Source organism: Delphinapterus leucas, chromosome 11, assembly GCF_059928025.1.
Source record: "Delphinapterus leucas isolate spDelLeu-1000000601 "Yukka" chromosome 11, BTC_Dleu_Yukka2, whole genome shotgun sequence".
Classification (NCBI taxonomy): domain Eukaryota; kingdom Metazoa; phylum Chordata; class Mammalia; order Artiodactyla; family Monodontidae; genus Delphinapterus; species Delphinapterus leucas.
In genome coordinates, this window is record NC_143139.1 from 93,341,706 (window position 1) to 93,411,961 (window position 70,256).

General features: G+C 54.9%; 1 protein-coding gene and 1 pseudogene across 4 annotated transcripts; one reads left to right on the top strand and one right to left on the bottom strand.

The window, feature by feature from the left end:
• Window positions 1-6,030: 6,030 nt before the first annotated feature.
• PDGFB (platelet derived growth factor subunit B) lies at window positions 6,031-30,313 on the bottom strand. Of its 4 annotated transcripts, none has more exons than XM_089921337.1 (7): window positions 29,224-30,313; window positions 20,349-20,445; window positions 17,925-18,014; window positions 16,191-16,396; window positions 14,647-14,788; window positions 10,786-10,939; window positions 6,031-10,405 (listed from the first exon to the last, which is right to left on the bottom strand). In XM_089921337.1, the coding sequence occupies exons 1-6, from the start codon at window positions 29,284-29,286 to the stop codon at window positions 10,812-10,814; spliced, it is 726 nt and encodes a 241-aa protein (XP_089777463.1). In that variant the 5' UTR covers window positions 29,287-30,313; the 3' UTR covers window positions 6,031-10,405; window positions 10,786-10,811. The 4 variants fall into 4 exon arrangements, with proteins under 4 accessions (XP_089777463.1, XP_089777464.1, XP_089777461.1 ...); XM_089921338.1 differs by having other exon boundaries at window positions 10,786-10,936; window positions 29,224-30,305; XM_089921335.1 differs by lacking the exon at window positions 29,224-30,313 and having other exon boundaries at window positions 20,349-29,040.
• LOC149748075 (uncharacterized) lies at window positions 25,036-33,110 on the top strand (annotated as a pseudogene).
• Window positions 33,111-70,256: the final 37,146 nt, after the last annotated feature.

Genomic DNA, 70,256 nt, shown 5'->3' on the forward strand with positions numbered 1-70,256 from the left:
TCTGGAACATTTTCATCTTGTAAAACTGAAGCTCTATACCCATTAAACACTAACTCCCCATTCCCCCTTCCCCTGGCAACCACCATTCTACTTTCTGTCTCTATGAATCTGATTCCTCTAGGGACCTCACTGAAGCGGAATCAGACAGTTTTTGTCTTTTTGTGACTGGTTTATTTCACTTAGCGGAATGTCCTCAAGGTTCGTCCATGTTGTAGGATGTGTCACAATTTCCTTCCTTTTCAAGGCTGACTATGGGACTTCCCTGGCGGTTCAGTGGTTAGGACTCCACGCTTCCACTGCAGGGGACATGGGTCCGATCCCTGACTGGGGAGCTAAGATCCCACAAGCTGCATGGCCAAAAAAAAGTGGCTGCATAATAATCCACTGAGTGTATGCACCGCATTTTACTTATCCATTCATCCGCTAGCGGACACTTGGGTTGCTTCCACATTTTGACTATTGTAAAATAGTGCTGCTGTGAACATGGGGTACAAACATCTCTTTGAGAATGTGCTTCCAGTTCTTTTGTGTGTATATCCAGAAATGGAACTGGTGGGTCAGACAGTAATTCTGTTTTAATTTTTTGAGCAACAGCCATACGCTTTTCCTCAGCAGTGGCACTAGTTTACATTCCTGCGGGGGCAGTTTTACAGCAAATTTGAGGTTGACCTTGAAGATGGTCAGTGAGGTTTAGATGTGGGGAATGACACGGCACAGGAAGGATGAAGGGAGAAGGTGCAGCCCAAATTGTGGGCAGGAGGGCGGGCTGCGCACAGAGCAGCTGGGGAGGAAGAGGCCGGAACATTGATCAGGGCGGAGGCCTTTGCACGTTGTATGTGTTAGTGTGACTCTCATTTGGGATCAGGAGCCACAGAAGGCTTTGAGCAAAGCAGGGACCTGATCACTCTGCCCCCAGCAAGCTTCACAGGCCAGCTGAGGTGAGGTGGACTGTGGCAGAATGTTCTGGGGGTGGGGAACCCAGGAGGAGCTTTCTGACGGTTGGTGCAATAGAAAGTGACGATAGGAGACCAAGTCCCCAAAAAGAAGAAGCAAAAGCAGTGAACGTGGAGCCAGCACAGCGGGGTTAGGACTAGGGTGAGGCCGGTGAAGTACTCACCTTGGGCACAAAATTTTAAATAAAAATATTTATATTTAATTTAAATAAAGGATCTGACTCAGCCAAGATTAAGGTGAGGCGGTTGAAGCATCATGCAAGTGTAGGGCTGGATCCTGTCTTTAATTGAAATTTGATATTTGGTTCACCATGGATATTTTTTTGCATTCATTTTGATTAAATTTTTTTTTTCTGTTAACGAGCATATCTACCAAACAGAAACAGACTCACAGATATAGAGAACAGACTTGTGGTTGCCGCGGGGGAGGGAAGCATTGGGAGTTTGGGATTAGCAGATGCAAACGAGTGTATCTAGGATGGATAAACAACAAGGTCCTACTGTAGAGCCCAGGGAACTATACTCAATACCCTGTGATAACCATAATGGAAATGAACATGGAAAGTAGTACATATATATACATATAACTGAATATGAAAAGTAGTACACACATATATATACATATAACTGAATATGAAAAGTAGTACACACATATATATACATATAACTGAATATGAAAAGTAGTACACACATATATATACATATAACTGAATATGAAAAGTAGTACACACATATATACATATAACTGAATATGAAAAGTAGTACACACATATATATACATATAACTGAATATGAAAAGTAGTACACACATATATATACATATAACTGAATATGAAAAGCAGTACACACATATATATACATATAACTGAATATGAAAAGCAGTACACACATATATATACATATAACTGAATATGAAAAGTAGTGCACATATATATACATATAACTGAATATGAAAAGTAGTACACACATATATACATATAACTGAATATGAAAAGTAGTACACACATATATATACATATAACTGAATATGAAAAGTAGTACACATATATATACATATAACTGAATATGAAAAGTAGTACACACATATATATACATATAACTGAATATGAAAAGTAGTACACACATATATATACATATAACTGAATATGAAAAGTAGTACACACATATATATACATATAACTGAAAAGTAGTACACACATATATATACATATAACTGAGTATGAAAAGTAGTACACACATATATATACATATAACTGAATATGAAAAGTAGTACACATATATATACATATAACTGAATATGAAAAGTAGTACACATATATATACATATAACTGAATATGAAAAGTAGTACATATATATATACATATGACTGAATATGAAAAGTAGTACATATATATATACATATAACTGAATTACTTCGCTGTACAGCAGAAACTAACATGACATTGTAAATCAACTATACTTCAATAAAATTTGTTAAACTTGTGGTGAAATATTACTTACCTTGATCATTAAGTTTTGGGTGCCCCCTGAAACTTTGCACCTGAGGGGAGCGCCTCACTCACCCCACCCTGGTCCGTGGGACAGATTCATCCAATTATCCAGCAGTACTTGCTGTGAGCCTGTGATGTGCCTGCAACTGTGATAGGATCTGGGGATCCAAAAGTCAGTGAAATAATTGTAGTTCTCTGTCCTCAAGTTTAAGGCCAGATAGAGATAATAAACCAGAGGGGAGGGAGGCTTGGGCAGGTAGACTCCTCCTGGGCTAGGCTGGAAGAGATGAATGAGGTGTGGTGCAGAAGGAGACAGATATTTGACTTTATATCTGCTTCAATGTTTTGCCCACCCACTCTCTGAACCCATGGACCACCCCCCTCTATAGAAACTAAAAATACCAGCCACCCACATTCTCAGACTCCTTACAGCTGAGGCCTTCAAGGCTCACCCATCAGATGCACCAACCCGAGATTTAAAAACAAAACTCGTGCTCCCAAGAAGCAGAGCCCCTCCCTGCTGAGTGCCTAGGACAGCAGTACCCAGGGCTGGGTGTTGCGTGTGGCACGTGCAGGTCACAGGGGCTGTGGCATTCAGCAGGTGTTTGGAGCGCTGACCTCATGGGCCATCTGGGAGTATTGATCCTTTTTGCATACCACAAGGTCCACTCTCCAGTTCACTCATGATTCATGAGTCACCCAACATTCTTTGAATATCCTTTTGAGTACCTGTTCTTTGAACATCCTTTTCTGCTTAAGTTAACGTGAGTTGGTTTCTATTGCCCGCAATGAAGAACGTTGCCTTATATAGGAACTGGTGTCAGGAGGTTTTACAGGCTATATGGATGTTGGAGGATATTTAGAGAAGCTGAGGTTGGTTATCTGGACTGCTTGGGACTGGAGACACTAAAAATTCAGAGCAGACCTGGAATCCTACAGCGCGCAGAAGGAAATGGGAATTCCAACCTGCCACCAGGAATCACCTGGAACGAAGAGCCCTTTGAGAGCAGGGGTTTTGAGACTGAGACTCCATTGCCTTAGAAGAGAATGTGAGGAATGAGGAAATAGACTGTGGGAATGGGCTGCTGTTTCCTACAGTGCTGGACAGTTGAAGAAACAGAAGACGATCTCCTAAATCCTAAATTCTTGGCTCAAGACCCAGATCAAAACCCGAGGACTTCTATACTGAAAGTATCTCAATTCTTGCAGCCATAAGTGTGAGACAGCCAAAAATGACACTCAAATTTTGAGCCAGCAGCATGGCAAGTTACATCATTCCCTGATGCTGTGGCTTCACCAGCTCTGCTCCATGGACGTCAGACCGTTGACTGGGAAAGAGTGAGCTCAGCCTTTGCATGGAGCCATGCGGGAGGGTGTGGGGTGATGCTGACCCCCCGAACCCCCATACTCACTGAGCCCCCTTGTGGGCTGAAGCAGCCTCTCCTTGCTATCTGATGATGCTGGCCCTGCCCAGGGCCCCTTTAATGAGCTCCCTGTGTCCCACCATCCCTCAGGGTCTTCAGATCACAGTGGGGTCCCCAGATGGCCAGTGGGATGGGGCAGGATTGAATATCAAGCCCAAATCAAAATCTGGGCAAAGCTTTGCTATTACATATCATCAAAAATCTGGAGACAGGGCTTCCCTGGTGGCGCAGTGGTTGAGAGTTCGCCTGCCGATGCAGGGGACACGGGTTCGTGCCCCGGTCCGGGAAGATCCCACATGCCGCGGAGCGGCTGGGCCCGTGAGCCATAGCCGCTGAGCCTGCGCGTCCGGAGCCTGTGCTCCGCAGCGGGAGGGGCCGCAACGGTGAGAGGCCCGCGTACCGCAAAAAAAAAAAAAAAAAAAAAAAAAATCTGGAGACAATCTGTGAATGGACCGACTGAGCTGAACTTAATACGTACGTACCAAGCAGCAGTTTTGGATTCAGGGTGTCAGGCTGATCTGCTGGGGCGGCTCTCATTGTCTCCAGGGTTAACTTATTGGTTGGCAAGTACGCTGAAGCCTGACTCAGCGGTGGCCCACGCTCGCTGAGGCAGGGATAAGAGAAATGCCGAGGTGTAACGTAGAGACAGAGTTGTATGAATTAACCATGGGTGACCTGCTGCTCCTAAGCACGCTCCAGAATACCATCGTGCCTTCCTTCACCGAGAGAGCCGTGATGCCGAGGCAGCCCAACAGCCTTCAAAGGTCTCAGCGTCCAGGTGGGGGTCCTACCAGTGATCCGACTCCTTATTTCCGGGGGTGGGGGGGTGGGGGGGACAGAGCCCGTCGGAGGGCAGAGGTCACGGCAGCAGTGACTGGCAGGGGTGGGGCGGGTGCATTACCATCACAGCAGGAGCTGGTGGTCATCCCAGTGGTCTGATCATCGAGGAAGGGTGGGGCTAATGGATTCCAAAGTCCCCAGGGTAAAAATGGATCAGCAACCCACAAGGACCTAAGGCTTTTATAACCAGGTCTGACTTGACAGGAGACAATGTGTGGTCCCTCCCCCATCCCAAACCTGAGTCCCTTCGCAGACCCAGAGCTCCCTGAGTGAGGAAAGGACCTGACACTACATTCCAAGTCTGTCCCCATCAATCTCCCTGCAACATTCCCCCCAAGGGGACCATGGCCGTTTGTGGAAGAACTATGCCCTGGGGAGCAGTGCGGGGGCGGGGGGGGGGGGAGGTCTGAACCTCGCTGAGTCTTTGTTTCCTCATCTGTAACGGAGGACAATGATATCTGCCTGAAAGGATTGTGGGGTTAATTGAGTAGAATAATGGGGCAGTGCCTGGAATATAAATGCTCGCAGGCGCTGGCTGCAGCTGAACTTTTTATCCCTGTGTGATTTTGTGCTCTTTCTCTCTTTGTTCCCATCTCTACTCCTCTGTAGTGGAGCATGATCAGCCATTTGCTGATAGTCAATAACGCCCCTGCCATTGGCAGAGGTGAGGCACGTGCCAGGAGCAGTGCTCGGCTCTAGTGTCTCTAACCTATGCGGCTGCTCTATAAGGCGATGCAGTGGGGTTAGCGCTGCTGGGATGGGGCTGCGTTCTGTTCTAAATCTCTGTTCTCTTCACTGGCACCACACTCCTCGGAAGGTAATAAAATGAGGTGGCAAGTACAGAGCTTGGGACATGGTAAAAGTGAGAAATAGGAGAGGAAGGAGGGAGACGGGTGGATGGCAGAGTAGATGGATGGATGGGTGGGTGGATGGATGAATGGATGGACAGATGGATGGATGGGTAGATGGATGGGTGTGTGGATGGGAGAATGGATGGACAGATAGATGGGTGAATGGATGGATGAGTGAATGGATGGATGGGTGAAGGATAGGTAGATGGATAGATGGATGGAGAGATGTAGATATGGAAAGAGATGATGGCTGGATAGTTTAGAAGATGGATTCGACATGACCCCAGCTCTCAAGGATCTTCCAATCAAGGAAGATGCTGCACTAAGCACGGAGCTGGCTGAGAAGTTGAAACATCTCATCTGTAGTCAGTGCAATTTCCCAGCCACACCACAGCATGTGCGATGAAGCCAGGCAAGCTGAGACGTGGGGCAGACGCACTTGATTGCTCCAATAACAGACCTTCATGTACATTCATTCAACAGGCATTTATTGAGCACCTACTATGTACCAGGCACTCTTCTAGGCTCTGAGGACAGAGAGGTGAACAAAATAACTCCCTGGGGGGAGGGAGGAGACAGGAAAGATGTACAGTTGACCCTTGAACAATGCAGGTTTGAACAGTGTGGGTCCACTTATACACAGATAGTTTTCAATAGTAAATACTACAGTAGTACGTAGTTGGTTGAATCCACGGATAAGGAGGAACCGTGGATGAAAGGCAGATAGGGAGGGCTGACTGTAAATTATATGTGGATTAACCGCCGTGTTGTTCAGGGGTCAACTATACCTGCAGAGTGAGCCCAAAGAGGATAAGTCCTATGGAGATAAATAAAGTGGGTAAGAAAGGGGGGCTATGGGACAGCGGTCTGCTCTTTTGGAAAGGTCAGAGAGGGCAAGCCTCACTGGTGGGTTGACACTTGCACGAAGGCCTGAAGGAAAGGCTGAGATCTGGAAGGAGCAGTGACTTTCCTAGGATCACATTGTAACTACATGCCTGAATCAGGACTATACCCCAGGTTATGTACAGGTGTTAGGATTCTGGGGTTCCTGGTCTGAAGCTACAAAACAGTGGTAACACACCAGATGTGGTGTCAGCAGAGGAGGACGGGGTTGGGATCCAGCCACTCAGGAGCTATGTGGTCCTCGGCAGGTCACTTCATCTCTCTAAGCCTGTTGGCCATCACTTTGCCCTTCCTTTTCTCCTCCGTTCCTGAAAACAATCCTGAGAGTATTAAGAGGTTATAGATATTTTACTTTATAAGTGAAAGAGGCCATTATTTTGTTATTTTATGGAGGGAGCTGACACTAAGCCTCCAAAGGGGGCTATAGTTCTGCTCTAGTTGAGAGAGGAGGATTGCTGGCTGGGACAGAGAAGGCTCCTGGGCCGGGCGGAGGGCAGGGGGGAATGAGATCTGACATCTGAGTGGGCCTTGAATAAAGGAGAGTTCATAATATGATGCTAAGCACCCAAGGACTGTGGAAGACAAATGGGCCAGCGTGGGGGCCACATCTTCTCTTTCCCAGAGTGAATGGGTCCCTCTATTAGGATTGGGTTTGGTTACAAAGGACAGAAAACCCCAAATAAGAGTAACTCAAATACAGACATTTCCTCCTTTCTTATGTAAAAACTCCTGAGCTAGGCAGTCAGGTGTCAGGGACCCCCGGCCCTTTCCACTGTGCTCCACCAATCTCAGCATTTGGCCTTCACCTCAATGCTCAAAATGGCTGCTTAAGTGCCAGACATTATGCCTGTATTACAGCCAACAGGGCAGAAAAAGGGATGAAGAAGGGAATGCCTTGTTCCCAGCAGAAGGGATTCTGGAAGAATGCCATTTTAGCTTGGTGGTTCTAAAACCCAGAGAGGGCCCACCAGGACCCTGGAGGCCTACAGGCTGGACACTGCTGCTGCCTGGTTTGGCACCTGCCTGGGATGGTGTCTGGGAAAGGGAAAGATGCAGGCAGCTCTGCCTGTTTCACCCAGGAAGTTCCTGCAGCCATCCATGGAACAGCACAGCTGTTTGCAGATGTCAAGATGCCACATGCACTGGCTCCCCAGCTGCCCTCTAAATTCCATCCCCTCCTCCCCCCAGCCTGAGCCTTCTCTAGTGCCCTGGAACCCAGAACCCTGGGGGTTTGGGGAATGGGGAGGGTCCTAGAGACAGGTCGGGCAGGAGGGGGTAGGAGTTTTCAGGTAAATCCCTCTGATCGGCACTGCCCACCACCACCACCTCAAGCATAGGGCTATGAATCCCAGGATGAATTTACACCAAATTGCTATAAAAGCCCCTGGTAGACACAGACACATGGTAGGGGATCAAGGTGAGTGAATGAATGAATGAGTCAGTCAATCTATCAATCAACCAATCAATCAATCACGGGGAGCCCAAATGTTATTCAGTTTAACCTCAGCCAACTTGTCACCCAGCTGCCACTTACATACTTCCAGTGACAGGGAGCTCACTACTTCCAGGGGCAAAATGGTTTTAGTTTTAGATTGTCCGTATGATGAGTCAGATTCTCCACCTCCTAGGTTTCCCCGTCAGCGCTAGTCTGCCAGCAGGTAAGACCCAGAATACATCTGGCATCTTTTTCATGGAATCAGACCCAAGTCTTCGTGGATGAGGGGGAGCACAGAACCACACAGCTGGACCTTGGAGGCCACAGGTCTCCTGGCCATCTTCTGTTTCAGATGGTATTCTGACCAGAGAGGGGCTATGACTTGCCCAGGGCCACACAGCTGGCTAAGGGCTGAGCCAAGATCAGACCCCAGCCCCAACTTTCAGCTGTGTTCCTTCTAAACCCCACGGCCCCTCCAGGACCTCCTCCAGCCTTCCCCACGCTAGGTAACCCCTCCCCACAGCCAGTCCCACCCCATAATGCTGAGGATCCATTTCCCTTGTGGAGACCCTCAGGCTGGAGAAACCCATCTCTTGTCACTGCCAGTGACAAGCACAGGGATGTGGGGTCCAGGTATCAGGAGCTGCAAGTGGGACCAAGCCATACAGAGCGCGCTGTCTGGCTCTCACCGGCTCCCAGACAGAGCCTCTCTCAGAGCAGCGGGCCGGCGTGTGCGCATGCATGTGTGAACGTGTGCGCGCGCGCGCAGGCGCGCATGAGTTTGTGCCTGAGTCTCCCAGAGCGAGAGGAACCCGTTGTAAGCTGTCGGCAAATCCTGCCAATGCGCAAAGGGTAATTGTCACATGCAGTGCCAACAGACAGAGCTCCAGCGGATTCATTTGGTTTTGTTTTGTGGTTATTTTTTTTTACAACTTTAAATACGGAATATAAATAAATTTTACATTTAAAAAATAAAAGGAAAGCCCCCAAAAATATAATCACCGACTTTACAAACTGAAGGAAGCAGATTTGGGAGATGGGGGGAGGGGGGAAAGTGCAGTAGAAGGTGGAAAGGGAGGTGGGAGCTCAGACCCCACCCCTAGGGGGCCCTGGGGATCTTTTCCCTTTTCTCCCCCACTCCCAGCCCAGTAGCTGGTTTCCTGGGAGGAGCCACCAGAGATGGAACTCAAAAAGATCTAAGAAGAGGGGCGTGTGCAGGGGCGGAGCAAGGGCTACCCCCTACCCTTGGAGACTTTCTCTTGGGTTTTTCACACCCACCTAAAGGGGAGACTGCTTGAGCTGAGGACTTGGGGAAATGGAGGCCACAGGGACAAGTGCTGCTCCCCTGTCCCCCACCAAGGGCTCAGTCCTGTCTGACCGCTCCAAGTTGTGGGCTGGGTCAGAGGCACAGCCAGTCCACACAGAGCCTTTGTGTCAATTAGGAAAAGGATCCCTTTCCTCAAGACACTTTACCTCCATCTGCCAAAAAACTGTCATAATAAATATACAAATTGGCCATGTCTACAGTTGTGTGTGACCTGTGCTCCCTGCATGCAGTGCCCTTGTGCAGTAAACACCCTATACAACCTTGCATGGCAGTCTTGGCTGGGCTGGGATATGACAGGCATGCCCCCTGCTGCCCTGGGCCCTGGTCTTCTGTCCTACAGAGCAGTGACTGGGGTTATCTGCGGCCTCAATAAGGGGTCCAAGAGCCCCTTGGTGGAGCAGACTGAAGGGTCAGGACAGGAGGAGACACAGGGTGGAGGTAGAGAGATGAAACAGAGGAAAAAGTGAACAGGAGGAGTGGAAGGAGGCACTGCATGCCCAGGTCACCATCTCCATCCACCTCCGGAGCAAACTTCATCTCTAACCCATCTGAGAGGGCACTCGGCTGCCTGGTGCTCTGGCCACCCCTGCCTGGAAGAGTCCGCATCTTCAAAGAATTCAAACGTATAAAATGAAAAGAAGCCACTGTGAGCAGAGGTAACCAAGGGGAGATGACCGGGCCTGGGCATTGCAGGAGGGGGTTTTCTCCAGTCTATGCTCCCCAACATGGTCTCAGCCACAGGAGTACGAGTACCCTGGCCTGCCTGGGGGTGCTCCCATCAGAGCTGGCTGCGGGTCCAGGGACCAGGCAGGCCATGCTGAGAGGTCCTCAGGCCCACGTGCAGGGTTTCAGGCCAGTCCACAGCGCTGGAGAAGGAAGCTCCTTTCCCCCAACAGCGACCCCATCAGTCTCTCTTGCACTTTCATCCCATTTTCTCCAGGTCAGGAGAGGAAGACAGCGATGGAGTCCAGGTCCTTCATCTCCTTCTTGAGCTTCTGGGCAAGATGCTGGAGGCCACTGAGGGGAGACCCACTGGTGGAAGTGTGGACGGACACGTGGAGGGGTGGGGGAAGCACCATTGGCCGTCCGAATCAGGCATCGAGACAGACGGACGAGGGGAACAATATTATCACTCCAAGGACCCCATGGGGGCAATACAGCAAATACCATATTAAATAACCCTGTAGGCCAAGCAGAGGAACACAGGGATCAGAAACAGCCTAGGGCTCCATTCCACTCTTACAGGCAACCGGGGGCAGGGAGCTGGGGTCAACCAGCTGCCCCTGATTTCCAGCAGGGCTCAGGGCTGGAAGATTTGAGGTTTAGACCTCCCATCCTCTTAGGGCATACTGAGATACAGCTGGGCAGGGGTCCCTAAAGCCTCTCACCCAACCTGTATCGTGGAAGAACTCCACTGATAACTGGAAGAGGAGATCAAGGCTTAGAGCCTGGATTTTGTACGGGAAAATGCCTCTCCCCCCACCCCTTCCTCAGCCAAAGCCACAGGCCAGGGAGAAGGAACACAGGGTGCTGGGCCTCAGTTTCCCCGCCGGGCCCTCACCTGCCCGCACTCTCCTGCAGATGCCCCTAGGCTCCGAGGGTCTCCTTCAGTGCCTTCTTGCCATGCATGTGCTTGAACTTCCGGTGCTTCCCCTTGGGGGGCCGGCGGACTCGCACCGTCCGAATGGTCACCCGAGTTTGGGGCGTCCTGGCTGCTTGAGAGAAAGAAAGGTCTGGTTAGCAGGTGGATGAACAATGGCGGGCATTTGGGGGTGTCTATCCCCTTGACTGAGGCCTGCCACAGACCTCCCCATATCCTCTGGGCTGAGAGAAGGGGTGGGAGGGGAGTCTAGATTTGAAGCCAGCCAGAGCTCCTGGGTTCAAATCCCAACTCCACCGCTCACCAGCTGTACCTTAGGGACAATTACTGAACCATTCTGTGCCTCTGCTTCCCCATCTGTGAAATGGGGATAACAAACTGCCCACCTCATAGGACTAGTGGAAGGAATAACTGACAATATGCTGGCAAACACAGAGGGGAGCAGATGAACTCTGGCCTCAAGCTCTTTGTCATTACCCCACTGATATGCCCCTGATTTCCACGCCCCTTGTACCTGGACTGGACTTGGATCTGTTAACCAATTTAATGAGGCAGACGGGTGCTGGTCAGTTCCAGGCATGAGCATTAAGCAGGCCTGGCAGCTCCCACCTTTGCACTTTGGGGAACCCTGTGCTATCACATAAGAAGTCTGGTTTGCCTGCTGGGGTTGCCACATGTGGGAGCCACACGGGGAGGAGAGGCCCTGGACTACAGGGAGAGGGATAGAGGCCCAGCTCTCCTAGTGCAGCCTCCAGATAACTGACTGCAACTGCAAGAGATGCCACCAGGACCACCCAGCTGAGCACAGCCAACCCACAGACGGAGAGAGCGTAGAAAATGACTATTGTCTTAAGCCACTAAGTTTAGAGAAGTGATCAGTAAACAGCAACTGCTCTTATTCACTTGTTTCTTTTTTCCTTCCTTTGACCCCCTACTGAGGTTTCCTCCCACCAACCTCAGCCTCTTCCGGTCATGGGATGGGGGAGCCACTAGGCTTCGGGCATAACCACACCCCTCCACCACTGACCTGGGCCTTTCCCTCCGTTGTACCTGTCGTCTGCCTGGCCCTAGCCACTCCGAGAGGCAGTACAGTGGGGCGGGCCAGACCACCTGGGTCCAAACTGGGCTCTCCCAGGTGTTAGCTGTGTGCTTTGGGGAATGTCACATGCACTCTCTGTGCCTCAATTCCCACATCTTTAAAACTGAGAACAGCAGCCCTGGCCCCCTAGGCTTAGGAGATAATACATGGAAATTGCCAGAAACCCTTAGCTAGCATGCACCTGTCAAAGTTCTAAGCTTATCTATCCTCACAGCAGGTATAGGTTTGTACAGTTAACAGATGAGGAAACTGAGACAGAAAGTCTGGGATTTGAATGCAGGGATCTGCCTCTGGAATCCATGCTTTCAACCACTGGGCTGTAAATCACAGTGCCTGCCAGTCTTGGTCAAGATGAGCACTTATGTCTCTCTTCCTCCTGGGCTCCTAGGTAGACACCCTAGCAATGAAAGTTTTCTCTGCCAAGCTCAAGGCCTGGCTCTTCCTGGGAGCCTCCAGAGTTCTCCCCAGCCCACCCAGCTACTTTGGGGCCAACACCTGACTTCCCACCTCACAGACACAGGCTCCCATGAGGCAGTTACCCCACTGCTGCAAGTAGGAAATTTAGGAACTCAGTGGGGTCTCAGGTCCTCACTTGAGGGAGGCTGCCCAAGAGGGCCATTAAAGGGCCAGAGACAGGGCCACCAGCAGGACGCTGGGCTGGGAAAAGCTCAAGGTCATCACTCAGCTCATAAGTGACAGGGCAGAGATTTGAGCCCAGGAGGTCTGACACTGACTATCACACGTGCCACACCACCAGCTGCCACAGGAACTGTCACCCAGGGCCAAAATGCTGAAACTAAAATGGCAAGACCTACATGTCAAGTGGTTGAACATGCCTCCTAAGAAACTGGTTCAGAAAATCACATGAAACAAAGGCAGTGAAAAGAACCCCATTCTAAACATAAAGAAGAATATAATTTTTCCTGAACAGCAGTCATTCTCCATATTAACTCTACAAATAATTTACAACATGTCAGTTTGAAGCCGTCGAATTCTCAGCCTTCCTAGGTCATCCATGACTCAGCTCAGCTCTTAGAACAGGAGGAAGAGGCTGAGATGGCCCCGTCTTCAGGAGGCTCGTTAGTAAGAAGTGACAGTGAGATTGTCCTGTCCCCTAACCAAAGAAAGTTATTGAAAATCCAAACAGTCACTTGCATGATTTTTTTATGCTCATCTAATCCTATTAACTTAATGAGTCTCATTTGATCCTTACTTTTCTCCTCGAAGGAGAAAAGGCAGCAAGATACAGTCAAAAGAACCCAAAACTAGGGCTTCCCTGGTGGCACAGTGGTTGAGAGTCCGCCTGCCGATGCAGGGGACGCAGGTTTGTGCCCCGGTCCGGGAAGATCCCACATGCCGCGGAGTGGCTGGGCCCCATGAGCCATGGCCGCTGAGCCTGTGCGTCCGGAGCCTGTGCTCCGCAACGGGAGAGGCCACAACAGTGATAGGCCCGCGTCCCGAAAAAAAAAAAGAACCCAAAACTAGATGTTCCAAGACCTGGGCTCCAGGCTCAACTTTGCCGCTGTGCTACCTTCATGAAGTCCCTTAACCTCTCTGTGCTCCAGCAGCCCCATTAGTAACAGTGAAGGACTGACTTGTAAGATCATCTCTAGCTCTAAAATTTTTAAATCCTTAAAAAAAAAAAAGACGAGGCAAGTTAAGAGCCAGTGACAGCTGTCAGGGTGAGGGAAGAGCCAAGAACAGAACTTCAGGATACCTGAATTCTAGCTATGCCCCTACCCGGAACTGGCTGTGTGACCTTGGGCAAGACCTCAGCTTATCTGGGCCTCAGGTACCTCCTCCATAAGATGTAGAGGAGGCAACTGGACCATTTTTTTAGTCCCTTTCAACTCTTTAAGTCAAACTTGCCCCTGAAATTGTGAATTCGTGAAATCTAAGGACAGGAACAGAATTCCAGTTCCAACTTATCTGTGTGTTTGAACCCTATCTGTCACATCCCTGCTACATTGTTGCCCAGCCTTTACTTGCATACCTCCCGGAACACAGAACTCACCACCTCACAAGGCAGACAATTCCATCTTGGACTCCTGACTGATCACCAGCTTTTGCATATATGTAGTTAAAATCTCTCTCTGGTGATTTTCCCCCCCACTGGTCCTAATTCCCTCATCAAGGCTACAAGGAATTAGTTTGATTTCTCCTCCCCAGGACAAGTCGTCAAATATCTGGTTACGATATATGCCTTAGGGTGTTCTCTCATTCAGGCCATGGTTCCTCCCACCATTTCATGCACTCACAAAACAAAGTAGGGGGCTACGGTAGCAAGACTGGGATGGGGCCTGCTCTGGATGGGGTGGCCGGCAGACCTCTCGGAGGAGGTGACTTCTGACCTGAGACCCAAGTGAAGAGCAGGACCTAGGCTTGTGAAGAGCCAGGAGGAGTGAATTTCAGCCAGAGTGACGTGTACAAAGAAAGGCCCTGAGGCAGAAACTTATTTGGCCACTCAAACAGGCCAACCTGGCTGGGGTGGCATAAGTGAGGGGGACTGGTTGGCAACAAGGCCAGAGGGCCAACAGGGGGCTACATCCTCACATAAGGCCTCCCAGAGAGGGGAGGAACCTGGATTGTTGTCAGTGACGTGGAAGGCTTCAGGTGAACTTAACCAGGGGCAGGCCAGATCCAGTTCCCCCAGCGTGCCCCCGGCAGCTGCCATAGAAGAAGGGGGCTGAGCAATTAGAGGCAGACCCTGGATGGGCGGTTACCTCGCTGCTCCTGGGAACTCCCGGGACTTCGGGTCACGGGTCGTGCCACCACCGTCTCACACTTGCACGCCAGGTGGTCCTCCAAGGTCACCGTGGCCTTCTTAAAGGTTGGCTTCTTCCGTACAATCTCAATCTTTCTTACCTGGAAGACAGAACCACCAAAGTGCCTCCGTAAGACCACACAGGCAGGGGCCGAGAGAGCTGCCTGCCCGCTCTGCCACCCAGCATCCCCTGTGGTGATCTTTCCTCGAAAGCCTGGATTGCAGCAGGGTAGACGCTTTGGCCCAAACAATGGCAGGACCTTGCCCTCTGCTCTTCTCGTAGCTTTTCCATCAAAACAAGCCCCCCTGACCTGGTCTCCGGCAGCCCCCCTCAGATCCCCCAGAGAGGGAGAAAGGCATTTCCCGGTTAAGCGTGGGGCCTGTGGTGTCCTCCTTCCCTGAGCGCCAGCCAAGGTCAGGGGCTGCAGCAGAGGCGGGGAGATGGTTGTCTGGAAGGAAGTGGGGGGAGGCTTTATCCAGGAGGGAGGCGGGAAGGGGGAGGTCAGCTGTCAGGTGTCCATCCACAGAACTGGCAGTGTTGGGGACAGGAGATACCATGACAGGGGGCGCCGGGGTAGAAAGTGACATTGGTAATCTTGGGCCCAAGGCCCAGGCCTGGGATGGAAGGCAGGCACAAGGCAAGGCCACGGCTGACCATAGGGGAGGGGAGTGTGATGAGGTAGGCAGGGCACTTGGCAAGAGTAGGTGGGGAGCACCAAACCGGTCCTGAGCCCTGGAGAGGCGTGCCCACCGCCCAGCAGCAGCTCGGCCCAGCCTGAGCTGGTGTGTGGGCGAGGCTGCCCCCAGGGGTGCAGAAACCTTTCCACGTAAATCAGAAGACAGCTGAGACTTCTCTGGCCCTGCCCCGTGTGAGACCAGGAACTCCCCAGGACGTCCTCTACTCTAAAATTTCCCTTGAGTCAGAGTGTACACCCAATCTTTCCAGAAAGGGGACAGGATTCAGCATTCTGACTCTCTGCTAGGGGCTGCCCCAGCTCTTGCAGGGTCTGTTGCCTGGGGGGGCTCTCTCTGCCCTCCTTGCTAAAGACACGGCCTGTCAAAGGGAGATGGGCGGGTGTTAAAGATGCTGGGGCACCTAGCTGAGCCTCTCTCTGTTTGGATTGAAGAAAACTGAGAGCCCTGAATAGGGGAGATCTTTGAGGGAAGTTGAACAGCTGCCCAGAATGTTCTGAGTGTCCAATATGTTTGTGGACCTGTCTGTTCCAGGGATGTTTGGGGATTTGATCCCTGTAAAGGAGGAGGCAGCATCCTTTACATATGGCCCCACTCCAGGGGCCTGTCTGTGTCTCATGGTCACCGCAGCCTGGATGGCCTCAGCGGACCCATGGGCGGCCTTTGCACACCTGTCGGGAGGGAGCTTCTCGAGATCGGCCCTCTCTGGACGGAGCCCCGGAGCCCGCCAGGAAGGCCTTTGGACGCCCCCCGAAGCCTGGTCAGCAAGTCCCGCGCCCCCTACCCTCGGGCTGGCTGAGGCCTGGGTACCTGAACGGGCCGCAGCTGCACCTGCGTGGGGCGGCACTGCACATTGCGGTTGTTGCAGCAGCCGGAGCAGCGCTGCACCTCCACGCAGGGCGGCCACACCAGGAAGTTGGCGTTGGTACGGTCTATGAGGCGCCGCGAGATCTCGAACACCTCGGTGCGTGTCTTGCACTCGGCGATCACGGCTGGCTCAGCGACTGTTGGGGAACCTGGAGGGAACGAGGACCTCCATCAGGGTGGTAGGCCTGTCCAGAAGCCCCACCAACAGGAAAGCTCAGCACGGAGCCCCTCTGGGACTGCTCGTCCTCAGAAACGCTGGCCTGTCCCATCTCCTTCAACCCCAGTGTGGAGGGTTACCAGCCACAGGACTTGGGCAGGCTGCTGACAGGCTTGAGGCCTCAGTTTCCCCACGTGCAAAATGGGAATGATCAGGGACTTCCCTGGTGGCGCAGTGGTTAAGAATCCGCCTGCCAATGCAGGGGACACGGGTTCGAGCCCTGGTCCGGGAAGATCCCACATGCCGCGGAGCAACTAAGCCCGTGCGCCACAACTACTGAGTTTGCACTCTACAGCCTGGGAGCCACAACTACTGAGCCCGTGAGCCACAACTACTGAAGCCCGAGCGCCTAGAGCCCGTGCTCTGCCTCAAGAGAAGCCACAGCAATGAGAAGCCTGTGCACCGCAACGAAGACCCAATGCAGCCAAAGAAATAAATAAAAATGGGGATGATGAGATCTACACCCCAAAACCACTGTAAGGATCAAGTGAGATCGTTCCGAGAGCGCTGGCGTGGGGTACACGTCAGTTTCCTCCCACCAGCCCTCAAGCATTTTATCCGATGATTTCACACATTTATGAGTTTGCCTGGCATGTGACCCTTACTTGTGTATTATCTTGTAGCCACTCTCACATTGCTGTTTACACTGTAATCTATTCTTATGTTTTTGCTTCTTTCAAGCCTCAGTCTCCTCACCCATGAAATGGGAAAATAACAGTTCCTATACTGTACTTGCCGATCAAAGGAGTAAGTGAAACTTGGCCTACAGCAGGCTTACAGTCAATGCTGTCATTATTCACATATAGAGGAACTGAGGCTCGGAGAGCTAAATTAGCTGCCCAAATTCACAAAGAGTGAAACTCAGGCCACCTGACTCTTATGTGGCGGGCCCCCCAGCCACGGTCTACAGAATTTTGGGGACTTCAGGTGGGCAGAGAGGAAGAGGGGCTTGGAGCGGCACCCGCCTCCCTAAGAAAGCTTCTGTGGGACCCAGTGACCTGCGCCCTCCTCTGCTTCACGCCTGCTGTCACAGGCACAGCACCTCACTGCAGAGGAGGCGTGCAGCCTGCCAGCGGCACTGCGTTCAAGCAAGAAGAGCCGCTTAGGATCCCAGCCCCACCACTTGCTAGCTGTGTGACCTCAGCTGCTTTTCTACCCTCTCTGGGCCCCAGTTTTCAACTCTATAAAATGGGGTTAATAATCTCTACCTCCAAGGTTGAACTAATGAACCAATGAGGTTTTAACGAACCATATTTAGAAAACAGTGTGAGTCGGTGGGGGGAGGATGATGACTTAGCTGCTCGGTAGAGGGTATTTAAGGATGGTTGTGCTCCTTCAGTTCCACTCGGTCCTAAGTGTCAGCACGAAGGAGCAGGCCCTCTGGCCTCGGGCTGGCTGCATCCCCAATTCTTCCCTGGCTCCCACCTTTGAGAGGCCACCGTTCTCACCCTCAATCTTACCCAGGCTCCTTCTCCCGCGGGATAAGCTGTCCAGCTCGCCTCCAGGATGGGACCGGGTCAGATTCAGGTCCAGTTCAGCCCCGTCTTCATCTGTAAGAGGAGGTCAGACACACTCTGCAAACTGTTGGCTGGCTCGGCCGTGGCTCTGGGGGCTCGGATGTGGGTTCCAGGGCAGGCGGGAGGACTGCTTCCCTCCCCGTCCCCGCGCTGGCATACCACTCCAGAAAACAGTCTCCCCTTCTGGCTCCCTGTAAACCTGAGGGTCCTAGCTCTGAGGAGGGGCCCCTCCAGACAAACCCCAGGGTGGCCATGGGGCCCAGAGGGTGGTGGGGCCCTGACTGCATCGCCAAGGGATCATCAGCCCCACTCCGGGCCCTTCAACCACATATTTGGACAGAACCCATGTCAATGGAGTTAAAAATAACCCACCCCCTTTGCTACTGTAAGAGAACCCTCCTTGGCCTCCAGGGCAGGGTGAGGACCCAGAGCTCTGAAGGCCAGTTTCCAGTGCCCCTCCACCCAGCGTTCCCATAGGAAGTGCTGAATGGAGAAATTCCCAGAATCCCCAGGGGGGACCGGCATGCCCTGGACACAGCCCCTCTGGAGCCCCGGACAATGGCCCAGTTGGGCGGGGAAGAGGGAGGGAAGGAGAGGGACGGGGGTGGAGGCTGAAGGCAGAGACAGGGGGTGAATAGCCAGGCCTGGTGGGGCAGGGGGTGGGTGTTGGGGGAGCGCTTGCCCTGCCCCCTTTTTGGCCCTAGTCTCTCTCCAGCCCCCAGTCTTTCACCGTGTTTGTCCCTCTCCCCCTAACCTTTTGCCCCACTTCTGCCCTAAGTTGTCCATTTATTCCTAAAGTCACAAACCACAGCTCCCTTCTCTATCCTGGGTGGCCCTCATCTCAGCATCATTGGCACTCCTTGGACGCATCCCTCTCTCTAGAGATGGCGGCCGGAGCAGCTGCGGGAAGTGAGGGTTGCAGAGACGTGGAGCTCCTCACCAAATTGCGGGCAGCCCCTTCTATCTCTTGACGGCTGCAGCACCAGCAAATAAACTACGGGGGTTGAGGACAAGCCCTGCTCCCTCCATGCAGCACCTCATGCTCCCGCTGTCTCCCCAGCCCACCGGCCCACTGGTCCTGCCCAGGACAAAGCTCCAGCTCATCCGTGCAGGCTCCCAGTGGGTCCTGTTTGGAGGAGACTGTGCTATAACTGGTGCCTTTCCGTCTAGCCTACTGCTCCTGCGTCAGCATGTCTGTCTGTCCTTCTCACTCCCTTCCTTTCTCTCTGCCATCTCTGGAATGTCCCTGGTGGGGAGGAGATGGGGAAAAGATGTGCTTTGTGGAAAGGTTAAGTTGATTAGGAAAAAATAGCCACACGGTTGCCTTGAAACAGGCCTGCTATTGAAAACCTCATCTCGGAGCTCCCGACTCCCACCCGGGGTACACAGGGGCTGCCCGAGGGTGAGGGCCAAGGGCCTTGGGAAGAAACAGCAGAGAGGCTAAATTTGGAAGTTGCCCCATTGTGTTGACCAGGGCTGGCCAGTCGGGCATGGGGTGGGAGGTGTGGGAGACGTGGGGCGGGGGGCCTGGTGAACAATAGGTGGGCCCAGCTGGGGCCCCCTCCCGCTTGCCTCACCAGCCCCCAGCACAGGCGGGTTTGAAAGGGCCCGGGAATGCTTTTGAGAGGGAGCCAGGGGCCCAACGGGGAGAGGAAACAAAGGCAGGAAATGCTGTCCCCCGTAGATAGCAGTCTGGGCAAGGATTACAAAGTGACAAAGAGACAAAACCCCAGAGGGAAGGGGAGCTGGGGGTGCAGGGGGGCTGCCGACCAGGGCTCCAGGGAACAGGCCAGAGGTTAGAATAGAATGGAATTTGCTCTGAAGGCAGCGTTTATAAATACATTCCCGACCCAGCCCGCCAGCCCCGCCACGTGTGTGCCACCAAGCACGTGCCCATGCGCTGAGCGCGTTCTTGGGCAAGGGCACGGCTGCCCACTAGTGTGGGCCAGGTGTCCCCCGGAGACCTTGGAGACTGGGCCCTCGGCCGGAGGGGCAGGGAGAGGGCCCCTCTGGCACCACCCTCCCCGGCTGAGTCCACACCCGGATGCACATTCGGCAGATGCCCTGGGTACCTTCTCCCTGGCCCCTCCTCTCGGCACCCCACCCTCTGCACCCCGCCAGAGCCACATGTGGGAGCTTCTCCCGCCACACCCCACATCCCAGGTAGCAACCCGTCCGCCTACTCAGCCCTGCCTGGGACAGGTGTGGCCAAGCTCTGCGGGGCTGCCACAGGCCTCTGGGTCTCTGGATGCCAAGGGAGCGGGGATGCCCTTGCCAGATGTCCTGCCCCCCTTGGCAACGGGGATGCCCGCCCGGCTCCCCAGGACTCAGCGGAGGGCCAGAGCATGGGACGAGGGTTCAACTCACCTCCGGAGTCTCCGTGCAGCAGGCGCTGGAGGTCATCGAAGGAACGAATGGAGTGGTCACTCAGCATCTCGTAGAGCTCCTCGGGAATGGGGTCCCCCTGCCAGGCAGACACAGGGGGGCCAAGTGAGCTGGGAGCAAGGGCTTCCCAGCCGTGGCCCTCTTCCCCCCAACACACACACTCCCTCCTATGGCAAGTTCCCATAGGGCCCCTTGGCCACGGACAAATGGACAGTCAGGCCGGGGGCAGGCAGGGGTCGGGGGGTGATTCCAGGCCTGACAACCAGGACCACAAAGGCCCGGGACCAGAACCTGCAGAAGCCTCTAAGATGCAGCTCAGATCTGCATCCCTCCCCCCCAGACAGAACCTCAGCTTGCTTTAAGTTAGATTTGATCGTGTGTATCTGTCCCCCCATCACACTACAGGTTCTGGAGGCTCCAACATTCTGATTTCTCTCTGCTTCCCCTCCACGCCTGACAGCTAAAGGCAGCCAGCATTTGTCACAGGAGATCGAATAATCCCCATTTGACAGAGGTAAAAACAGAGGCTCAAATAGGCGACATCCTTTGTCGGAATCCTACAGCCGATTATCAGCAGAACCTGCTTTCAGATCCAGGTCTTTCTGAGGGCAGAGCCTGTACCCCCAGCCTCCTGGGTACACAAGGTGTTTAACAGATGCTTGAAGAGCTGGATGGTCTCAGGAGGCCACATGTACTAGCATTATCTATTCAGTCTCTCACTCAAAAGAGGAGGGAAGGGAATCCTCAGATACAGCGGGGAACCCTGAAAGCTCCCCAGTGCCCCGTGCCCAACCAAACCCTATTTTTAGAGCCCCTCTGGCCTGTTGCCAAAAACACTTGAAACTTAATAAGCACTTTAACAGGCCCCATTTGGAGCCCGGGCTTCCTCCAGGGAAATCACAGGTCCTACAATAACATGAGAGCAGCCCTCATAGGAATGTCACGGCCCCGTCCGCCATGGTCCAGGGAGACCTGAGGGGCTGATGCCAAAGGTCTTGAAAAAGAGGCGAGGGCCTCTTTCTTGTGCCTCGGGGCAAAGAAAATGCGCAAGATCTGCTGCGTGTCCGAACTCACACCCATGCAGACACACGCACGTGCACACGTAAACACACAGGAGGGCTCCGCCTTGTGGGAGGAGCCCCTGGGGAGGGTTTCAGCAGACCTGACTTACTACTGCCTGACCTTGGGTTACACAAGTCTGTGCCTCAGTTTCCCTGGATTAAGAAGGGAGGCGCCCCTGCTCGAGCTGGTGCACCGAATACTCCAAAGACTGGCGTGCTGAGAGGCTTCCCACAGGCTGCCTCGAGGAAGGAACGCCGCCCTCCCCCTGCCTCGTGGCCAGTCCCCGGGGTGCGCCCCGAAAGGTCTGTTAGGAGCCTGGTGACTGATCAGGTTCTAGCACTTATCAACACCTCCTCCAGGGGTCCCACCACACGTGGGCCTGGCCACTGGAGTCAGCCCTGGAGTCAGCAGGCCAGGGTGGAGTGTGGCCATGTCCGCTCTTAAAGCAAATTCCTTGAGAGCTCTGAGATGAGTTTCTTCATTCGCACGTGGAGCTTATAAGCCTGCCTGGTGCCTAGGGCGGTCGGGAGGTATGAGGGAGAGAAGGGTGGGGGTCTAGCAGTAAGCTTGGCTGGGAGCTGGGGGTCCACAACGGCACAGCCGGGAAACCAGGGGATGCGTGTGTGAGATGGGGAGGGATGTCAACTCAGCTGCCCCTCACTTTCCTCTCCCACCTCCACGTGGCCTGCCTCCTCCAACCCAGAGAGACCACGCCTTTGGTGGTCTCCAAATGTGGACACAGGACCCAACCCACGGAACGGAAAGCAGCTGGCTGGTCTCCAGCGGAGCCCAAGGCAGGCCACTGCCCCTGAAGGTTTTGTCTGCCCCAGATCTGGTAGTCCAAAGAGCAGGATTTCACCTCTACCACTACTAACCTCCCTGTGAACTCAGGTTGGCCACTGCCCCTCTCTGATCCTGGCTCTCAGTTGCAAATAGAAGGGGTTGAAAACATTTGATTCAATTCTAATTCTGCCTGGGGGTCTCGGGAGAAGCAGCAGAGGAAAGCCCAGGGTGGGGTCCCCAGCCAGGTCTGCCAGGCTGCGAAATGATTCAATTAACCCCCCAGGAGAGGGGCCCAAAGGCCCAGGACCAAATGGCACATAGCACTCGTGCCAAGACCTCCTTGCCCCTGGAGAGCTGGCTGCCGCTGCTGCTGCCGGCCAACGCAGAGTAGGCAGACTCCCAAACAGGCCTACCTAGCAGATGCCCCGGACCCAGCCTATGATGCAAAGGAGATGCCGTCTCATGGAAACAAACCCACAACCTCCCAGGCTGAGTGGGGAAGAGCCCAGGATACAGACAGGAGAGGTGGGAGAAGCACACAGTAGATGCTCGGTAAATACTGGTAAAATGCATGAAAGACTCTCCCCTTGTCTCTGGAGTTGTCTCCTGTATGATTCTCCCCCTCCTCCACCAGGAGGACCACCCCCGAGCACACTGCCTCCTAAAGAGTCCACTTTCTTCTAAGCAGAGATCCCATTCCTACACGTGCTTTTCAGTAATTTGGCCACTGGATGCCCAGAACACCCTGAGGGCCCCTGGATTTGACACTAAAACCACAGCTAAGTTCTGTGAAGTGCTAACTACAGGCCAGACGCTGAGTTAAATGCTGTACCAGCTACCAACCCCAAGAGGCTGGACTTTTTGTATTCCCATCTTCCAGATGAGGAAGCTGAGGCTTAGAAAAATTCAGTAAACAGCTACAGGTCTACACCGCTCATAAGTGGCAGAGTGGGCCCCTCCCTCCCAGTGCCACGGAGCTGCCTGGACATTAACCTCAGTTTCTGTCAGCTCCCCACCCTGCAGGGGTCATGAACAGCAGTTCTCAATCAGGGGCGGGTGGGCCCCCGGGGGACACTGGTCATGTCTGGAGGCATTTTTGGTGGTTATAAATAGACGAATGCTACTGGCATCTAGTAGGTGGAGACGAGTGAGGCTGCTAAACATCCTTCTATGCACAGGACAGCCTCCACAATAAAGAATTCTCTGGTCCCAAACACCCACAGTGAAGAGATGGAAAAGCTCCGTAGAAGACAAAGCAAGGGCTTCAGCTGCCAGGGAAACCTGGGTTCTTGGAGTCAGGCTTTTAACAACCTAAAACCTCAGCTTCTTTTTTTTTAAGTCAAACTTTTTATCGAAGTGTAACATACACACATTAAAGTACAGAGGTCCTAAGTATACAGCTTGATTAATTTTCACGAAGTAAGCACATACCTTGAGAAATAAACAGACCATCCCAGCACCTGAGATGCTCTCCTTGCATCTCCTCTTAGTCACAACTCCTTTTAAGGGTGGCCACTATCTCATTTTCTATTACTGTTAGGTTTGTCTGATTCTGAACTATGTTCTCTTTGGTAATGGGCTTCTTTGTTCAACATTATATTTGTGAGACTTATCCAGGTTGCTGTATTTAGTAGTGGTTCATTCATTTACATTCTATTAAATAAGTATTCCACAATTTATTTATACGTTTTACTCGATATATTTTTGGGTTGTCTCCATTTTGAGGCTATTATGAATAGGGCTGTTATTAAAATTCTTATATTTCTCTTTGGGTGCATATCAGTATTATTAAAATTAAATAATGGGCGATGGTTGCATAACCCTATGAATTCTGAATTGCCAATTTCTGCAAAGAAGCCAGTTGGGATTTTGATAGAAATTGAGTGGAATGTGTAGATCAATTTGAAGATTAATGCCATCCTAACAGTATTTACTATCCTAACCCATGAACATGGATGTCATTTTTATTTAGATATTTTAAAATTTCTTTCAACGATGCTTTGTACTTTTCAATGTATAAATCTTATACTCCTTTTGTTAATTTTATTCCTAAGTATATTATTCTTATTGATGCTATTATAAATGGAATTGCTTTTTTTTTTTTTTTAACATCTTGATTGGAGTATAATAGCACAGGGAGATCAGCTCCGTGCTTTGTGACCACCTAGAGGAGTGGGATAGGGAGGGAGGCGCAAGAGGGAGGGGATATGGTGATATATGTATACATACGGCTGATTCACTTTGTTATACAGCAGAAACTAACACAACCTCCGCTTCTTTATCTTTTAAATGGGGCTAATAATACCTCAGCGGCATTATTGGGAGGCGGAATCGCACCTAGCAGAGCAGCCCGCAAATGATGGGTAGTTAATGAGCCCTGCTGTGATCCCCATGCATTCCTTCAGTGTGGCTCCTTGAGGGCAGCAGCGAGCAGCACGCATGCGCGGGGCCTGCAGTGCAGGACATTTTTGAGGATGACAGTGGGTAGGTGGAGAGCATGTGGCTTTGCATTATCCCCTGTGCCGGGCCACAGGAAATGACACCTGAGCCCCACACTGGCACTTGCCTTGGGCCTTGTGGGCTGGTGGGTGGGTCCCTTCCGGGGCTGGGGGTGGCTGAGAGGTGGGCAAATTCAGCCTGTGGTCAGCTCCAGGATGCAATGCCCTGGGAGAGACTCACATGGGCACCTGCTGGGGGTCAGAGGTTACTCGAGGTGTGGGAGGGTGAGCAGCCCGGAGCCCGGGTTTCCGGGGCACAGGTTCTAGAAGCCTCCTTAAGGTGGGCAGCTCCCCCTCGGAGATAGGAAAGGAGGCCTGGCACCCTGATGAAGCTGCCCCAGATCTCAGGCCTGGGGTTCCTGGCAGGGCGAGGGCGTGGCAAGAAGGCAGCTGGGGCACAGCCAGCCGTGGGAGCCAAGGCAAACAGCCTCCTCCCCACCTCACCCCTAACGTCAGCTGCGCGAGGTAGGAAGGGCACAAGCTAGCTGAGGCCAGGTGAATTACCTGCTCCCAGCCGGGCTGGCGGATTAAAGGGGCTTGGACCCCACCCTCCGCCTGGGCCCCAGCTGTACACACAGATATACACTCCCCAGCCTGCCTGCTGTTCAGCTGAGGGAGACAACACGGGCTTGGCCCAAGCAAGCAGGGGCGTTGTCCGTGGCTGGCAGAGGGAGAAGGCCTCAGAGCGCCCGCCTGCCTGGGAGTCTCAGGCCTGATTTAGAGTCAATGCCAAAGCCAAGCCCTTTGAAGAAGCCTTCTCTGGGCAGACCGCAGAAGCCATTTAGAACCAGCCTTTCCCACCTAGTATTTCCCTGCCGTATCGCTCCTGGGACCCTCCGCTATTACTGTTAGCCCAGCCCCCCCATTGGGCTCCCGCGTCTCCCTCCAGCAGAAAAACTGTTAGACCAGGAAGAGAGAGGCCAGGACAGCAATTACAATCCTGGCAGCGCATCGCAATCGCTGACCCCAGCCACCCCCGGTCCCAACTCCCAGCACCGAGTGGGGCCCAGGAATCTGCATTTTCAAAAGGCCAGGTAATTCTGCTGCTCTTGGGGAACTCTGAGCTGATCCAACCTTCTCATTTTTTTTTTTTTTTTGTAGGTGGTATAGACTGAGGCCCAGCTCAAGATACCCAGAACCTTTGCAATCTAATTTTCCTTCTGTTTCTTTCTCTCTATCCAGTCTAATCTTGGCAGTCCGAGTACCAAGATATGGAAAAGAAAGAAGTGCTTGTCTCTCAAGAAGGGGGTGGGGGGAGGGAGCGATGCAGGGGGACTCAAATGAAGATGCTTCTACTGGAGGGCAGCATGGCTACCGTTGGCTGCCCTGCAGGAGGACTGAATGAGGCCGCGTTTATAAAGCACTTAGCAAGCCCTAGATACTTGTCTGGTCCTTCCCTCCCCGCCCCCGCAAGGATTCACTGTCCTTTCCACAAATATTTACAGATTATGCACCATGGGCCAGGCACCGTTCTAAGCAGGGGAGACAGTGGTGACCAGGACAAAAGCTCTCTAGGGGAGTTTATACTCTGGTGAGAAAAAACATATAATAAACAACTAAATAAATCACAAAATGAAAATAGTTGTGCTAGAAGGGCATTTCAGTGGGGAGGGGGGTGAGGGAAGACTCTGAAAGGGACTTATGAGGCCGATGGCAAGCACCGCTTTACACTCCTGCTGAATCAATCTCTCTCTCTCTCTCACGTACACACACACTGTTCCTAGGTCTTGCACCAGAGCCTCCAAATTCTGTTTGATCCTAACCTGCAGCAAGTCAGTCTCCCACTACCTAAGGCCATTAGCAAACCAGAAAGAAGCTGGGTGACTGAAGGTCTGCGGGCCCCTTCACTCCTTCTCGGCAGAAGGGTGCAGAGGCCAGAGACATCACATGACAAGGAGAGTCACCCTCCCGGAAGCCAGCTCAGCTGATGGAGATGGGACCTTATGGGCCTCAGCCGACCCTCAGCCAGGCCCCACCTCAGAGCTCCCCGTCCCTCCTTCCCAGCTGCTGAGGTCTCCACCTGAGGCTCAGTACTAGCATGCCAAGGACATGGCCAATCCCAAGGCGACCTCCACCAGCAAGCCCTCCTGGACTGGCTCCCATGTCAATAGGTTTTCCCTTTAGGTCTCCTTCCTTAGAGACTCCTGAGGCTTACTCAGGCTCTGCAGGAAATTGCTTGGTAAACTGCAAAAGCACTACACAACTGTGGCTTCCTGAAGGCCATGTTCAAGGATGCTGTGACTCACGTGAGGAGAAAGGCACCAGCTTCCGTGCCGTAGCCTCCCCACCAAACACACATACCCCTGGGGCTCTGGAAAAGGAGGAGGAGTTACTGGATGAAGCTGGAAATGGAAAGGGCAGGCCTGGGAAGGCCTTCTCCAGCTGTCACCCAGCCTCTCCAGAGCGGGCTGGGATCCCCAAAGAGGATAGAACAGTCAGGGGTGGGAAACCCCCTCAGCCATTCAGGGTCATCCAGTCTTGGAGGTTCAAAGAAGGGCTTATTTGAAGGGAGAAACACTCTGAACATCACAGCGCCCCCCATTATCGGCCACATGAGCATGGTTTTAAAAAGCAGTCACGGAAGGATAATGCTTGAGGGGCTTCGAGCTGACCTGACCAGGCAAAAACCAGTGGGTGCTGTGGAGCCGGGACCTGACGGGAGGGTCCCTGTTTCCATTCCCTCAGAGTACCCAGGAAGGAAACGGGGTCGATGCAGAGATAACTAGGTTCCAAGGCCCACGGTGGGCTCACCTGTTGCGCGGGGGTGGGCACCTGGTGCATGGGGGTATAGGGGCCGTGCGTGCCTATGTGCGTGCGTAGGTGTGCGCGCACGTGTGCTCAGGCTGCGTGTTCGGGGGCCGTGCGTACGTGTGTATGCGGTGCGCGCGCGTGTGCCCCGCGTGTGCACGGGCGTGGCGGCGGCGGGCGCGCGACCCGGCCGCGGTAGTGCGTGCCCGTCGCTCTGCGCACCCGCCCGCCCGCCGGAGCGCAGCATCGCCTCCGGCCAAGAGTGTGCATGCGTGGGGTGAGTGAGCGAGTCGGGGGGCCGGGCGGGGTGGGCTGCGGAGAGCAGCGACGGGGGCGCCGCCGTTCCCAGGACGCCCTGGCACCGGGCCCAGCCCCCAGACCCCGCGGCGAGGCAAAGCGGCAGCTGGGGCCGGCCGGCGCCCCCCTTCGCAACAGCTGGACGCGGCCCGGGGGGCTGCGGGAGCGGAGAGGAGGGGGCGTCGGGAGGAGCCTGTAGGCTGCCGGGCTGAGCCCCGCGTCCTCCCTCCCGGGTGCTGGCCGCAGGGGGTGGCCGCGGAAGGGCGGGGCCCCAGGGCGGGCTGCCGGCGGCCCTCGAGGAGCCCCGAGAACAAAAGGAGACGGCGACGGCTCCTCCGTGGTCAAAACAACCTGCGCTGGCGGCGGCCCAAGGCCCGGCCGCGGCCTCGGAGCTCTTCACCTTAACCCCTTCGCCGCCGCCTCCTCCTTCCTAAGCCTCGTTGGAGGCCGAGAGGGGCCGGCCCTCCCCGGGAGCAGGCGAAGTGCGGGCTGCCGGCCGCGGCCGAGCAGAGGCGGGACGGGACCCAGGCACGCCGCCCTCCCCGCTGCCCTCTTCTCCCCGGCACCTCGCGCCTCCTCCCTGCCCCGCCCCCTTTCCCACCTGGATTCCGGGTAGACTTGCCAACTCACTGCTACGTGAGGCTGGGAGGGGTGCGGGGGACTCAATACAATCTGATAGCTCCCGCAGACGTTTTTACACCCCAGCTCTGCTAGGCTTTTACAGGCGGCGCGCTCCGCACCCTGCGAGCGGGGGAGAGAGGTGCGTTCTCTTGCAGGGTGCGGGCGCAGGTATGGCGCGACCTCAGGCACACACCGCCCCGGGGGCTGAATTCCCTAAGACCCCCACTCCTCCCCTAATCCCAAGTGCCCAAAACCTGTCTCGGCACCCACTGCGCCCAAGACACAGGCTGCTCCTGCACCGCACTCTGGGGCCGGGCAAGACCTGCACGGGCCCCGAGGGCACCCAGCCCGACCGGGAGCTGGAGCCAGGGTGGGACGGACACCCCCGCCGAAGACTGGAGTGGCTGCCACCACCGGTGCGCGAGCTCGCACCTCCCGTGCAAGCCGGGTCCGGGACAGGACCTAAGCTGTAGTCGGAGTGGGCTCGGGAGGACGCGCTGCCTGCTGCCTCGGCACCACCCCAGCCCTCTCCCTTGGGCTAGAAGGGGGCTTATTCTCGGGTTCCTGAGGGGTGGGAGACAGGACCACACACACCTTCCCCTGACGCCTAAAAGCTCGGAGATCTGAGATCGCCCCTGGGAAAGAAAGGCACCGCTGCCCCCTCCTCTTAGAGCCTGGCACCTCCCGGACCTCGCGTCCCAGCCCTCGGAGGTCACCTAGCGCCCGGCGCCAGACCCAGGGGCTGCATGGGTCCAAAGTTCACTGCAGTGAAAGGAGGGGGCGATCAGGGGGTAGGGGTCGGGGGTAATGAATGAAGCGAAGCAGCCCCAGCCGCCGTCGCAACTCACCTCGGCGCTGACCAGACGCAGGTAGCAGCAGAGAGACAGGAAGAGCGCCCAGCAGCGATTCATGCCGACTCCGGGCCCGGCCCCGCGGGGCCCCGGACGCGTGGACCGAGCGCGCCGCCCCCGCGGCCAGGGTGGGGGGCGGGGGCTGGGGAGGGAGGTGGGCTCTGCTCGGGTCTGCAGCGATCAGGCGCTCAGGCCGCTGCAGCCGCCGCCGCGGCTCACCCGCATGGCCCCTGGGCGCCGCCGCCCCCAGCCCGGGCTCCGTCGTTGGGGGGTTGGGGAGGACCTGGGCGTCGGACCAGGGTCCGAGGCCGCTACCTGGGCGGATCCCGAGCCCGAGCGAGCATCCACGGCCGGGGGGCTGCGTCGCGAACCAGCCGAGGCGTCTAGCCGTGTGGGGGCGCCCAGGGGACTCCAACCTCGAAGAGGAAAAAGAACACGGCAGTCGATGGTTCGTCTTCGCTCGCCGGCTAAAGGCGTTTTCCTCTGCCCGCCGGCTTAGGTTTTTTGCAACATTTTCTGGAAAGGCCCCCGAAGTCGGAAAGCGCAGAGCTGGGCACCTCAAAGCCAAAGTCTCCCCAAAAAAACTTTTTCCAAAGTTGGCTTTGCAGCGGCGGCTCGAGTACCCGGGCAGGGAGAGGTGCAAACTCCCGCCCGGGCCGGGTGGGGGGGCCGGGGCGTGTGCGCCCTGGCGCGGGGCCCGGGCGGCGGGCACGGCTGCTCCGCGCGCGCGTCGTGCCCGCTGCGCGCTGGACCGGGCCCGGCAGACAGGTGGACGCGGCGCGAGTCGGTCGGTTCGTCTGCCCGCCCGCTCGCCGCTCTGGGCGTCCTCTACGGGCTGCGAGTTGCGGCTGCTCCGGCTTTCTCTTTGCAACGAGGCTGGAGGGTGGGCTTTTTTCTCCCTTTTTGCGCGTGTGTGTCTGTGTGTGCGCGCAAAATATCCCTATCTCGGGAATGAAAGATGGGCGCTGGCGGCCAGAGGGGAGCCCTCAGGGAGGCAGCGGGGGAGGCTGCGGGCGCACGGGGAGGCAGGCGGGCTGCTCCCAGCGGCAGGAGGAGAAGTTGCCACCCTTTCAGCTGTTCCGGCCTTTATAAAGGAGAAGGGAGAGTGCGAGAGGTGGGTGGAGACAGCCTTTCCTCTTCTGGCCGAGAGTCAGTACCGGGAGGGGGGAAGGGGGGCGGGAGCTCCTGGAGGGCCTGAGGCGAGGATGGGGTGCTTAGGGGTTTCCAAAAGCCCAGCAGCTCCTCCGCCCAGAAATCTGGTCCCTGGGAAGGTAGAGCTAGGAGCAACCAAACGCTGGGCCTCTCGGCACAGTGTCTGTGGCCTGGTTTCTAGCCCACGTGGTTGGGGGCAGGGGTGTCTCCAAGGCCGCTGGCTTGCAGAAGTGCAAGCCCGCACCTCCAGGACCAGACATTTGCACCGTAGCATAGGCATGGTGGTGAAGGACTCAGGCTCTGCAGATCCTGCCCTGGTGCTGAGTAGCTGGGTCACCTTGGGCAAGTCAATTCCTTTCTGTGCTCCTCCACCTTGCCTCAAAGTGGGAGAGGGTTATCGTGAGGACTTAATGGCAGAAAGGGCCAAAAGCATCCAGCCCCCAAAAAGCCACAAGGTGATCACACAAACCCTGCAGCCAGTACCATTCAGCTGATAGCTGGGTGCACGTCTCCTCCTCCTAGCTGGTTGCCTGGCACACAACAGGCGTTGCTGGCATTGGTTGAATTTGAATTTGTTGAACTGCGGAGTCGCACAAACCTCCACAACCCTGCAGCATCCTTGCAGAGCCGCCATCATGATCCTCCAGTCCCCCTGATGTTTACTACCTCTCTCAGCTCAGAGCTTGGAGACCCAGGGCCCCCCACCCATGCCAGCATTCACACAGTTAACGCCTTCCGCCCCCCAGCTCCGGGAGCTGCTACGTCCCTTCCTTCAGCAGTCATACGCTGACAGTCACAGAGTCACACGCTCGCACGGTGAGCCCAGCACCCACCACGAAACCCACTCGCCGCATCGCTCGGCTCCTGGCTTTAGGACACCTTTATCTGGTCCCGTTGTGCTGTCTGTGTCATCTGCCCTTTGTACCCAAACATCCCTACGGGGTGGCAGCCTGCTCCTCACATGTGCACGCGCCCTTAGTCACTGAGACAGGCACACTCACCGTCTCTTCATGAATTGTCTTCTTGGCCCTGAGCGGGGGCAGCAGGGAGGGCGGATGTCCCAGGAGGGCCTCTCTACAAACAGCCACACGCACCCGCCCTCTGCCCATTACTGCCTAGGCAGCATGGCACAGTGGCCAAGAGGCGGGCCAGGGGCAGGTCACCTTGGTTCAAATACTGCAACAGCCACTTGCTGGCCAACTTCTCAGTCCCTCGACTTCCTTCCCTGTACACCGGAGAGACAACTGTAATTGGAGGGAGGGAGGGATTTCCAAGAGGCATGGGAAATTTTTAGGGGTGGTGGAGATGTTTGTCATCTTTGCTGGGGGTGATGAGTTCACGAGTATTCACACGTATCTAGACTGATAAGTGCTTTATTGTAGCCCAATACAGTTGTCGAAAGATTTCTATCTACTTCATAGCGTGGTCTGGAGGCTCAGATGAAGTAATCCGTGTGGAAGCACAGAGCAGGGTGCCTGGGACACGGAGTACATCATTCCTTCGACAAAGCTTTTGCGTGTTCCCTCAGACAGCGGAACAGACACTGTTCCAGGCACTGGGGAGACGGCATGATGCCGATACTGCCCTGGAGGAGCCCCCATGCTGAAGGACAGGCAGATGCATAAACAGATAAATTAGGAGACAGGGTGACAAGGGAGATGGGGTGGGGGAGATAGGAAGATAATCCCCAAACACAAGATCTGAAGTCTAGAGACTTAGAGATAAAAGCCTGCTCCACTGGACAGCTAGGTGTTCTTGACTTTGATCTTCTGTATCCTTATCTATAATTGACAATAGCCACCACCATTTGAGGTGCCTTATGGCTGGTAGCGTTCTTCTTACTCTGCACGTGGTTTCTCAATGCTCCAATGAGATATGTTTACTCTTATGAATGGAGACATCGAAGCACAGAGAGGTGAAGCAACTTGTTCAAGGTCACATAGCCACAGAGTTCAGGGTCACATGGTGGTGGAGTCAGGACTGGAACCCAAGTAGTCCAGCTGCAGAGCCCACACACTTGCTTCAGCCACCATGCCCTGCTGTGTCCCGGCGGCGATGGCGATGACCGCGATGACGCTTCTTACACAGGGCTTTGGTGAGCATCAGACACACGAGTACCTGCAAAGCACTTTGCCAGCTGAGGGTGCTGGACCGATGTGAGCTCTGACTCACGTACAAAGTGCTGTAGGAGCACAACGAGGGAGCACACAGCTCGGCCTCAGGGGGGATGTGATGGGGGAGGGCTCCTGGGAGCGGCAGCGTCGAGCACCTGCGGTTTGCGGGCCCTGTGTCAAGCACTGGGAAATGGAAAGGGGAAGGAGAGCCACTCCTGGCACTCTGGGACCGTCCGGCTCTTGAGTGAGGCAGACGTAGATTGAGATGGCTTTGCGCACTGGTTAGAAGCGGCAGGACTGGGACAGCAGAGGCAGCAGGGACCACATGGCACCTGGGCCTGAGTGCCGTGCTGAGCAGAACCCCTTTCCTGAAGCACCTCTCCTTGCAGACACCACGCCCATGTTGAGGGTGGGGGAAGAACACCCCCTCCTTTTCCTCCTGTCAGGCTCGTCTTAGCCGACACCTCCTCCAGGAAGAGCCCCCAGACTCGGTGCTCGCTCTGGGTCCCCAGAGCACGTCCCCCACAGTATTTTCATTGTCCGTATATGGGTCTAGCACTAGACTGACACCCATTCCAGCTCCTACCGTACAATAGTTGCTCAATAAATGTCTGCTGAAGGAACGAATGAATGAGTAAACATCTTGCCTGTTTCTTCCTGGCCTGTTGGTTCCACCCGCCTGAAGGGTGGAACGAGTTGCGGGGCGGGGGGTGGGGGGGGAGCTGGTAACATGAGCCTCTAAACTGAGATGCACAGGATATCTGAGGGGCACAGACCCCGGGAAGACCCCGACCCATCTATGGCACTGGGGCTGCTGAGGAATCAGGCTTTCCAGGAGGGCTGGGAGCAGGTTTTGCAGGGTGGGGGGCCACACTCCCATAACTCTCACCCCTTCCACTCCCAGTAGGTCTGAGCCACGTGGAAAACCGAGGGGCCACAGCCCTCAGCTAGGTGCTGGAGGGGGCCTGCCCAAGGCTGGGGGCTTTTGGACTGCGTTTAGAGCAATCTAAGCTCTCGTCCGTTTAAAGCATCTCACACCATGGGATTGGGGGCTAGGGGCTGAGGAAAGAGCTGGCTTCAATCCCGCGGGCAGACTTGTGCCCTCAAGTCCAGAAGGGTGGGAATGATGTGTCCTGGGCACCGCCGCTCTGCTGCGGGAGCCCTGGGAACACCCATGCCAGGCAAGTTTGCTTTTCCCAACTTGATGGAAGAGGAACTGGACCTCCAAACTGGGAACAGTCCAAGGCCAGGCCACAAATGGCCTGAGACCCCAGCCCAGGCTGTATGATGGCAAAGTGCATCCTCTACGCCCACGCCCTGTAGCTGCCATCAGCTCCCCCAGCCCCCTCACTGGCCGGTCCCCCGACTCCCCATCAGCAAGGCCTTTGCCCTTGCTTCACCCTCACGGTCACCCAGGGAGAGAGGTATTATATCGCATGTGCTCATTTTACAGATGAGGAAACTGAGGCTTAGAGAGGGCAAGGGACAAGGCTTCCCAGCAAAGACTGCCTGGGTTCAAAGCCCCCGCTCTGCCATTTACTAGCCTGTGACCTTGAACAAGTCACTCGACCTTTCTGAGCCTCAGTTTCCTCATCTGTGAAACGTGGATGACTATAGTAATTACCTTATGGAGTGAAATGAGTTACAGCACATCCTGTGTGGAAAGCAGGAGTGGGCACTCCAAGTATGTTGTCGGTTATTCCTGTGATCATTATTATCACTGCAAGCTGCACGCGTACGTGCACGCACACACCCACCTGTGAGTTCCAGGGGCAGGGCTAGGAGTGGAGCGCACAGCTGGGAAGGCCACAAGCCTGTCACCTTGGGGCGGGGGGCGGGGGTGGTGTCCTCACCTAGTGCCCCACCACTTCTGTTAGAGACCCCCCACCCTGGCGAGGCCCTGGCCACTGTGGCCGTGAGCAACAAGGAGGCAGAAGAGACCCCAGGAAGGCAGATAGACAGACCCCCCGCCCCCAGGCCTAGGGAAGCCTGGAGGAGCCCACCACACTGCCTCTGCGGCCTTGGGCCTCGTGTCCTGTATACAAAGGCAAGGGAAGCGTCGTGTTTGTTTTCCTGGGGCCAAGGCAATGCATTTTTAGCTCCTTCAGTCTCCAGACAAGGAAGAGGATGTTTGGACGGGCAGCTCTGATCTACCTGTCCTGGAAGCTGGCTGGAAATGGAGTGAAGCGCCCCAGGGTGAGGGGAGCTGGGCCAGACAGGCTGGGAGATGACCCTACCCGGGACCTGGTTGGCTCTCCCTTAGAGAAGGGTCATTCTCACTGCACCTTTTGGTGCTCACCTGCTGGGCCTGGAGCACCCTGATAATTGTGACAACCTCACTTCCAGAGCATTCGCCCTGGGCCAGGCCCTGGGCCAAGAGTTTTACCAGAACTGACAGTATTGAGAGAAGTACAGCAATTATTACCATTTTAGCAGCAAAGGAACAAGGCTGGCTGTGTCCTTACCTGCTTCCTGGAGGGCTGGTGCTCTTGTCATCGTGTTCATACCTGGGGGAGGGGGTACTAAGGCTCAGAGAGGGACACTAGCTTGCCCAGCATCACCCAGCAAGGAAGTCACAGTGCCAGAATTTGAATCCAGGACTGTCATCCCAAAACTCACACTTTTGCCATCTCCCTGTTACATGATGCCTCCCTGTGTGGCCTGGATCAGAGCCGCCGAGCTTTTCATGTCACTTTGCACGCAGAAAAGTAAACAACTTTCGCAAGCTAGATGAAGGAGGCTGTGCAGGGCTGGACGCCGTGGCCCCCGGAACCCACCCACCACCCCAGGGCTGGGAAGCTGCCCGCAAGATCTGGCTTAGCCAGCCCTCTCCGAATCAGGGTGTCCTGGCTGCCAGCTGCTGAAGATTTGACTAGGAATTCCGGAAGGGATGGGGACAGGCAGGTAACAGGCAGCCCCCCTTGGTGGGGGTCCAGCTAGGACAGCACACAGACCCTTACAGGCTTTCCAGAGGAATATATTTGGAACTGCAGGAAACATAAAGGGCCTGTGCAAAGAATGGGAACCCAGCCACAGCGTAAAAGTCACACGTTTTTCATCAATATTTATAAGAGCAAATGTTTACATGGCACTCACTTTCTTGGCAACTCGCTCCAAGCCCTTCAGGTGTATTCACTCAGTTAAGCCTCAAGAGAGGAGCCGTGATCACTCCCATTTTACAGATGGGGAAACCAAGGCCTGGGGCAGCTCTGCAAGATCAGGGATAAGTGGGGGCAGAGCTGGGATTTGAACCTCGGCAGCTGGTACCAGCATCACTCTCTGGATATCTACGCCCATCTGCCAGCCAGGCGAAGAGGAAAACACCCAAGGGCCCAGTTCACCTGAGCCCTGCCCTCACTCACCCACAGAGTTTGGCCTAGCTCCACCCCTCTCTGGGGCGGGCCCTCTGGTGGGCATTGGTCTGGACCCCTTGCTGAAGGAGCCTCATGAATGATGCCCCACCGTACCGGGCGGGGGACTCTAGAGGCTGCTAGAAAGGGAATGCACATGGGAGGTAGGCATGGCCCTGTCCTGGCCCTCCTCTCTCCCTTGCCTCAGCTTACCACCCGCATCCCCATCTCCCACCACTGCCATCAGGAAGCTCCCCTTTGGGAGGAGGTCTGACACGGCTTCGATGTTCAAGACCTTGACCCCGCAGTACAAGCCGCGGGCGTTCCCAAGGGACATCTGAGGTTCAGAGACATCATGTGACTTGCCCAAAGTCACGCAGTGAGTCAAGGACAGAAATGGGTGACAGTCTGCCAACTCCAGGGACCCCCTGGCCCTCCTCTGCAGTGGAGAGGGCCCCCAGGGCGGTGATTCTGGAAGGGTGTTCCATGGGAGAGGGCCGGAAGCACATGGGTGGGAGGGAAAGGGCTGGGTGCGATTGGGGTTCACAAGGAATAGCCGATGGCTTATTTTTACCCCAAATCACACCTTTACTCGTGGTGTCCCCTTCATGCTCCTCTCCATCCCAGGTCTCACCCACTTCCTCACCCAGCCTGCCTGCCCGCTGGGAGCTTTTCCTGGGGGTGAGTTCTCTTCCCTTCCCCTAGCACGTTGTACCTTCCCACCACTGCCTGGAGGTCACTTGAGGCTATTGCCACGTCCTTAGGTGTGCCTTAGGTCCTCACCAGGGCGAGTTTCTTGAGGGCAGGGACTGTGAGCCGGGGGTGGGGGGGTGTGCGGGAGGGAAGGGTTTGGATTGATGGACAAGGACCCTGCTGGGTAAGCCCCACAGGCCTGTCTTTGAGACCCTGCAGGTGCCAGTTACTGGCTGTGTGTAATGGGCAGGGCATCGACCTCTCTGAGCCTCAGTTTCTTCGTCTGGAGTCTGCCTTGCAGGGCTCCTCTGAGGATGGAATGGGAGAAATGTTGTGAAGGCGCCAGCCCAGTGCCCGGCACCGCGCACTTGCTCAACACGCTGTGTAGTTAGTACCTTTTCACCGCGGTCTAGACCTCCACCGTTGCTCCTCACATGAGGCCCACCAACCAGCAGCCGCATCCCCAGGGGGCTTGTTAGAAATGCACAGTGCCAGGCTTACCCTATACCTGCAGAGTCAGAATCTGAATTTTAAGAAGAGCCCTGGTGATCCATGTGCGCAGTTTGACTTAAAGCATGACTTAAAGCATGGGTCCAAAATGGCCCAACATCGTGATTTCACTGCTCAACCCCTGAACCACCTGACAATCCAGGGAGAGCAAAGTATATTATCCCCATTCTACAGACAAGAAAACTGAGTCCTAGAGAGATCACACAACTTCCCTGATTCACATGATCAGGAGGTGGCCAAGCCAGATGTAAACCAGTGCCATGGGCTTCAGAGCTACACCTGCTGGGGTAGCCGTCCTGGGCCAGTCCAGTGCTGGGCTTGGAGGAGAACAGTCTAGGACCTCAACGTGCTTATCTGCCTAATAGGGTCCCAACACAACCTGGCTGTGGGGAGTATGTTCAGACATGCCCCGTGTGGTGCCCCGGAGTTGTCCTCACAGGGGATTGGGTGTTGCATTGCTAGCTCACCTCTCTGGAGCCCCCTGCCCTTGAGGGGCTTACAGGCTGAGGCAGGCAGGTGGAAGACAGAAAGACCGAGACAACTGTACAAACACCCTCAGGCAGTGCTTATGTAAGTCAACAAGCAAACAGAGGGCAGCCCGACGGGAGTGACTAATCGTATTAATAGTAACCACCACGGCAGCGGGCATAACGCTCCCTGGCCACCAGGCACATCCCTGCCGAAGCCACGGAGTTGTCATCAATGGACCCAGTGGCAACTTGAGGCCCAAGGAAGCTGGGCCACCTGCCTCCTTCCTCTCCTCCTCTCCCACCCCTTCTTCGGGGCTCTGACGGGACCCTTTTCATTCTTCCTTGGATGTGAACCGTGCTGAGGAGCCCAGAGTTCACAGCCAGCCTCCACCACATCCCAGCTGTGTGACCCTTCGCTAGTTCCTGCCCTCCGGGCCATAGATGAGGATGATTCTGGAACCTTCCACATTTGGTCGCGAGGTTAATCCAGCGACCAAATGTAGGTGCTTAGCACAGAGAGAGCGCTGGGTAAACGGGAGCTATGGTTGTGATTCCCCTCACTTGGACAAGGCGGTCCCCACAGGTTGCCCCAGAGGGAAGGACCATACCCTTATTACAGATGAGAAAACTGAGGCTCAGAGAGGGAAACTGACTTCTCTAAGATCACCCTGCCCGTTAGAGTTGGAGCAAAGCAGGATTTAAACTTTAGTCACAGGACTCCCAGGGCAGTGCTCAAGGGGAGGGAAAAACAAAGGTCAGAAAGGCAGACCCCTCCCCAAGTTCCACCCACCCAGAGTGAGATCTTTTCTCCTGTGGGCTTTGGTGGGGGGGGCGTGCGGAGATGGGTGTGTGTGTCTGTGTGATGTCGGGGGAGGACATGGGTCTGTGTGCATGTGGGCATCCGTGTGTGTCCATGAAAGCACACAGGCCTGGGAGTCAGGGAGGACGAAAATGCCCCGGGGAGCCGGCGGTGGCCCACATAGGGGACACTCAGCACCAGCCCCCAAGGTCACTGGGGCCCTGTGTGCAGACATCCGGGGGGCTTCCCCTCCCAGAAGACCAACACAGGGTGGAGGGTGCATCTCGGCCTCCACCTATCATTTCTCCGTCCATCCCCCACCTCTCCCAGCTCCTTCCTGTTTTGATGGAAGGAAAAAATTTCAGCTTTTTCCTTCTTTATTTTTCCAGACGGGTGACTCGCTCTGGAAAGGAATTCCCCCCTCCCCAAACCATCATAATACCTATAAATCGATGCTATAGATACAGGCCCACCCTGTTGTGCTGGGATAGCCACCGCTATTTTTGGGCGCTTTATGGGGGTGGTACCCCAGGGGAGGGGATATGGTGGGAGGGGGCTCACTTGTCTCTTCCCAGTCCGCATTCCCCCTCCCAGGTTCCTCCCCTCCCCCACCCGTCCTGCCTGCCTGCGTTCTGGGAGGAGGGAAGGAAGCCTGCTTAGCCAGGGTATAAATAACTCAGGTGGTTACTCAGCTCCTGAGAACATGATAACATGAGTCATGATGTGAAATCAAGAGGAGCAGTGAACAGCCTTGGGCCGCCGCCCCGGGCAGGGCAGTTGGGCTGCAGGCGGAGGAGATCTGGTGCCCGCAGACCCGCAGTGGGCAGAGCCCAGGAGAATGGGCAAAGCTGCCATCCCACGCATGGTCTCAGACAAGCCTCTTCCTAGCTCAGACCCTCAGTTCACTCACCTGGAACATGGGGCAGGGTGGACTGGGTGGGCTTCATTCCCGAAGCCCTCCCTGAGCTGGGAAGAGGACGGAGAGCAGGGGCCAAGTTCTGAGCATCGAAGCATTGGGTCCTTTCCCTTCACCTGTCACAGTCAATGGGAAGAGCAGGTCTCTTGGAACTTCTGGTCTCCTTCCCCCATTTCCAAGGCAGGTGGCCCAGGGAGTTCCCTGGGCCTCAGTGCGACTTGCAGGATGGGTGGTGGGAGTTTAGACGGGAGCACAAGGTTCCTGGACACTTGGGCTGCTGAGCCTTCCCCCACCAGGGTGGCCGTGAACGAGGGACAGTCCCCACCCTCTTTTGGCTGCCCGGCCGCGGTGTGGACATGAGGCATGGGTTCAGAAACAGGACACCCTCAGGGATCACCGGCTTAGCCAGTGTGATCAGTCCAGGCAGCTAGGCCAGGCTGCTGGCCCAGTCCCGGGCTCTGGTAGGCAGGGGGTCAGATGGCAGCCCCAGCCCACACTGCCTGCTAGCCCAAGGAAGTCCTCAGCTTCAGGCTCATCTCCAGAGCAGGGCAGGCCTGGACCCCGCGTTGCCATGGCAACAGGTTCTGGAGCCTGCGCAGGCTGAGCCACCCTCTCCTGTCCCCCTGTGGCTGCCTGGCCTGCTGGGGAGAGGGCTAAGCTGGGGAGAGGGCACTTGTCCTGGTTGGAGGGCCGCAGGCTGGGGGTACAGCTGATTGCTGTGGACCCTGGATGGGAGTCAGGATACAGGGCATCTATGTGGCCTTCGGCAGCTCATTCCTTAAATCTGAGCCCCACCCCGGCTGTAAAGTGGCAGAGCAGTGGGGAAGACTAACGGCGGCCCTGGCTGCTGAGAGGGTCGCACAGCGGAGCAGCTGCGATCAGGGCTACCCAGAGCTCCCTTCTCATCTGTGAGGCACCCTCCTTCCCACCTTTGGCCTTAATCCCCAGGGCAGCACCCCCAGTGTCTGCACCCCACCTGGCTCTGCCCTGCTGACCCTTGGCCTGGCTTCTCCTCCAGTAGGGAGGGGGCCGCCGCCCCCCCCACCCCTGCATGCCCAGACAGCTTGGCATGGCTCAGACCCAGCCATTCAGTGGACAGCTTGCCCTCTGGCCCCTCACAAACAATGGGGACTCCAGGAATATTGTCCTGCCTGGGCTGAATCAAATGCTCTAAATTTAGCCCATCTGATGCGTCCTCTGCTTCCTGCCCCTGCTGCCCTCCTTTCAAGGCGATGAGGTCACCCCGGAACTGCCTGCCCAGCAGCCAGACCCAGGGGTTTTCCAGGTCCAGGGTTGCGCTTTTGCTCTTGGGGAACGAAAAGCCAGGGGATCAGGGGTCATGAGTCCTAGTTGCCTCACTCCCTCCTGTCCTGCCCAGCCCTTCAGGCTGCTTGGTCCAGAGCCGAGTCTCCAGGAACTTTACCACAAGCCTGGGCTGGGGGAGGCCTCGGAGGGAGGGAACAGCAAGCACCCAGGGAAGGGGCTCACATTGACAAACCAGGGGCTTGGATGTGTTGGAAGAAACACAAAGTCTCATCACCCCGTTCAAGAAAGACGTATTGAGTGCCTGCTCTCTGCTGGGCCCAGTGCTGGGAAAGAAGATAAGCCTCTGCCCTCCTGGAGTAAACAGATCAGAGGAAGAAGGGTAATCAGCGAGTAAACAATAAATGACCAAGATCGTCTCCATTGTGACACATGTTATGAAGGAAAGAAATCAGAGAGATGTGATCGCAAAACGTGGGCAGAGGGCCCGGCTTTAGAGAAAGGGGGCAGGGAAGGCCTCTCTAGAGGTGACATATGAGCTGGGTCTTGGATGACCAGAAAGAGCTATTCGAAGATCTGGGTGGTGCCAAGACCTCCAGGCTAGAGGAAGGACAAGGGTGGACGCCTTGGAGAGAAGAAACTTATAGAGTTGGGGCAGCCAGGGGGCCTGGAGACCACTCCCAGTAGGGATAAGGGTGGGCAGTTGCAGGAAAAGGAGGCAACAGGGGCCAGATGGAGAAGAAGCCAGGGTAACATTCCCTGTGTGAGAGGCGCGCCCCTCCCCCAGGACGATGAGCCACGTGCCTGACTCACAGATTTAAGAGAATCTGTTGGCTGCTGGGTAGAGACGGGACAGCAGGGAGACCAGGGAGGATGCTGAAGCCTAACGTCTTGGCACAATGAAAGCTGTTTTCTAGAGGCACCTGCAAAATTTACCTGCTGTAGTCCTCTCATGGGTCTCCGAGGCCCAGAAAAGGTATGTGTCTTGCCCAAGGTCACACAGCAAGTTGGAGCTCTGCCTGGAAAACGTTTTATAGGAGGTAGTAAGAGGTGTCTTGCCACCTGAAAAGGATGTGTTTTTCTCAAGAGCATCCTGTCTGAGAGGCCGCCCTCAGCCCAGTTCTGCCAGTCTGTAGGCTGTGCCGTGGGCCCTGCCTGCTCTGGTTGGGGAGGGGGTGAGTAAACTAGGGATGGCCAAGCCCCTCCCACAGTCCTCCCCCACCGCAGCCCTCTCCCCTCTCAGAAGCCCCCGCTCTCCTGCTCTGCCAAGACTCAGGCGTTGGCAGGGAGTTGCGAGGGCCTCTGGAATGTGGCTTTCCGGTGCCAGCAGCAGTGTGCCAACCTTGGTAGAGGCCTCGGGGGCGGATGGGGGAATCACCGGATCTTGTCTGGAATGGGGTGGCTGTCAGGCGGGAGCCGGCGGGGGCTGGGCCCTGCCTGCCGCTTCTCAGGTGGGGGACATCCCGCACTGGAGCAGCCCCCGGGGTTCCCAGAACTTCTGACCTGCTGTCTCTCTACTCACCATCCCTCCAGGAGCAGGGAAGCTGGTTCCCTAGCAACAGTGCCCCCATCCCACTCTTCCCTCCAGGCCCACACCCCCAGTGCCTCTAGGTTTACCCTGCAGCCCTGCTGGGGGTGAGGGGAGAGAGCGCTCTTTGAGATTCCTATTACACCAGGAGTGAGGAAAAGAGCTTTGGGCCGAAGCTGATCTAGGTTCAAATCCCATCTTGACAGTGATGGACTTTCTGGGCCTCAGTTTCCTCATCTACAAAATGAAGATGATGCCCCTGCACAAGGACTTGGGGTGAGAATGTAATAAGGTAACCCCCACCCCACCCCCAGGGCCTGGCACTCTCCAGCGCTCCTTGTCTGTTGGTTCCCTCCCTCCTCTCCCCTCTCCTGCTCTGTTTCTCTATCCCTGTGTCCCCTGGCCCCCTAGGGGGAATAACAAGCTTCTTTGCTGTGCTGGGGCCAGAGACCGGGAGAGATGGGACACCGGAGTGGCCAGGGGCAGTGCAGCACCTGGTGAAGGTCCTGGCTCAGGAGTCAGACAGACCTCTGTTGAGTCCTGGCTCCTCCACTGATGAGCTGTGTGGCCTTGACCAAGTTACTAAACCTCTCTGAGCCTTGATTTCCTCACTTGTCCAGTGGTAATAATAATAGTGCCTTCCCCACCAGGGCCATCGGGACATAGCTATCATTGTTAGCGGGTAGGGGAAAGAGGGTATTGGGGTGCTAGTGTACCCCAGCAGCCCTAGGTTGTTGGAAGCATCTGAGGAGGGTGAGAGGCACACCTGAGTGGCTGAGGAGAGAGCAGCCAGCACCCAGACACCCACCCTCCTGTGCCTCTCATGGCAGGAAAACTGAGGGGCCAGCAATTCTCTGGGGACCCCCCACACTCCCAGCTTTGCTGGTGGTGGAGCTGGCGAGGTCTCCTTTGCCAGCCAGACGCCCTTCAGGCCCCCTCCCCCCCTCTGCCAGCAGGGCCCAGGCCAAGATGCCTTTATTTTTAAACCTGCGAACAATGCTTGGCCAGGCACGGCCTCCTGCAGAGGACAGAGAGCGAGGATGGGCTGGAAGCCGCACTTCCGAGGCCGGCACTCCTCACCTCCAGACAGGTGCCAAGGGGACGTGGTCCTCCCACTGACAGGGGCACAGAGTCTGCTCGGGTTCCTCCCACCCCAGGCCTTGACCCTGGACCCTCAGGGGTCCAGATTCCAGAGTCTTCTGTAGTCCCTGTTCCCCTGGCTGGGACAAGCCGCCACCATCAAATGGGCCTGGATGAGGCACACCTGCTGTTTTCGGTCCCCACAAGGGCCAGTCCCAAGAATGACTGTAGGACCCAGGACATCCGGCCCCTCACAGGGGCTGGCTCAGATTCCCGTTCCAGCCCAGAGCCCCCTCAAGACCAGGCTGGACATTCTGCATCTTTGGAAAGGCTCCCCGCCCAGTGCCCTTGATCCACCACTGCCCACTCACACCTCCCTCCGCCCACAGCTCTCCAGAAAACTCCTGCTGAGTCTGTTCAGCAGGAGGGCGGTGCACTTGGCAGTGACCAGCGGCTCAACACTCCTGGAGGGCGGGGCCAGAGCAGTGGACCAGGAGTCAGGGAAGTGGGGTCTAGTCCTGGTTGTGCCATTAACCTCCACGTGACCTTGAGCAAGACCCATAACCATCCCTCTTCCTCAGTTTCCTCTTCTGCAGAACAGGGGTAATCGACCCACCCTACTCCCATCTCAGGGTGGGAGACAGCTTTGTAAGCTCTGAGGTGCTGCACATGTGTGGGACACAGGGCCTCTGGATGGGCAGGAGACACTGGAAACCGGTGTCCCCAGTACCTGCTGGTCTCTACGAAGAGCCACAGACACCAGACCCCAGAGCCTGGCTTCAGATCCCGGCCCTCTGTGGTCAGGCTCAGTCTTTAGGTGGGGCAACTACCCAGGTCCCCATCTGTAAAATGGGATCATGACCTGTCTCCAAGGGCTGCTGGGAAGACTGATTCGCATCAGCTCTTATCACGTGGGTGGTAGAGCCAAGAGGTACATGCGTGTGAGTGTGCCCGGGTGTGCACGTGCCTCCTCCTGCTGGCATCTCCTCCTGCTGGGACCCTACTCCCAGAGCCTGGCTCCACCCCGGGCCACTGGGGAACAGCCTCAAAGGGAGACCTCTCGAATGCATAAAGAAGATGTGGTACATATATGCAATAGAATATTACTCAGCCATAAAAAAGAATGAAATAATGCCATTTGCAGCATCATGGATGGACCTAGAGATTGTCATACTGAGTGAAGTAAGTCAGAGAAAGACAAACATCATATGATATCACTTGTATGTGGAATCTGAAAAAAAATAGTACAAATGAGCTTATTTACAAAACAGAAATAGAGTCACAGATGTAGAAAACAAACTTATGGCTACCAGGGGGGAAAGTGGGGAGTGGGGATAAATTGGGAGATTAGGACTGACATATACACACTACTATATATAAAATAGATCACTAATAGGGACCTACTGTATCGCACAGGGAGCTCTACTCAATACTCTGTAATGACCTATATGGGAAAAGAATCTAAAAAAGGAGTGGATATACGTATATGAATAACTGGTTCACTTTGCTGTACAGCAGAAACTAGCACAACATCATAAATCAACTATACTCCAATAAACATTTTTTTAAAAGGGAGACCTCTGGGAGGGAGCAACGGTGAGGGGACAGGTCACTGAAGACCTCAAAATGGGCTGTCTCTCCTGTCGCCCAGGCAGCTTTGAAGTTCCCCATAGCAGCACTGCCTGTTATAGTTCCTGTAGTTATTTCATCTGCCGTCTCTCCGCACCCATGAGGAACGAGATCTTGTCTGTTTTGTCCACTGCTACGCCTCAGTGCCTAGACCAGTGCCAGGCACACAGTAGGTGCTCAACAAGTACGCGAATGGATAGTTTTGCTGTTGTCAGCTCTATCAAGCTGTCAGGCACATACACGAAAGTCACCAGTTGTCAAGCCTCAAATGTGTACAGTGGCGTAACCACCACCTCCATCAGGATGGAGAACATTTTCTCACCCTAAAGGTCCCTTCGGGGCCCTTCCTAGTGAATCTCACCCCTCGCCCCTGGCAACCACTGGCCTGCCTTCTAGTACGGTAATGTTGCACTTTCTAGAATTCTGTGTAAGCAGGGGAGTGACGTGATCACACCTGCATTTGACGAGGCAGTGCCAGCTGCTGTGTGGGTCCTGGTGAGGAGGGCCGAGGGGGAGGGAGGGACCCGGCAGGATGGAGGTGACGGTGACAGGCCTGGTCCAGGAAAGGTGGAGGGTTTGAGAAGAACCCTCAGGACCAGGTGAGCATCTGGCTGTGGCGGCCGAGGCGAGGTTTCCACTGGAGCAGCTGACCAGAGGCTGAGCGGACCGGAGACTGAGGGGGCCGTCACGGAGCACGAGCTCAGGAGACGTCGCTGGCTTGCCTGGGAGAGAGATGCGCCCAGAGGCACCTGAGTGCGTGGGTGTGCATGCACTCACAAGCACAAGCACACCTGTGCACACACACAAGGAAGAGGGCAGCCCAGGCTCAGGCAGATGGCGCAGAGTTAACAGCCGCCGAGAGGCACAGCCACTCAAAGCCTGGCTGTTTCCATCTTCCCTGCAGAGGAGAACCTCTCCAGGCTGCACAGAGAGAAGCGAACATGGTTGGCAAGAAGTGGGGAGGGGAATCTCTCGTTCACTGAGGCCCAGCCCTGTGAGAGGCATGGCTCACGTGGAAGGAATCCCATCCTTAGGATGTAGCTGCTCCCTCTTACAAATGAGGAACTGGAGGTGTGAAGATGCTGAGTGATTCGGTATCCTTGCATTCGGTATCCATGCTCTTCTTACAGCACAACCTTGACCCTCCTCCCGTGGAGACACACTCCTCCCGTGTTCCCTCTCTTCCAATCTGGATGGGCTTGGAATTTGCAAAAGCAATGCTCTGTGGTTTCTGAACGAGGTCAGAAAATGCAGTGCACCTTCTGCAGGGTTCTCTTGGGACACTCATCTCTGGAGCTCTGAGGGTCACCATGCTGGGAGGAAGCCCAACCAGCCCACATAGAGAGACCAAACAGAAGGGTCCAGAGAGGACAGGAGGAGGAGAAAGACACCTGGCCAGCACACACTGCAGCCACTGGCTGCAACTGCATGAGGGACCCTAAGCCAGGCCACCCAGCCAAGCCCTTCCCAAATTCATGACTCACAGAAACTATGAGAAATAATAAAATTGTTCTTGGGCTTCCCTGGTGGCGCAATGGTTGAAAGTCCGCCTGCTGATGCAGGGGACATGGGTTCGTGCCCCTGTCCGGGAAGATCCCACATGCCGCGGAACGGCTGGGCCCGTGAGCCATGGCCGCTGAGCCTGTGCGTCCGGAGCCTGTGCTCCGCAACGGGAGAGGCCACAACAGTGAGAGGCCCGCGTACCGCAAAAAAAAAAAAAAAAAACAACCCACAACAACAAAATAATAATAATAAAATGGTTCTTGTTGTTTTAAGCTGCTAAGTGTGGGGTTCGTTCGTTATGTAGCTGTAACTAATTAGAACACGACCCATTGCAAATCCTGTTGGACTGATGTTCAAAATAATCCAGAATCCGGGCTTCCCTGGTGGCGCAGTGGTTAAGAATCTGCCTGCCAATGCAGGGGACATGGGTTCAAGCCCTGGTCCGGGAAGATCCCACTTCCGCGGAGCAACTAAGCCCGTGCGCCACAACTACTGAGCCCATGTGCCACAACTATTGAGCCTGCACTCTAGAACCCGTGCTCCGCGACAGGAGAAGCCACCGCAATGAGAAGCCTGCGCACTGCAACAAAGAGTAGACCCTGCTCGCCGCAACTAGAGAAAGCCCACGCACAGCAACGAAGACCCAACACAGCCAAAAATAAATTAAAAAGAAAAAATCCAGAATCCAACTGCTTCTCACATCTCCACCCACCACCCTAATCTGGGCCACCATTACCTCTTGCCTGGACAACTCAGTAGCCTGCTGACTGGCCTCCCTGCTTCTGCCCTCGACCCCGCAGTCTGTTCTCTGCACAGCAGCCAGAGCGCACCCGTGGAGCAGAGACACCTCTTCTCAAAGCCCTCCAGTGTCTCCCATCTCCCTCAAGACCTGACGGCGACCCACAGGCCCTACACGCGCTGCCCCCACGACCTATCTGACCTCAGCTCCCCCAACTCTCCCCTCCTTCACTCCACTCCCGCAGTTTCCCCAAACTCATCAAGCACATTCCTTCCTCAGAGCCCTTGCTCATGCTATCCCTTCTGCCTAGGATTGCTTTTCCTCCCAGAGGTCTTCCTGGCTCGCTCCCTCACCCCTTCAACTCTCAGCCCCAGTGCCACCTCCTCCCTGCTTTACTTTTCTCCATTGAATTTCCACCTCTGAACGATGATGATAAATTATGCCTCCTTTTTTTGTTGTGTGCCTTCTTCATTATCACACGAGCTCCCTGTGTTTTTACTGCTTTATCCTCAGTGCCTAGTGCAGGGCCTGGCATGTAGTAGAGCTTCAGATGTCCAGGGAATGAACAAAAGAAAGAATGAATGAATGAATGAATGACTCCAGAATCCTTCCACTCAGCTGAAACCCCTGATAGATAAGAGGATAAGAGAAGGGGTGTTGAGCTGCCCTCCTGCCCATCCAGGGTACATCCTCATGCTCCAAATGAGGAAACTGAGGCCTGAAAAGGTAAATCATTTGTTGAAGGCCAGCCAATCATTTATGTGTTCAACAAGTGTAAAAGCTTTATAGCATCCAAACCTTCCAGTCTTCGAATCCAGACTTCCCGAGTTCAAATCCCAGGGCTACCACCTGCAAGCCTAGGGGGCAAGTTACTTCGCCTCTGTGCCTCAGTTTCCTCACACGTAACATAGGGATAATCCTCCAACCCAGAGGCAGGGGCACATTTGCCCTGCGGCAGGTGAGCTTTAAGCCCCAGAAGCCCTCACCTGCATGGCCCCATCCAAGGCACCATTCCTATTTCATGTTCTTAATCATATATGTTTTCCTGAAAGATCCCAAGAATGATTCAGCTTCAGGCCCCACCAATCCAGGACTGCCCCCTGCACCGCCCATGGCATTTTCAGAATTAAATGAGCTACTGCCCACAGGGTGGTGCCTGGCATATAGTGAGTGCCCGGTGCTATGTCGTTGAGGGCCCACTGTGTGCCAGGCACAGCGCTTGGAGCTAGGGATTCAGTGATGAACAAAACAGACCAAGCCCCTGTCCTTATGGAGGTTATGTCCTGAGAAGGGGAATAGACAAAAAACAAGTGAGCAAATAGGCGATAAAATGGCAGGCAGTGGGGCTTCCCTGGTGGCGCAGTGGTTAAGAGCCCGCCTGCCAATGCTGGGGACACGGATTCGAGCCCTGGTCTGGGAAGATCCCACATGCCCGGAGCAACTAAGCCCGCGAGCCACAACTACAGAAGCCCGCGAGCCACAACTAACGGAAGCCCACGCACCTAGAGCCCGTGCTCCGCAACAAGCCAAGCACCGCAATGAGATGCCCGCGCACCGCAACGAACAGTAGCCCTCGCTCGCCGCAACTAGAGAAAGCCCGCACGCAGCAATGAAGACCCAACGCAGCCAAAAATAAATAAATAAATTTATTAAAAAAAAAAAAAACAGGCAGGCAGTGATGCAGGCAATAATGTACAATCAAGTGGTCCTGGGTTGGGGAAGGGGGGTGGGGAGGGGGCAGTGCAGTGCAGAGGGGTCGGGTGTTTTCTCTGAGCAGGTGACATTTAAGAGGTGAATGATTAAAAGAAGAGAGCTATTTGAGGCAGAGGGAACAGCAGGTGCAAAGGCCCTGGGGTAGGAAGGAGCTGTATGCATTGGAGAAACAGCAACAAGGCCAGTGGGAAGTGAGTGAGGAAGCAGCAGCAGGAGATGCCGTCAGAGGAGCCCGGCCACTGGGTCCACTTCCCTCTCCCCTTCCTGCCTCTGACAGACCAGCACTTGCAGAACTGCCCGTCCCACCCCCAGGCCCGAGCTAGGGTGCTGCTCTGCCACCACCCCTCCTGCCTTGTGACCTTAGCCCCACCCAGCCCCAGTCCCCAGCCCCCACTTCCCCTCCCACTTGTGACCTGGGAAGGCAGGAACCGCATCCTTCATAAACTGCATCTCCTCTCCTTCACTCCTTCCTGGACTTCCAGAGTGGATGGCAGTGGACAGAGCAGCTGGCCCCCAGTCAGTGGCTGACTCCCTTTTGACTCCCATCTGCCTTCCCACCCCTCACCACCCACTGGCCCCCGGTGGCGTCAGACCCTGGTAGCCTCCTCTCCTTCCCTTTCAGCAATCCTCCTAGAAAACATGGGGGTTCCCCAAATGCATCAGCTGTTCCCTGGGCCCAGAACACCCTTTCTTCCCTCCTCCCTCTGACCAAATCTCCACTGTCGCCTCCTCCTGGGAGTCCCTGGGTTACGAGCAGAAGATGGGTCTTGCCCACCTCTATACCCCAGGGCCGGGTGTAGGGCCTGGCACCAAGAAGGATCTTAGTAGATGGATGAATAAGTGAATGGACAAACAAGGAAGTTACCTGGGTCCACTTGGTGTGTTATCCACTGGCCTGTGCTGGGCACAGAATTTAGGGATGACGATGACAGACCCTCTCGCATTCAAGTGCGAAGACTCCATTCCCCAAAGCCAGGGTTCTGGAGCAGGTCTGGGCTCTGCACTCATTTACTGTGTGACCTTGGGAAGCCACTGGCCTGTGCTGAGCTCTCCTCATTTGCCAAAGCAGCAGCTGGAAGAGGCTAAATGATCTCAAAGCATCAGGGTCACAAGTGTGGACTCGAGCCAGGCGGCCTGGGCTCAAATCCTGGCCCTGCCCCCATGCCAGTTGTGTGACCGTGGGCGAGTTTCTTAACCCCTCTTATCCTCCAGCTCCCCATCTGTAGGTGCTGAAGAGCTTCAGGGCCTGTCTCGCAGAATTTGTCTGAAGATTCACAGCTATGGCTCCTGTGGAAAGCACTGGACACGTGTTAACCATCAGGTTAATTCGACCATAATTTGGTCTGAGGTCCTCGATCTGCGTCTAACGGGACGTGACAGGTTTGCTGGACACATCTACTATGTGTCAGAGTAGGAGGCTGGGAGTGTCCAGGACTGAGGTTCTGAGGTCTCTTGTGGCACCAAGGATGGGGCGACTGTCACTCCTGGCTGGAAGCGTGGTGCGCATCACTCATATGTGCGGGCTGCGCACACAGGCGCTCTTTTTCATGTACACACTGCCTGTCCGAAAGCAGCCTCTGCCCTTCCCCACACCGCTGGACCCTCTGGGGGGTCAAATGTGAAAGTGGGTGATGAGGGAAACTGACGGTAATCCCATCGTGCAGACTGAGCTTCCAGAGACCTGCTGGGACATGTCCCCCCAAACCACCCACCCTACCCCACACTCTCCCAGGGAATGATGGACCGGAAATGAGGTCGCAGGCCACACATGGGAGGTTCCAGAGATCCCAGCCAGTAAGGGGCTGCCTCTCAGACTCTTGTGTCCCTGCCCCTGAGGGCCAGGGTGAGATGACCTCATGTGAACAGAGAGAGTTTAGGAATCTTAGTGACCTCTGTGTCCAGAGCCCGTGGCATAGGGGAAGCTGAGGCCACGAAGGCTGAGTGACTTGCCCAAGGTCACACAGCAGTGGGGGCAGAGCTGGGATCAGAACCCAGAATTCCAAGCCCCTAGCCCTGCTCCGCCTCCACACACTGATGCATTTCTGGAAATTACCCCAGTTTTACTTTCCAAAATGAGTCAGGAACATCTGTACCTCAGGGGCCAAAAATACTCCCAAGGACTCCCTAACAAAGACGCTGACATCTTCCCGAGGTGTCTGAAAGCAGAACTGGCCTTCCCAGGAGCTGATAATAACGATGCCATTGCGTTCATTCGGTCAGAGTTCCGGAAGTCCTTAGAAAGCCACGTTCTTGTGCTGTTCTTGCTACTGTAAAGTAGGGAACCAGGTCCCATTTGCCAGGGGACACCACTGAAGCCCAAAGGGGTGGAATGATTTGCCCAGGGTCACACAGCCCTGGTTCTGAACTCGGGTTCCAACCCCAAGCCCAGAACCTTCTCTGACTCCCTGGAGGTGAGTTGGACCTTCCCTCTCAGAGATCTCCGCAGATCTTAGGCTGCATAGACTCCCACTCCCAAATTCAAATTCTTTTTCATTTTTAATGTCTTTACTATAAAAGCAACAATACATGTTCACTTACGAAAAATGCACAAAAGTCAAAATAAGGAAGAAAAATCACCACTCACAGCCCCACCACCCAGGACAATCATTGTTAAGGTTTGATGTATTTCCTTCCATAGTTTTTTGTTTGGGACCTTTTTTTAAACCTGGCTGAGATCATACTGTATATTAAAAGAAAAAAAACAAAACGGTGGTATCCTGCCTTTTTGACTTGCCATTATATCACGGGCACTTTTCTGGTTATTTTACTCCCTATAACCTCGTTTCTTTTTCCTCTTCTCTGAATCTCATTTTTATTGGCTGCCTAATATTTTGTCAAGTGGAAGTTCCATAGTTTATTTAGCCATTCCCTTATTGTCGGACATCTCAGTTATTTCCAGTTTTTCAATGTTATAAATAATATATTTTGGTTGGGCGTCCCTGGTGGCGCAGTGGTTGGGAGTCCGCCTGCCGATGCAGGTGACACTGGTTCGTGCCCTGGTCTGGGAGTATCCCACATGCCACGGAGCGGCTGGGCCCGTGAGCCATGGCCGCTGAGCCTGCATGTCCGGAGCCTGTGCTCCGCAGCGGGAGAGGCCACAACAGTGAGAGGCCCACGTACCGCAAAAAGAAAAAAATAAAATAATAATAATATATTTTGGTAGATCATTGTACATAAAGCTTTCCTTTTTCCATATTTAGGGATATCTCCTTGGCTGGAATGGAATTACTGGGTCAGTGAGTCATATGGGTTTCTTGCACACTTGGTCAAATTGCTTTTCAAAGGCCCTGAGCCACGCCCATTCTACAGGTGAGCAAAGCGAGGCCCCAAGAGGTGATGTGAACTGTCCACAGTCACTCAGCCAGTCAGTGATGCCTGCAGTTCTTCCTCAGTCCCTCACCTACCTCCTACTCCATCACACGTTCCTCTAATCATTCACTCATTCATTCATTCATTCAACAGAAAAAGTACACCTACTTTGTGCCAGGCACAGGTCTAGGTCCTGGAGATACTGTAGTAAGCAAAACAGACAAAACCCCTGCCTTCAAGACGTTTCCATCCCAAAGGCATAGAGGGAAGGAGGGAACAGGAAGACTGCCTTGGCATTTGGCTCTATGCAAATCAAGGTGCTCATTTGCATCTCAGAGTCGGAACAGAGAAGGCAGAGGGTGACATCTGGCAGCCCCGAGGGCAGAATCCAGTCCAGTTTTCCTTGACCCCAAACTGTTTTTTAAAATTTGGGCTTTCCTTAAAAATTGAGAGATTTCTTGGATTTCTGGCATCTCCTGAATACGCTGCAACCCAGACCCTGCCCCCAGCCACGCCAAACCTGGCCACCTTGGCCCACACTGGGCTCGGCTCCTTGGTTGTGCTTCCTGCACACATTCAGTGCACGGGCCTTTTGTGATGTGAGCTGGGCTGGAGGGACTCGGTAATAAGAACAATAACAATAGTAACACTGAGACAAGTAACAAGGAGGCAAAGTTACAAGGGCAGGTGACAGAGCTGCAAGTGAAAGGCAAGATTTGAATGGGGCAGTTGGGCTCCTGAGTCCAGGCTCTCAACTGCATCCAGCTGACCGTTTAGTGCAGAAGCTGTCAGGCACCAGAAGGGCCCCCAGGTGGACAAACAGCCCTGCCTTGGCCAGAGGAAGCTCAGAGGGGTCCCCAGGGCCAAGAAGCAGCGCTGAGAAAATGGGCCTAGGATGGGAACTGAAAAGTCAGGTTGGAGATTTCCTGTTTCTTTGAACCTGGGGTTCCCTCTGCCCAAAATGACCTTTCCCCCTTTCCTTTGCCTGCTTAATGCTTATTCTTGCTCAGCTGAGATGCCACCTCCTCCAGGAAGCCCTCCCTGACCCAGGGAGGAGTTTGCAGCTGGTTCCTGAACCCTGGTCCAGGCCAAAGGGGGCACAAGACCTGGCAGGGTGGGAGAGACTGGAGCACCAACAGCATCCAGGTTCTCAAGTTCCCACAACTCCCCTCCCACAGCCCCTGCAATTCTCACCCTTCAACTGCCAACCCCTGATCCAGCTCCTCGATGCAGGTTAGGAGAGAAAGGAAGAGTGAGCAGTGACTGCAGGACAGTGTGTGTGGCTGGTGGCCTTGGGGTCCGAGTCATGTGTGCATATCCCAGATTTACTCTCCCTGGCTGGGTGACCTTGGCATTCCTTAATCTCTCTGTGCCTCAGTTTCCTCGATGCTTTTTTTTTTTTGGCCACGTAGAGCAGTATATGGGGATATTAGTTTCCCCACCAGGGATTGAACCCACAGCCCACGGCAGTGAAAGTGCTGAGTCCTAACCACTAGACCGCCAGGGAATTCCCTCCTCACTTCTAAAACAGACTGTAAAGGAGTGCTTAGCTCCCAGTCACTGCGAGACTTAACTGGAAAAGACCTGATGTGGACGCCCCAATAAGTGCTCACTCTTGTTGTTATGAATGAACAGGGAGCATGCACCCACGGAGTCAGAGGCTCACAGAACGCCGGGGGCTTACAGCGCCTCAGCCCCTCTCTCCCATTTTACAGTTGAGGAAACTGAGCTCAGAGAGGGAGGAGGCTATGCCTTAAACAAGAGCCTCTTACCCCCCACCCCACCCAGTTGCTGTCACCAGCTGCCCTTGCTCCTGGGTCCACCCCCCTTGAAAATGTGTCTGATAACGGATTCAGTGACCCCGGGCCCTGCCCTTAAAGGGCCAGTGTGTGTGTCTTCTGCCCTGGGCCCAGCCAGGGCCTGCTCCCTGAGCGTTCACCTCTCTGGGAAGGAACTCTTCCCCCCAGAGACCGCCTCCCCTGGCCATCAAGGGAGGGGGTGGCTTCCTGGCCTGAACAATGGGGCTGGGATGTCCCTCAGCCTCTGGCATGCAGGGGCGTGGGGATATTTAATGAGGATGCCATTCCCATTCAGGGAGCACAGGGAATGTGGAGATGGGGGCAGGAGAGGGGGCTTCAGGCCCCGGTTGGACGCAGCAGCATCTTTGGGAAACACTCCCCAGCCTTGTCCTGGTGACTTGGGCAAGGGGTTCCATCTCACTGGGCCTCAGTTTCCTCACCTGTAAAACGGAGAATGACAAAGTCATCTACCCCACAGGGTAGTTGTGAAATTAACCAAATCCTTGACATAAAGGGCTTAACACCGACCAGGTGGAGCCAGAACTCACACACAAGGTGAAGCCAGGCAGTGAGGGCAACAGCTACACACACACGCTCAGCTGTCACCTACCTGGGGGAGAATCCCACTCTGCCCTTCCGGCTGTGTGGCCTTGGGCAAGTTACTTAACCTTTCTGTGCCTTGGGTGCCTCATCTGTAAAATGGGAATACTAACAGTCCCTCTGCAGAGGACTGTCTGAAATTAACTGAGTTAACGCATGTAAAGCACTTCAAGAACGGTGCTGGGCCCTTTCTAAGCGCTTGTTGTTGTGGCCGTCATCATCACCTCCTTACCTTCTTCCGAGCTTCCTGTGACAGCTGTAACAAACGACCACTCACACGGTGACTTAAAACAACACACATTTTTCATCTTACGGTTTTGGAGATCCAGATGTCGGCAGGGCTGTGTTCCCTTCGGGAGGCTCTAGAGGAGAATCCGTTTCTTTGCCTTTTCCAGCTTCTAGAGGCCGCCCTCATCCCCTGGCTTATGGCCCTTAAGCCAACAACAGCATCTTCTGATCTCTGCTTCTGCTGTCACATCTCCTCTCTGTGACCCACTTCCCCCCCTCTGTTTTTTTTAACTTTTTACTTAGAACTCATTTTAGCTTCACGGAAGTAGGAAAGGTAATTCAGTGAGTTCCCACATACCTTCACCCAGATTCCCCTGTTAACATTTATCAAAAGGAAGACCTTAATCTTGACACATGTTAAATGCATGTATCATACCTGTAAACTGCAGACTTTATTCAGATGTCACCAGCTTTACCACCAGTGTCCTTTCCCTGTTCCGGAAACCGTCCAGGATCCCATGTGACATTTTTCACCTTCATCCCTACCATCTGTGATGTTCCTCGGTCTTTCCTGACCTTGACACTTTTGAGGAGTGCTGCTTGGGTATTTTGTCCCTCCATTTGTTTTGTGTTTTTTTTTTTTTTTTTTGCGGTACGCGGGCCTCTCACTGCTGTGGCCTCTCCCGTTGCGGAGCACAGGCTCCGGACGCGCAGGCTCAGCGGCCATGGCTCACGGGCCCAGCCGCTCCGTGGCATGTGGGATCTTCCCGGACCGGGGCACGAACCCATGTCCCCTGCATCAGCAGACGGACTCCCAACCACTGCGCCACCAGGGAAACCCGTTCCATTTGTTTTTTTAAAAAACAGCTTTATTGGGAATTCCCTGGTGGTCCAGGGGTTAGGACTCGGTGCTTTCACTGCTGTGGCCCCAGGTTCAATCCCTGGTGGAGAACAAAGATCCAGCAAGCCGAGTGGCGCGGTCAGAAAAAATAAATTAAAAATATAAAAACAAAAACAGCTTTATTGAGATGTAATTCACATACCATACAATTCACCCATTTAAAGTATACAATTCCATGACTTGTGGTTTATTACATTATTTTTTAAAGTATTTATTTATTTTTTGGCTGTATCGGGTCTTAGTTACGGCACACGGGCTCTTTCATCGCGGTGCGTGGGCTTCTCTCTAGCTGCAGTGTGCAGGCTCAGTAGTTGCAGTGCACAGGCTCCAGAGCGTGTGGGCTCTGTAGTTGCAGCACACAGGATCTCTAGTTGTGGTGCACGGGCTTAGTTGCCCCGCAGCACGGGGGATCCTAGTTCCCTGACCAGGGATCGAACCGGCATGCCCTGCATTGCAAGGCGGATTCTCAGTCACTGGACTACCAGGGAAGTCCCGGATGCAGTTCAGCTGTTTCCCTCTGATAAAGACCCTTGTGATTACATTGGGCCTTGCTGGGTGATCCAGGCTAAGCTCCCATCTCAAGATCACATCTGCAAAATCTCTTTTGCCCTGTAAGGCAAATGTCCAGGGATCATGACCTGGCCATCATCATGGGGGTGGGGGGAGATGCTGTGGCTCTGTCTGCCACGCCTCCCTTGGAGCCATCAGCCACCCCATACCGGCAATTACCTGTCCACCCACTGGCCCTGCGCTCTTGCATGCAGAGTCTGGTCAGCCTTGCTCACTGTCATGTCCCCAGTACCTGGAACGAGGCCCTGGGAAACCTGAATTCCTACATTCACCAGCACTCACAACAGCCTGAGCACAGGAAATGGCCATTTTTGTCAAAAATGGTCAAGTAGAAATTTCCGTCTGGTCACTCTAGTTTGTGCTGGCAAACTAGGCACGGAGGACCTTGCTTCCACCTCCACTGTCTGTGCAGAACGAGGCATTCCCAGACCCGTTTTACAGATGATCGGGTGGCACATTAGCCCCCAGGTGTCTCTGCCCCCAGGCTCCTCCCCCTGACACTGCAGGCTGGGAGCCACGGGGGCCTTCCAGGCTGCTAAAATCCTGAAATACACTCAAATTCACCGGTAACCAGTCTCGACTCCAGGCCTCTAGATGCCCCCACGCAGCTCAGACCTCCATCCCCCCACCGAGCCCCAGCACGTCCTCATGAGCTGGTAACTAGTGGGTCTCACCTGGCCCAGAAGGGGGTCCTCGGACCTGCTCCCCCGGTCACCTGATTGGCCGCTGCCTGGGCCGCACTGGGCGTGAACGCTTTTCTATCTCTCCCCTGCTCCGGCATATAGTAGGTGCTCAATGAGCCTGAAAACCCTCTCAGCCCCTTGCTTCCTGCCCAGTGCTCAGTCCACTCAGCCTCACTTCTGGCCCCCCACCATGGCCTCCGTGCTGCCGGGGAGCCCCCCCACTTCCCAGGGGACCGCTGGGTGTGAGGGGGGCTGAACAAGAGGGCTTTGAGGCAGCCCTATCTCCGGAGGGAAGTCGAGGAGATAACACAGCTTCTCACTTTCCCAGCCTGTCTCAGACCAGAGATAACCCAGGAGAGATGGGGTGCCCAGAGCCCTACTAGCAACGGGGCCACCCACCTGCCCCTGGGTCTCCCACGTTCCCACTATCACAGACTCCGGGCTGAAATCTGAGGAGCCACTCGGAAGAACTGCCTGAGACGGGCAGATGACAAGCCAGCCAGAGCTGGTGGGGAGGGGGACAAGTCTCCAGTGTCCCCTGGAAAATGACCCGTAGGCTGCAGCCACCCTTCCCAAAGCCTGGTTCCACCCATACCTCCCCCAGAGAGCCAACCCTGACCCGCCACATGCTCTCCAGAGCTGCCCTGAGACACAGCCCGGCCAACGGCCCTGCAAAAGCACCGGATCCAGTCCTCTGGCTGACCAGTGAAGAAGCTGAAACCAGAGAGGTTGGGAGGCTGGCCCGAGTCACACAGTATCTTGACAGTGGAGCAAAGGCTTAAACCCAGATCCCTCAGTTGCTGCAAGTTCCTCTTCAGCACGCCAGCTGTGGAAGGCCAGCACCCAGGGTGGGCTGAGTGTCTGATGAATGAATGAATGAGCGAGTGAATGGGTCAATCTGCTCAGTTTCTTACCAGAGGAGCGCCTCTCAGCCTAGTTTGCTCACCAGCCTGACCCCAGCTCAGCACCCTTTTGAGCTTCCTGACTCACCCACACACCCAGGTGGAAGCAGCAGGTGGAGAGGAGACGCTCACCCAGGGACACGTGTGCTGCTTCCCGTACACCAGCAGCCCAGGCACTGCCTGCCTGCTCTCTGCCCATCACCAGGCTGAGAGAGGCTTTCCCTGCAGGACCAGAACCTCCCAGCATTTGGGGCCCAGGAGTACAGGCTGGCCCAAGACCCAGAACACAGACCCCGGCCCCCAGCCGGCCCTGGCAGGCCAGTGACTAGAGAGTGAGCCCCCCTGGGGGTCTGGAAGCCCCCCATCTTGCTTTCAATGAATTCACTTGTAGCACCAAATCTGATGCTCATGGCAGAATAAGTTTTAGTTGGGGAAACTGAGGCCGGAGCAGATATCTTGTCCAAGGTCACAGAATGAGACAGAGGAAGACAGAAATAGGACTCCGGGGTCATTTCTTTGAGCCTGCAGCCCCAGGGGGGCTCCATTTTTTTTTTTTTTTGTGGTACGCGGGCCTCTCACTGCTGTGGCCTCTCCCGTTGCGGAGCACAGGCTCCTGACGCACAGGCTCAGTGGCCGTGGCTCACGGGCCTAGCTGCTCCGCGGCATGTGGGATCTTCCCGGACCAGGGCACGAACCCGTGTCCCCTGCATCGGCAGGCAGACTCTCAACCACTGCGCCACCAGGGAAGCCCCTTTTTTCTTTCTTTTATTTGTCTATTTGTTTATTTATTGGCCGTGCCATGCTACTTGCAGGATCTTAGTTCCTCCACAAGGGATTGAACCTGGGCCCCCAGCAGTGGAAGCGTGGAGTCCTAACACCTGGACCTCAGGGAATCCCCCAGGGGACTCCTCATACCTCCTTGTCCCCCCCATCACCTGTGCCCTCCACTCCCATGATTTTGTGATGCACAAGGCCCTCCTCCCAGATTCTGTGCCCCAGTGTGGTGGGCCGAAGCTCGCCAGCCCTGTCCCCACCATCTCTCACGATTTCCTCTGAACCTCGATTTTCTCCTCTGCCATCAGGGGAGCTGATAATAGTACAAATTTCATGATGTTTTTGTGAGGATTAAATGAGATGCTGCCATTTGAATAGACATTTCTCCAAAAAATGTATGTGAATAAGCACATGAAAAGACGATCATGATTAGTGGTTAAGGAAATAAAAATTAAAACATCACTCCTACAAGGATGGCTATAATCAAAGGCAGACAGAAGAAAGTGTTGGTAAGGCTGTAGAGAAATTGAAGTCTTCCTACATTGCTGGTGGGAATGTAGAATGATTCAGCCACTTTGGAAACAGTTGAACAGTCCCTCAGAATGTTAAGCAAAGAGTTACCATATGAGCCAACAATTCCCCACCAAGAGAAATGAAAACAGATGTCTACACAAAGACTTGCACAGGAATGTTGGCAGCAGCATTCTTCCTAATAGCCAAAAAGTAGAAACAACACGAGTGTCCATCCATGAATGAATGGATAAACCAAAAGTAATATATCCATGCAATGGAATATTATTCAACCATAAAAAAGAATGAAGTATTGGGCTTTCCTGGTGGCGCAGTGGTTAAGAGTCCGCCTGCCAATGCAGGAGACACGGGTTCGATCCCTGTTCCGGGAAGATCCCACATGCCGCGGAGCAACTGGGCCCGTGCGCCACAACTGCTGAGCCTGTGCCCTGGAGCCTTCAAGCCACAGCTACTGAGGCCCGTGCACCTAGAGCCCGTGCTCCGCAACAACAGAAGCCACCGCAATGAGAACCCATGCACGGCAACGAAGACCCAACGCAGCCATAAATAAAATTATTAAAAAAAAAAAAAGAATGAAGTATTGATACATGCTACAACATTACGCTAAGTGAGAGAAGTCAGTCACAAAAGACCACATATTGTAGGATTCCATTTATGTGAAATGTCCAGAATAGGCAAATCCATAGGGAATAGATGGGTGGTTCCAGAGGCTGGGCCAGAGGTATAGGGAGTGACTGCCAATGGCTACTGGGTTGCTTTATGGGACAATCTAAAATTAGATTATGGTGATGTTTGTGCAACTATGTAAATATACTAAAAACCACTGAACCATACACTTTAAGTGGGTGAACTTTACAGTACATAAATTATATCTCAATAAAGTTATTTTAACAAATGAAATACTCCAAGCTTGCCTGTCCAGCATGTGGTTAGACTCAGGGCTGGTAGTGGGTACGATTGGTAGCCTTGTTACTTGCACTGTCATCTCTTTTGCTCTTCACAACCCCATGAGGTGGGCATTTGGTGGGCATTTGAGAGCAGCGTGTGGGGTAGAGGAGGCAGCCTTTCCAGGGGAGATGGATTGGGGCACCATTAGCTGCATTTTCATGTACCAGGCTCTATAGTAGACTTTGTGGGGAGGGAGACAACAAAGGCCCCCGGGGTCTGGCCCTCCCACCCTTCCCCACTCCAGGCCTCTGCTTTCCCATCTGTCAAAAAAGGCTTCATCAGTGGTTTTCAAACTGTGTTCCAAGGCACCCTGTGGCCAAGAAGAGATTTCAACTGCCCCTGAGAAAGGATGCCCCTGAGGTTCCCGCTGGGACTCCAACCCTGTCTCTGTCTCCCCTTCAGGCCTGGCCCACACCTACAGGATGTGGCTGCCAAACGTAGGTGGGGAAGAGGAAGGCGTGGGGAGTCGTGCGCAGGAATCCACATCCTGGGGACCAGGAGATGGGAACTCCAGGCGCCTGTAGCCTAGCTTCCGGCTCCAACCTAGGGAAGAAGCCTCAGCTGCCGCCTCCCAGGATGCAGCCGCCTGGCTCAGAGCCCAAAGCCCATCCCGGACATGGTGCCGGCACTTCCGCTTCCCTCCTGGTAGGGGAGACCCTCTGGAGCCTCTTGTTCAAGGCCCAGGTCCCCAGGCCTGGATTACTCACAGCTCTGGCTACCGAGTCCCAGACAACCCGAGAACCTGGCAAGAGGGTAAAGCTGAGCCTGCGTTGGGCACTGAGGACCGTGCCCTTGGGGAATTCACAAAGCCCCCATTATGTTTGCATCTAACCCCAGCATCAGAGACCCTCCTGTGGATCAGATGGAGAGTTAGTGAGCGAAGCAGAATGGCGGGTCCTACGGCTGAGTGGAGCTCCCTTGCCCTGTCCCAAGGGCACAGCTGCTACTTGGCTGTAGGCAGCTGTTGCCAGCCATTTTGTTTTTTAAGAGAAGCCGGATATCTGGATTTTAATGTGAAATCTGCAGATTTGGGGAAAATTGGGAGAGCAAAACACATCTATAAACAGAGACAGCCTGTGGGCCACCAGTTAGCGATGCTACCTCGTTGACGGAAGCGACCATCACCTTACAGGTGACGAAACTGAGGCTGAGGGAGAGGAAGTGAGACATGCAAGGCCCCCATGTGGTGCAAAGCAGAGCTCAGGCCCAAACCCAGGTCTCCTGTTCCTGACTCGAGGGAGGACGCTTCCATTCCGCTGTACCCTTGCTGGAAGAAAGAAGGAAAGAAAGAAAGAAAGAAGGAAGGAAGGAAGCTTCTGTCTGTGGTCTGGTTGAACAAACAAGGGAACACCTGCAGGCCAGCCATAGAAAAGAACGAGGAAGCTCTGCAGGGACCGATAGGGGCCACTCTCCAAGGTGAGAAGGAGAGAGCGAGCTCTTCCATTTATGAGTCTGTGTTTAAGGAGAGGAAAGAATATAAACTTTTCTTTGCATGTGTCTGCCTAGGCCATCCCTGGGAGAAGAATGGAGAAATGGACTAGGGGATGGGGTCGGAGCTTTTCACTCCACACCCTTTGGTGTATTTTTCCCCCTTTGGTGTATTTTGATTGTTGGACCTGTGAGCAACAATCTTCAACAAGTATATTGTTTTTGGTTTGTTTTCATTGTCCCCTCTTCTTCCCCTCGTGTCAGTCTCTGAGCCTGGGACATGAAGGGGGATTTGCAGGTGTCCTGGGGTCTGGGGCCAGCTCCCTGGGAGCTAGAGAGGGTCGGGGAGGGGAGCTACCCCCACGAGGCCTGCTGTGTGCCAAGGTCCTGTGCACTCGAGCCATTCAGTCCTCACAACTCTGGGAGGTGAGGCAGTTATGACCCCATTTTACAGATGAGGAAACTGAGCCACATGACCAGACGTTATGGAAGCTGGCTCAGAGCTCAGGGCCCAGGTTCCCAGGGTGTCCCTGCTCCTCCCTAGGCCTTTCCCTTTCTCCGCTGAAGATCCACAGCCTGAGGTCTGTGGTCTGAGGCCTGAGGTCTGTCATGGCCCAGCCCAGGCACCAGGCTCCTTCTTCAGACTCCTTCCTGAGAGTTAGTAAGGCAGTTCCTGGCCCCCCAGCCACACCCTCACGCTCCTGCTCATCAAGCTGGGCTCAGAGCAGCTAGTTTCCTTCCGGAATGGCTCAACCCCAGGTCTGGAGACCATCTGGGTTCCAGCCAGAAGCATTTCCAGCCCTGAACCTCCGGTCCAGCTGGGGGCTACACAGCCCCCAATGGAGCCTGTGTCTGGGATCCCCCATTACATCCTGCCCAGGGTGGGATTTGCAGGCAGGATACCTCAAGAACTCATGGTGTCCCTTAGGCAAGACACAGGATCGCCAGGAGATTAGCGCCCCACTGATTCCTCTGATAAAGAGACCAGAGAGGTTAGGCCATTTAGCCTAAAGTCACACAGCAAATGGGGACTTTGGGCCAGTCACATCCTAGCCAGGTCTCGGCTTCCTACCCTGTAGAGGAGGATAGAATGACACCTCGTAGGCTGTGACGGGGAAGAAGTGAGGGTCCACATGTGAACACAGAGATGGAAAAGATATGTTTCCCAGCCCTTAGAAGCTCAGGTTCCAGAGACAAATAAACAGGTTTGACTTCGAGAAAGGGAGCCTGAGCCCAGAGGACACCAGGCCAGCCTGAGAGTCAGCGAGGACTTCCTGAGGAAGAGGCATATGGAAGGCCCGGGGACAGTGCAGTTAAACTGGGAAGCGTCCTTCTGCGGGGTGGGTGTAAGCCCTCAGGAGGCCAAGCGGATGACCAGACCAGGGCAGGAAGCCCCCAAGTGGGGCTTTCTGGGCGGAAGTGGAGGTGGGGTTCCTCAAGGTGGAGAATGAGGTCAGGGCTTGGCGATGCCAGCAGGTGATTCCTTCTGGCCAGTTCCTGCCCTGTCCAGGGAGGCCAGCCCACCCCCAGGGCCTTCCCCACCACCAGCAAGTGGTCAGGCCTGGGCTGCCCAATGCCCCCTGTGCTGACTCATGTCCACCCGGTTGGCCCCGGCTGGAGGGAGGGGGCGGACCCCACTCCATGCTTGACCTTATCGGGCCTTGCTTGTGTCCAGCCGCCTGGATGTGGGCAGGGCCTCGGCACCTCCCCACCCCCTCCCTGGCCTGGCTGAGCAGAGCCTGCATGAGCTCATGGGAGACCGAGGCGGGGACGGGCAGGCAGGGCAGTGGCCCAAGAAGGGAGGAGGGCAGTAAGCTGGCTAGGGTGCCCTGTGGGGCTGCCCGTCAGCCCCCTGCCTGCTGGGACAGGGTTGGGCATGGGCTATTTTTAGTTCCCAAATGAGGAACCGTGAGACCTGGATGTGGCAGCTGCTACAGGGAGGATTTTCACTGCCACAACCTGCCCCGGGAGCACGCGCATGCACACACACACGGACACACCCATACACTCAGCACTCATGCAAATCCATGAGCACATGCGTACAAACATGCTCATGCACAGAGGTGTGCACACAGGATGCGCCCACACGCATGCACAGAGACACACCCACGTATAACTACAGACGTGCGTACACGTATCCTCATGAGCACAGGTCTGCCAAAATGCAGAGGCCTGCACCCAAGACCCACCCCAGTGCACACTCGGGGTGCCCAGGCTGGCTGAGCCTCACACAGCTGTGCAAGCACCCCCAGGGCCCCCACCTGTGTGCACACATACCTTGTCCTCGCTTGGGACACCTCAACCCCTTGCCGGCCCATCTAGGCCATGACCACACAGTGGGACCCACATAGTGGCAGGGGGAAAATAGGGGGCTGTAGGTGCACAAAGGAGGTGGCATCTCAACCTGGGGTGGCCAGGGAAGGCTTCCTGGAGGAGGAGGCTCCTAAAGGAATGATCAGTGAAGGATCTGCCTGTTTTAATGAAGTCTGGAGAGGGTGATTTTCTAGTGCCTATGAAAATAATAGCAACAGTCAACAGCCATAGCAGCTGCCAAGTGCCGTGGCTCTCCCTATGCCAGCCCCTCCACCCTCTCAGTGCCTCGCGGGACAAGCACTGTTATAAACACTATTTGCAGAGGAAGAAAGAGGCCGAGAGAGGTCTTGGCCTACGGGTGGTGGGACTCACCCCAAAGCCCATGTTCAGGCCCTGGTGGTGACTTTCTTGGCCATCAGGGTGTCCAGTTATCTATCACTGTGTAACAAGTGACCCCAAAAGTTGGTGGCTTAAAACAAGAGCAAGCATTTGTTTTGCTCACAGATCTGCAAGTTAAGCAGAGCTCAGCAGGGAAGGCACATCCCTGCTCCAGATGGCATCAGCTGGGGCAGCTCGACTGGGGGCTAGAGGACCCACTGGCTCTGTTGGGGTAGAGGCTGGGGGCCTCTGTTCCCCTCAACGTGGCCTTTCCATTGAGCTCTCGGGCTTCCTCACAGCATGGTGCCTGAGTTCTAAGAGTGAGCATCCTGGGAGATGGACCGTGGAAGCTGCTGTTTCTTACAGCCTGGGTCTGACACAGCATCACTTCCATCATTTTGCCCAAGCAACCACAGAGCCCAGATTCAAGGGAAGGGGACACAGACCTCCACCCCTCTGTAAGAAGACTGTCAAATAGCAGGGGGCAGGAAATATTCTAAAACCACCAAAGTAAAGATGGAGGTGGCCCCAAAGCAGGCAACCTCTGTCTAGCCCAGATGCCCCTGCCCTGCTCCAGACCTCAGCCCTCCAGCCAGGGCTAGCAGATCAGTCCTAGAGCGGATGGTGCCATTTCCTCCATCCTCACCCTGCCCTCTCCATTCATGTCTCCTTTCGTGCCATGAACAGAGGGACCATTGTGTGTGGCTACAGAGGCCCAACTGGCCTGGCACCTTGGCTGGAATGGGGCAGCCTCAGTGGGGCAGAGGAGCTGGGTGCCCAGGTTGGGGAGGTGCCTCACTCCTGCCAGAGCTCTCCCAGGGCCCCACAGGTTTCCCCCAGTTCTAGCTCCTCTGCTTTCTCCTTGCCCACCCCAGGGGGACACAGGGTTTGGGAGTGGTTGCTCCTGGGTCACCCCAAGTGAGACTCCAGTATAGATGTCCTTTCCAAGGACCCCTCTCCCTATGCCCTAAAATTTCATGATTCTGGGGTTGAAAGTATTCAACACTATAACCCCCAAAAGTCTATTTCCATGCTTCTCTCCTTCTCAGGAATCTAAGTTTCTAATACATTTCAACTCAGTTTGATAAAACCAATTGAATTGTAAAGGAGCTCACACTCTGACCCAGTAATTCTCCTTCTAAGGAATCTTCTGTGCTCCAGAAATCCTTACGCATATGCAAAAGAGACAGTGCAAAGATGTTCATAGTAGCGTTGCATATCATCGAGAAAAGCTGGAAACTACCTGAACGTCCATCCACGAGAGCTTGTTAAATAAGGGATATAGAGTCACACGGCGGACTACCTGCAACCACTAGAAAGGATGAAGTCGCTGTAGGAGTAAAAACCCGGAGTCCTCTCCCAGCTACAGTGGGCAGGGAGTGATAGCCATTTACAGAACATTACGTGTGGTGTGTGCCTATTTAAGTTTGAAGGACTTCCCTGGTGGCGCAGTGGTTAAGAATCTGCCTGCCAATGCAGGGGACACAGGTGTGAGTCCTGGTCCGGGAAGATCCCACATGCCGCGGAGCAACTAAGCCCGTGCGTCACAACTACTGAGCCTGCGCTCTAGAGCCCGTGCTCCGCAACAAGAGAAGCCACCGCAATGAGAAGCCCACGCGCCACAACGAAGAGGAGCCCCCGCTCGTCACAACTAGAGAAAGCACGCACGCAGCAACGAAGACCCAACGCAGCCAAAAATTAATTAATTAATTTTAAAAAGTTTGTAAAGCACAGTCTCTTGTATACGAGAGAGTTCTGTGTGGGGGAACGGAGAGAAGCCGTGGAGGGACAGACAGGGAACTGGGAAGGGCCCTGCAATTGGAGTGTGTGTTGGTTTCCTGGGGCTGCTCTAACAAACAACCACAAACTGGGTGGCTAAAAGCAACAGACATCTATTCTCATAGTTCTGGAGGCCAGAAGTTGGAAGCTAGGTGTCAGGCTAGCTTCCAGGCTCCCTCCGAAGGCTTAGGGGAGAACCCTTCTCAGCCTCTTACAGCTTCCGGTGGCTCCTGCCACCCTGAGCTTGTGACAACATCCCTCCTGCCTCTGCTCCATCTCACGCTGTCTCTCTGCTTCCTGCCTCCGTGTTTCCATTTTCAAATCCTTCTCCTTTCTCTTATAAGGACATTGTCCTTGGATTTAGGACCCACCCAATTCCAGGATGATCTTATTTTGAAATCCTTATTTTAATTACATCTGCCAAAGAAACAAACAAAAAAAACCTTATTCCAAATAAGGTCACAGTTTGAGATTCTGGGTAGACATAAATTTGGGGGACACTATTCAACCCACTCAGGGGGACAGGTGAATGTGCTTTCCTTTCCTATGAAGGTGTGTTTATGGACTTAGATTTTATGTGTGTTATTTCATTTTAATTTAAAAAATTCTAAAATCCCAGAAGACCAGATGTCTTCCAACATCCCCTGTCTCCCAGGGCCAGCATCTCAGGTTTCCTGGGAGGCCCAGTCCCCCCAGCAATGAGGTAAAAATGGTCACCGTGGACAGGACTGTGCTCTCCCACATTGGCCCCGGCTGACCAGGCTGGCATTCGCCGGGGGTCCTCAGACCTCCAGATCATGAGCCTCCCGTGTTATTGGAGAGATGGCCACTGGTGCTCACAACCCAGCACCTCCTGAGGGGATGAGCTGAGCACCCAGGGTGTGGTGGTGGCAGGGAGGGGAGTGGTGGGCTGGGGGCTCCGCATGGCACGAACGACCCACTCACCCATTAAAAGTCTCCCCAGGGTCATGGGCATTCATTGATCCCAGCCCCTCATTTTATACATGGGGAAACTGAGGCTGGAAAAGAAGAAAGGATTTGGCCAAGGTCATCTCCTGAACTAGAAGCCATGTGTCCCATCCCACTCCTTCTCAGCAAGGACCTGCCCCCAACTCTCCACGCCCACCAGCTGCAGCCCCCAGTGTTTCCACTGGAGATTCATTCTTCCCAGTTGATCCTGTGAGGCAAGCAGGACAGTGAGGTAGGTGAAGGAATCCGAAGCTCAGACCAGTGAGGGGCAGAGGGAGAACCAGCTGGGCCCGTCCTGTCCGGTCAGCAGACACTGACTGGGCTCACAGGGCCCTCGGAGCCAGCGTGGAGCTGGGCGCCAATGACACCCATCTCCCAGTGTGCACTGGGGCTCAAACAGACCCACACAGCAGAGGCTGGAAGGAGGCCCCAGCAGCCCTCTTCACCCTGCCTATCCTCGTGGTCTGTCCTCCTTCCTCTGACAGCCCCTGCCCGGCCCCTTGCCCTGTCCCCTGCTGACTGCAGGCTGTGTGATGGCCAGGGCCCAGGACAGAGCAGGGTTTGCCAACAGTAACGACAGTTACACCCCTACCTGTGTCTGGGACTCTGGCGGGCCCTGCCTGTGTGTCCCCCTGCTCACACTGGGGGCTGGGGTGCAAGGGCCGAGGAGAGGGCTCCCCAGTCACAGGCTCCCGGTGCACTCGACCGAGCCCTTCTGAGTCTCGGTAGTTAATTAACCATCAGGCTGTTTAAAAGTTAACGACAGCAGAACGGGGTGGGGGGGAAAGGCTTAACCCGTGATGGGGGCACAGAGGAGGAGATCACCCCTTCCCAGGAGACCCCTAGACCCTGTGATGCAGGTGGGGATGTGAAGGAGGCTGGCTCTGTACCCCCACCCCTCCCAGCCTCCCCTGGTCTCTAAGGAAGGGGGGCTGCACTCACAGGGAGGGCTGGGGGTGTAAGATGGGGCGAGAGGTTTCCTCCAAGGACAAGAGTCCCAGGCCTAGGGACTTCCCTGGCGGTCCAGTGGTTAAGACTCCGCACTTCCACTGCAGGGGCGTGGGTTCGACCCCTGGTCGGGGAGCTAAGATCCCGCATGCCTCACAGTGTGGCCAAAAAAAAAAACGAAGCCCGGGCTTAGGTCAGACCTCCACCCACAAGCACTTACCTGGGCAGTGCGACCTCAGGTGAGTCGCCCCCCGACCAGCCTCAGTTTCCTCATTGGCAAAACGAGGGCACGGACAGCGATGTCTCACCTGTAAAATTGGTTTGCAGGTTCTCTGAGGTGATGTGTGTCAAGTGGATGCCACAAGCTGGGCACCTAGTAGGTGCCCACGACGTCCTCCTGGAGACCCGACACCCTAAGGCCTGGCACTGAGTCTCTCCACCCCCCACGGCAGGGTCGCTCTCTTCATAACAACAGTCAAGTTCGATTCCAGGGAAGAGAAAGTGGCCCTTCCTCTAGGGCCAGGTGGGGGAGGTGAATCAGCTCCCTCACCTGGGCTGATTCACACCTGTGCAGGGCGGGGAGGAGACAGGCAGACAGACAGACAGACAGGGACATATTCCTTCCTTCCTTCGCGCTGGTGCAGCCACGTCCACGGTCCTAAACTGGCTGGTTCTGGCCTGCCCAGGCTGGAAGGGGGAATTCTCGATGACCCCCACAGAGGGGATGGTGTATTCCCGAGACCGGCGGCACTCTACCCTCTTTCTTCTATCTCCCCCTGCACCGTTAGGTAACAGAGCACCGCCCTGCCCGCCAGCCCAGCCAGCCGCCTCCTCTCCCTCCAAAAAGGTGCCCAGGAGGCCTGAGTGAGGTGTGGGTGACTCAGGGGTGGGAAAGGCCCATGAAGTCATCCAGCAGCCCCGGCCACCTGCAGAGTTCAGGAGCCTGTCTGGCCCCTGGACTCACCGGCCGGGGAGTTCCCCTGGGAGGGGGCTGTCTGCACCCCAGCCCTGTCCCCCACCCCGGCTGCAGGATGGAGATGGCCCTTACTACAAGCCTCTTCGCCCACCCAGCCTCCTTTCTTCACAGCCCCGCCAGGGAGAGGAGAGAAAAGGACTCCTCTAACGGGCCCAGGGCCCGGGGCTGTGCCGGAGAGTCAGGGAAGAGGACTCCGATTCCTTTTATTACTTGCTGGGCATTCCACCTGAGCATCCTAAGCTTTTAGTGCTGTGATCATCAGAAAAGCTAAGTAGAGTGTTGCCTGGGGCCAAAGTCCCAGACACTGGAGTAAGAGAGATGTGGGTTTAAATCCTGGCATGCCCTGGCCACAAGGCTTGGAGTCATTCATAGACCCTCTCTAGGCCTCAGTTTTCTCACCTGTAAAATGAGAGTCATGAAGCTACCTGGCCTGGTGGCTGGGAGGATAAAACGAGTGGACGTGTCAGAGTCCTGGCAAGAAACAGACATCAGGGATTTTAGAAGAAATCTTGGGGAAGGGACCACTCTGAGCTGTGGGCTGATGAGGTGTGAAGCACATGGAGAGAGACATCCAAGGAGCTATGAGCATCCCCAGAGCCGAGGAGGGGCAAGGAGGCGTAAGGGTCTGCAAGCCAGTGAAAGGGGAGGCAGGGCAGAAGGCCACACACAGAGGGGCTCCGGTGTGGCGGGCCCAGCGGGGACCAAGGAGGGAGCAGGGGACAAATACACCCTCCTCCCTCCTCCCACCCTCCCATCTGCCCGTGCCTGCCACTGGATGAAACCCACTGGAAGCTGCTGAGAACCCACTGCCCCGAGAACCCACTGGATTGGGCAGCCGACTGGCAAGCCGAGATGAGCAGAGAGAGGGCCTGGGGGCAACAAGTAGAGAATAATCCAAATAATGTGAACATGGCTTCATTCAGCAAATGTTTACTGAGCACAGCCATGGCCAGGCTTAGTTCTGGGCCTGGGGGACAGAGTGGTGGCCAAGACAGACCAAGTCCCCACTCCACGGAGGGGAGTGAGGCAGAGTAAGGGAGGTGATTGGACCACAGGAGATGTTTTAACCCAAGGAAGTCCCTACAGGGCAGTCAGAGACCATCAGCACAGATGGGGAAATGAGGCCTGGAGGGAGGCAAGGGCTTGCCCAAGGTCACCCAGCAAGTCAGTGGCACAGGGAAGCTCCCCCTCCCCCCCATTCTTCCAAGGCCCAGGAGGTTGCTCCAGGGATTCCCAGGCTGCCAGCGCTTCGCCTGGCCTTCTGCTCCCTCTGGTCATTCTGAGCTCTAAACCGAGTGTAGCAGGGTGGGCACAGCCAGTGAGGGAGCTCCCCATTGGGGAGTGGGCCGTGTAGGGAGCGACGTGCTTGCATTCCCAGACAGGCCGGCGCATTCCTGCTGAGGAGCCACTGTGCCACCCACCCTGCCCTGCCCGCTCCCCGGCACACAGAGCCATTGTCTGTCTGCCACAGACACTTTGAGCAGCCGCTGCCCCCAGCCTCCAGCACCGCCCCACGCCCGCCGGTTGCCAGGTGA

What these genes read in the sequence shown, in the direction of transcription:
- PDGFB (XM_089921335.1), bottom strand. Translation starts at nt 20,550, where the DNA reads ATGGGAACTTGCCATAGGAGGGAGTGTGTGTGTTGGGGGGAAGAGGGC. An exon ending in GCTGCACGGAGACTCCGGAG is followed by an intron (nt 18,015 to 20,348) that starts GTGAGTTGAACC and finishes CTCCTCTTACAG; the next exon opens with ATGAAGACGGGGCTGAACTG. An exon ending in GAGTTCCCAGGAGCAGCGAG is followed by an intron (nt 10,940 to 14,646) that starts GTAACCGCCCAT and finishes CTTTCTCTCAAG; the next exon opens with CAGCCAGGACGCCCCAAACT.